The sequence below is a fragment of the Triticum urartu genome, chromosome 2, assembly GCF_003073215.2.
Source record: "Triticum urartu cultivar G1812 chromosome 2, Tu2.1, whole genome shotgun sequence".
Taxonomy (NCBI): domain Eukaryota; kingdom Viridiplantae; phylum Streptophyta; class Magnoliopsida; order Poales; family Poaceae; genus Triticum; species Triticum urartu.
In genome coordinates this window covers 530,548,671-530,620,759 of record NC_053023.1, presented here as the reverse complement: position 1 = coordinate 530,620,759, position 72,089 = coordinate 530,548,671, and the positions used below count along the sequence as shown (strand labels likewise).

Here is a 72,089-nt window from a genome sequence, read left to right as displayed (position 1 = left end):
GGCAGATGTCCTGGCACGCATCGGCGCAAAACGCGATGTAGTCCCCCCCCCAACATCTTCTTGGAAAGGCTTTTCAAGCCATCCGTGGCATGGGAAGGGGAGCCGAACAATAACAGCCCAAACCCAACTGCACTGCCCGACACCGAACATTCTGACACAATCGGAGGCTCTGCCATTGAAATAACACCTTCAGCCCACGTAATAATGGCCGTCATCGCCCCGTGGACAGAACCATTCCTCTCCTACCTTACTAGGCAGGAACTCCCCGAGGACCAAAATGAGGCACGCTGCATAGTGCGGCGATCCAAAGCCTACAGAATCCACGAGGGAGAGCTTTATAAGAAAAGCACTACCGGAGTCCTTCAAAGGTGCATCTCCGAAGAGGAGGGGCGGAATCTCCTGGCTGAAATCCATGCTGGACTCGGCGGTCATCACGCTGCAACCCGGTCCCTGGTAAGCAAGGCCTTCCGTAAAGGCTTTTATTGGCCGACGGCCCGGGCAGACGCTCAGGGCTTAGTCCAATGATGCGTTGGCTGCTAGCTCTTTGCAAACCAAAGCCATATGCCACCCACCGCCCTCCAAACTATCCCCATCACTTGGCCCTTTGCGGTCTCGGGGCTTGATATGGTTGGACCCTTTAAAGGCGGAACCCACAAGCACAAATACTTACTGGTCATGGTGGATAAGTTGGAAGCCAAGCCTGTTAAGACGGCCAAATCCGGACCTGTGATAGACTTCATATCTGGGGTTGTACACCGTTACGGCGTCCCCCACAGCATCATCACTGATAACGGCACGAACTTTACGGCCGACGAGGTAAAACTCTAGTGCAAAAACATGGGCATAAAGCTCGCTTATGCTTCCGTCTATCACCCACAAACTAACGGCCAGGTCAAACGTGTAAATGGCCTTATCATGAGCGTCATCAAACCCAGACTAGTGCGGTCCCTCAAGGAATCTAACACGCACTGGGTAGAGGAGCTCGACTCCGTACTCTGGGGGCTGCGGACCACGCCGAATCGCACCACCGGATACACACCATTCTTCATGGTGTACGGCGCAGAGGCAGTTCTGCCTTGCGACATAATTCATGACTCACCTCGAGTGCGCATGTACGAGGAAAGAGAAGCCAAGCTTGATCGGCAGGATAGTTTGGACGCATTAGAGGAGGAGCGTGACGTGGCGAAAGCCCGTTCCGCATTCTATCAACAGCAAGCTCGAAGATACCAAAGCAGAGAAGTACGGGCCAAAAATTACAACGTTGGCGAATTAGTTCTACGCCTGCCGGACAAGAAAAAGGACAAACTCAAGCCCAAGTGGGAAGGTCCCTTCATAATTGACCAAGTCCTGACTGGTGGAGCGTACCGCCTGCGAAACGCATCGGATAACCGACTCAAGCCGAACCCATGGAACGCAGTCCATCTTCGAAGATTCTATGCCTAGCGCCGGATCCTGTGTTTGTCTCCTTACTCTGTCCATTTTTTATGTATTGTCTGTCTTACATTTCTCTCCTTCTCCCTTTCTCTCTCTCTTATAACCTTTAAAGCCTCACAAATTAACGCGCTATCCGCGTTCAGTAAACCTGGGGGCTTCTTTAAACAGAAGCTTATTTATACGGGCTTCATGCCTAACACATGTGTCAAACTTCCGCATGTACCTTTTATTCACCATTATATGCATCGATATGACTTAAATTTTGGCTAAGCTGGGTTGCCTGGCTCCTGTGCGTACCCCTACGTTCCCGATTATTCGGCTAGGTGGTAAAGGGAGAAACTCTGCGATTGTTACTGCCAGATAAGCCGGACGTGTACCTCAGACTGGGTGAAGCCGAAAGCTAGTTCTTAAGAGAATATTCGGTCGGTTAACTAAAGATGATCTTTTTCTTTATCTATGTGCCCCTAGGCGTCTTTCCTGCGTTTCTTTTCGCAGCATGGACATGCACTTTAGGGCATGCCCCCCAGGGAAAGGAACCCCTAACGGAACTATTCTCCCTGGAAGATGTTTCTTACTAACCATGTAATATAACATAACTAGTCGGGCACTTGTCTGTTCACGCACTAATGACCCCTACGCCTGGTCTCCACGCATTCCCCGGTTCCTATATAACCGCATGGGAATTCAGACACACTCCGTACCGTCAGGCCCCAAGGTTGAAGCGAAAAGGTCGGCCATGACAAATGATCTACAATCCGGCTAGAAGGCATTATAAATGTCAATTCAATTACATAGTCATTTTGACTGATTGTATTCCTCTTCAATACCATCTAACAGGCTGTCTAATTTACAATCCTGCTGGGAGTACTTTGCGGCCAACTCTACTTGGCCGTACACTAAGCTTACAGGGATCTCCTTCCCATCGGGCCCTATAGGACCGACCTCGGCCATGTGGTTGGGGTCAGCCTTTGAGTACCACGTCTTCACCATGGCCCAGGCCTCCCTAGTGCCTTGACGGCAGGCTGGTATCTTCCACAATTGGAAGCGCCGCCGTGCTCCCTTTAGCTTCTCCGCAAGCTCTCACATACCTTTGGGCATGGAGACGGATGGCCATAGGGCCTGGGCGACACCTCGCATCGCCTGCCGAACTCGATCGAGCAGTTGCGAGAGCTCGGGAAGAAGGTCACCCGTGGAACCGGGCATCTCCTCCACCGGGAGACCTGTTAACACACCTACAAACATTGCTCTGTCAGTCGACTTCCCCGCCGAACTTTCTTTCAAAAGGTTCATTCAAGCACTTACTAAATATGCCGCGCCGAAGCCGCTGATTCTCCTTCACGGAGTCTGATAGCTGGGCACGAACGTCTTTCAGCTCGACACCCAGCCGGGTGTTGGCATCCTGGAGAACGTTCTTCTCCCCCATCACCTTTAATAGCACCCTCTCACCAGCCTTTAGCTGGCGTAGGAGATGTTGCTTTTCCAGATTCAATCCGGCGCCATCTGCAATTTTATTTGTCAGATTCACACCAAAGCCGTGCTTCGAAAAATACTTATCTTTCGAAATGTATATTACCAGAGGGGGCCTCCTTAGGCTCCCCTGCCGCGGCTAGTGCGGCCTCTAGTTAGGCTTTGCACTCTTCCAGCTCCTGGGACAGTAGGGAATTCTTTTTTGTAAGAACCTGCATATCAAATGATCCTTAAACCAGTTATTCTAACTGTTTCAAGTCTTGGGGGCTACTGCTACATATATATTTACCAAAATTTTCTTACCCGTATGTCTTTTACATATTGCTCCGTGGCTCTGGCTAGACCATTTTGAGCGGCACGGAGGTGCGCATCTCCCGAATTGAAGGCATCTAACGCCTCTTGGGAGAAGCAAGCGTCGCAAAGAATTGTCCGGCGACGCCTGTGGTTCATGGCGCTTTCCACCTCAGAGTTGGGGGTAGACAACCCGTCCACATCCTCCGTTGGAGGAACGTCCGGCACACGCCTTGCGTTCGCCTCCGCCCCCGGACCAGGCTTTGGAGCCTGGCTGGTGGAGGCGCGATTGGCAGCCTCTCCGGATATAGTCCGGCGAGGTCTCTTTGTCCTGAAGAGGGCACGAGTGTCAAATGTGCCTCGAAGGTATAACAACTAGGGTAAAGGGGCGCGCCATACCTTTGCGATGATGCCTCGGTCCAGACTGCACCTATTTTCTGCCCACGGGGCCCTGCGGCCCCTCGTTGGCTTGTCTCCACAGGTTCGGCCTTCCGCCTCAAAAACCTCCCCTGCAGAGTTCGGTTGCAGTCAGGAAATTGAACACGCGTGGACGGACCCCTATTCGGGGTACTGGGACTTTGATCTCAAGTACCTGGGGCATCAGGATTAGCCCTGGGTAATCGGCCGTAATGGCCACCAAGACGTTGTCCTCGCTCAACTGATGGAACACTCCATCAATCAGCTCCACAGATATGTCCGGATCCTCTTGAGAGACCGGGTCAAGAGACCGTCCTGGGTCCTCGGGTTGTGGAGGCGGGCTGCTTATTTCCTTAACAGCCCGGCGCAGTTCCTGCGTTGAAGTCATCAGACTAAGTATTTAACAATGGGAACACTAAACGGATGAGCAAGTAAATGCGACCACTTACCCAGCTTGGGGGATTGTGCATAGAGAATCCACCCTATGGGTTGACGCGGAGAAATTCCTCCTCTTCTCCCTTGTACAAAGTGGACAAGATCTTTAATAGAGCAGCAACTGAATCCGGCCCTTTATGGCCGTAGCGGCTGGTGTCATCCTCCCCGTTGAAATCCCACATGGGGTGACTTCTATACTGAAGCGGCTGCACCCCCCGCATAATGCATTCGGCCATAACTCCGATCATGGTTAGTCCGAAATGGGCCAACAATCTTATTCGGCCCATCAGGTAAACGATGTCCCTGTCACTTTCCCTTTGAGGGCTCCGTGGACGCCAGCTTAGGCACTTCCTTAAGGGAGCACTATCGAATTCTGGGAGGCCGATCCGGACAGGATCCGGCAGCGGGACATCTTCTATATAGAACCATTCCGAGGGCCAATCTTCGGACGCCTTCTTTGGGGTTCCGGACAGATATCCGGTCCCGGCGATGCGCCATACTTCGGCTCCGCCCACTTGATACATTGACCCCTTCTTGGAACGGGGCACGAGGCAAAATAGCTCCTTCCATAGTCCGAAATGAGCTTCAATACCCAAGAACAGCTCGAAGAGGGCTACAAAGCCCGCGATATGCAATACGGAGGCAGGCGTGAGATGATGTAGCTGGAGGCCGTAGAACTCCAGCAGCCCCCGGAGAAATGGGTGGATGGGAAATCCGAGCCCCTTATTAAGTAAGGGACAAGGCACACCTGCTCTCCTTTGGATGGATTAGGGGCATTCTCTGCTTGCTCTCCGCCGTTGTAGACGGCAAGACCGGCTCAAACTGGGACCATATAGGCCAGGGGGAGAAATCCCTTGGTCTGGAGCGTCACTAGCTCGCTATGCGAAGTGGAACATCTCTCCCAATATCCAGGCTTCGGGCTGGAAGGGCGAGCGGAGGAGTTGCGGCGGCTGGCCATGGTGGAATGGACCTTTGTCGGATGCGCTCTGATGAACACTCGTGGAGGGGAGAAGGTGTGGATTGGATCAAAATCCTCGTCCCCTTAAATAGGGCAGCTCATTTACGTGGCTAGGGGTGTGAACGTAAAAACACTCAGACTTTTCATATTCGTTTAACACGTGGGAGACGGCCATTATTGGGCGTAGAAGCCAAGGAGCGCAACATCTACAAGAAACCGGACTTTATTCAAACAGGTACACGGAATTTGGAGGAGAACCCGCCTTGCAATGCCGAAGACAATCTGCGCGCCGGACTCATCATCATTGAAGCCTGGTTCGGGGGCTACTGAGGGAGTCCTGGATTAGGGGGTGTTCGGATAGCCGAACTATACCTTCAGCCGGACTCCTGGACTATGAAGATACAAGATTGAAGACTCCGTCCCGTGTCCGGTAGGGACTTTCCTTGGCGTGGAAGGCAAGCTTGGCGATACGGATGTTCAGATCTCCTACCATTGTAACCGACTCTATGTAACCCTAACCCTCTCCGGTGTCTATATAAACCGGAGGGTTTTAGTCCGTAGGACAACATACACATCAACAATCATACCATAGGCTAGCTTCTAGGGTTTAGCCTCTCTGATCTCGTGGTAGATCTACTCTTGTACTACCCATATCATCAATATTAATCAAGCAGGATGTAGGGTTTTACCTCCATCGAGAGGGCCCGAACCTGGGTAAAACTTCGTGTCCCTTGCCTCTTGTTACCATCCGGCCTAGACGCACAGTTCGGGACCCCCTACCCGAGATCCGCCGGTTTTGACACCGACAGTGTTCAAAACAGCGGATGATCACTCTTGACCCAACGTCTTGGTCCGTAAAGGAGGTGTCGATGCAGCGAACCAGGCAATCAGACTATGCAGCTTTATCACTTTCACTTAGGCATAGGAGTTTGACTATGGGACTAAGAACTAGCCCCTGGTGCATATGTGACTATCCGAACTGGGATGTCTTAAGCACTTGACTGGACGAAGGCCAATCCTTCATATAATACGGAAGAAATCGCAAGAGATTCATAGCAAGTCGCCGAATCGCCGACCAGCTCTCGATGTATCATGATAGTCAGTTTTCGGCTTTCTCTACTGAGGTGTTTGACCGGACGAACCAGAAACACAATCGCAGTAGTTCTCCCTTTACTACCCTAGCCAAACAAGCAGAACGCAAGGTAGTAATCACAGGAGCCGGGCAACCCAACTATTGACCGAAGACATGATTCAGAGCTGATGCATATAATGCCAAATTCAGGACGACAATGTACACTATACAAGTGTTCAGACTTTTTTTAAATATATGTGGCCGAATACACTCCCTGGCGTTTAAGCCGTACCAAGGTATAAGTATGGCAACTTTAACACAAAGGAGGAAGGCAGATTATGAAATAAACCAATACCAAACAAGGGTTGGTGAAAAAATGTTTCCATTATAATTTGTTTGATACGTCAAAGCGTGGTATTACAGATGATGCTATAAACATCAAGGCTATTTTACATGCCTGAGAATTTGTGAACAAGGGAAAGTTGTATGCAGGGCCTAAAGAGAAAGGTAGTCTTGAAGATCCCCTGGACACGCTGCCGCACGTCTGCGCCGCTTTTCGCCTTGGTGCAAGATCCTTTGAGAGGAGCAATCGATGATTGTTAAGGAAAAGGGGCCTGGAAAAGGGCCCTTGTACGACTGTGAATTTATTAGGTCTTAACGAACCTGTGATATGAGAGTAGAAAGAAGAGAAAAAAGAAAAAAGGGAGGAAAAATTGTTTAAGGTCCGAATAGAGTCGAGCCGCACTCTGAACCTCGTCCGCAATGTGCCTTCGTCGTTGCCCAAGGTATTTTAAGTGTGTAGTTATGCACACACGGTACATATGCTGCAGTTAGATAGGGTGATTGACGGAGGCGGAACCGCTAGTCTAGCACTGGATTGACCAAGCTGTCATTCTGCAGGGCAGGCTGAACTCGTTTAACAGTGTCCGGAGGCTTGATGGCCGATGAAGTGTTCGGCTTGATGAGGCCGCTCTGTACCTCGGCTAAAAGGGCCGTGGTGTGCTCCTCAGTACAGAGGGAGTGCTCCATATTTTCATTGACTGTGATAACGCCGTGGGGTCCAGGCATTTGGAGATTTAAGTAAGCATAATGCAGGACTGCATTGAAGTGAGCGAAGGCGGTACGTCCGAGCAGAGCATGATAACCACTGCGGGAGGGGACGATGTCGAAGGTCAGGTCTTCGCTTCGGAAGTTGTCCGGCAAACCGAAGACTACTTCCAATGTTAATGAACCCGTGCAACGGGCTTCGACGCCGGGTATCACTCCTTTGAAGGTGGTGTTACTAGGCTTAATTCTTGATGGGTCAATACCCATTTTACGATCAGTGTCTTGATAAATCAAGTTAAGACTGTTGCCGCCGTCCATAAGGACTCGAGTGAGATGGAACCCATCGATAATAGGATCAAGGACCGAATCTGCCGAACCTCCATGACGGATACTGGTCAGGTGGTCCCTGCGATCGAAGGTGATCGGACAAGCCGCCCATGGGTTGAATTTAGGGGCGACAGGCTCAACAGCGTAGACGTCCCTTAGTGCGCGCTTGTGTTCCCTCTTGGGGATATGTGTGACATATATCATGTTCACTATTTTCACCACAGGGGGAAATTTCTTTTTCCCCTGTGTTCGGTGGGCGGGGCTCTTCATCGTACTCGCTTGGTGGTCCTTTCCCCATATGTTCGGTGTTTAACTTACCGGCCTGTTTAAAGACCCAACAATTTCTGTTGGAATGATTGGCAGGCTTGTCTGGGGTGCCATGAATCTGGCAAGGCCGATCGATTATTTTGTCCAGATTGGATGGACCATCTTTGTTTCCTTTGAATGCCTTCTTCCGCTGACCGGATTTAGAGCCACTGAACCCGGCATTAATCTCTGTCTCTTCAGTTTCTTCATTGTTGTTTCGACGCTTATGTTTGTTGCGTCGTGGCCTGCCATTGCCATCCCTGGCTTCGGAGGTTCCAGGGTCGGTGGTACTGTTGCATCTACGGGCCAGCCAGTTGTCTTCTCCCGCACAAAAGCGGGTCATGAGTGCTGTAAGAGCTGCCATAGACTTCGGCTTTTCCTGTCTGAGGTGCCGGGCGAGCCACTCGTCGCGGACACTATGTGCAAAGGCCGCAAGGGCTTCGGCGTCCGGATAGTTGACGATTTGGTTCTTTTTAGTTAAGAACCTAGTCCAGAGCTTGCAGGCTGACTCTTCGGGTTGCTGGACTATATGACTAAGGTCATCGGCATCCGGAGGCCGGACATAGGTACCTTGGAAGTTGTCTCTAAAGGCATCCTCCAGATCTCCCCAGCTGTAACACCCCGGATGTAATTTACCTTATATGTATCCCAACTCTTGCCATTTCCGGCCTAAGTTATTTTATTTTCCTCAGGTTTGGGTTTTTGTCTCCGTGTGTTGTTGCCTTTGTCATGCATCTCATATCATGTCATCATGTGCATTGCATTTGCATACGCGTTCATCTCATGCATCCGAGCATTTTCCCCGTTGTCCGTTTTGCATTCCGGTGCTCCTATGTCACCCGGTGGTCCTATCTACCTCTTTTTGTGTGTGGGGGTTAAACATTTCCGGATTGGACCGAGACTTGCCAAGCGGCCTTGGTTTACTACCGGTAGACCGCCTGTCAAGTTTCGTGCCATTTGGACTTCGTTTGATACTCCAACGGTTAACCGAGGGACCGAGAAGGCCTCGTTTCTGTTGCAGCCCAACACCCTTCAACTTTGACCCAAACCCCACCTAAATCCTCTCCATCATCTAGAGCGTTCGATCATGATCGCATGGCCGCAAACCGCACCTCATTTGGAGCTTCCTGCACCTCATTTGGAGCTTCCTAGCTCCCTCTGCCTCTATAAATAGATCCCGTCCCGAAATTCCCGGATCTCCTCTCCTCTAACCCTAGAAATTCAGCTCCGCCGCCATCGGACACGTCCGCGCAACCGGACGCGTCCACCCGTCGCGCCCAGCCAGCCACAGCGTGCCACGTGGCACCCCGGCGCTGGCCGCCGCCGCGGCCCGAAGCCCGCAGCCGGCCCTCCCCGTCGCCCTACCGGGCCCCGCGCCCTGCCGCCTACCGTCGCCCTTTCCTCCCGTGGCCGTCCGAGACGCCCGGCGCCGCTGCCTCGCATCCGGCCGGAGCTCCACCAAGCTCCGGACGAGCTTCGCCAGCGCCGCGCCCGGCGAGCCGCTCGCCGCGCCCTCCTCCGCCTCGCCGCCCCGGCCTCTCCGCCTGCTGCTCCGCCATCGTCCACCTCCTCCGGCCGGCGTGCCCGCCAAGTTCGGCGACGAACTCCGGCGACCCCGAGCTGCTACAGTGTTGAGTCCAGATCCAGATACAAAAAACCCTAGGGTTGACTTTCCCCTCTCCCCTTATTTTTTTTGCAAACTTTGGCAGGCTATAACTCCGCATCCGTAGCTCCGATTTGTGTGTGTAGCATATCAAATTGTTCGCCTCGATGAGTACATCATTTTATCTCATTGCATCATTTTCATTTGAGCTCATCTTGATGCCCGAAATGCTGTTGGAAGAGGGCTATGTGGTTAATTTGGCAGATCTGTTTCAGCAAATAGATATTTGTCATTTTTGCCATGTTTAATGTGTGCACGATATGATCCTGAGCTCTACATGTGTTTTGTTATATGCCATGCCATCTTTACAGAGGTGCTTACCATGTATTTTTGTGATATTTGTGATGACTAGCACAAGCTTGCAAAGTAGTGTAATCGGTAATGCTGATTTCAGGGACTTAGATTTTCACCAAGTCCTTGTCCTGATTTTGTCGTTATGCCATATGTTCATGTTGTTTCCTAGTGATCCGTGCCTCTTTTGAGGATGATCAGTAAGGATGTTTTGTTAACATTATGGTGCTCTATCCATCCATGTCTTTGTTTGCATTTATGGAGCAACCTAGCTTGAGTCAATCGAGCTCTACTTTTGCTATATCGTGAATCCTTGGCAGATTGTTGACATGATTAGCGATTTTGCCGAGGATGTTGCTATTGATCCGTGCATGATGTTGTTGTGCTTGCCATTTCTAGCTCCTATGCCATGTCGTCTTGATGGGTGTATGCTTAGTTTGTCATGCCATGCTCTGTAGTGAGTGCATCGAGCTCGTAAACATGCCTACTCGTTAACTGTTTTGCATGCTCCAGTTTTTCACTAAGTCTGAGATCTGTTTATGTTTTTGCCATGTTCACATGCTTGCAATTGTATTTTCTGATCCCTTTTGGCTCAAGGTCACTAAGGGACTTTTGTTAAGTGCTTTGAGTAGCTTCATGCCATGCCTTGATTTGCCATGTTAAGTTCCTGTAGCATGTACTTTTCATGCTCTAAAGTGTGCTTCCTGATGATAAATTCCAAACTTGTGTTAATTTCACTAAGTCTGAAACCTGTTATCATTTGCATTTTTGCCATGCTTGTTTGAACCTGTTATTGGATGAATTAGCCCTAGCTCAGTGTTCATCTTTTGTCAAGCATCATGAGTGAATCCCTGCCATGTATTTTGTTGTCATGTTTGAGTGCCGTAGCACATTTATCTTGATGCATTTAGTTGGCTACTTGCTGATTATCGCAGACCGGTGCCATATTTGATTTGCTTGCCATTTCCAAACCGTGCATCCGATTCCGGTGATCTTTATATCGATTTCAACCGAAATCACCTAACCTTTCCAGTGGCACTCTTGGATTTCCATGTTGAGGCCAGGTTCAATCATTCCTTGTCAAATCTTGCATATGCATCACATACCGCATCCCGCATAGCATACCATGTTTGCATCATGTTGTTTGAGCATTGCACGTGGTTGATTGTGTTCTGTTTTCTTGTTGTTCTTGTTTTGGTAGAGCCGGGAGACGAGTTCACGAACGAGGAGACCATTGAGTTCGCTTACGAGGATCAAGTCAACTCTGACAACTTTGCAGGCAAGATGATCATACCCTCGAAATCACTTCTATCTTTGCTTGCTAGATGCTCGCTCTTTAGCTATGCCTATGCTACGATACCTACCACTTGCTTATCATGCCTCCCAAATTGCCATGTCAAACCTCTAACCCACCATATCCTAACAAACCGTTGATTGGCTATGTTACCGCTTTGCTCAGCCCCTCTTATAGCGTTGCTAGTTGCAGGTGAAGATTGGAGATCGTTCCTTGTTGGAACATTGTTTATTGTTGGGATATCACCATATTATCTTGTTTATCTTAATGCACCTATATACTTGATAAAGGGTGGAAGACACGGCCTTTTGCCTAGTGTTTTGTTCCACTCTTGTCGCCCTAGTTTCCGTCATACCGGTGTTATGTTCCTGGATTTTGTGTTCCTTACGCGGTTGGGTTATAATGGGAACCCCTTGACAGTTCGCCTTGAATAAAACTCCTCCAACAATGCCCAACCTTGCTTTTACCATTTGCCACCTAGCCTCTTTTTCTCTTGGGTTTCCGGAGCCCGAGGGTCATCTTTATTTAAACCCCCCTGGGCCAGTGCTCCTCTGAGTGTTGGTCCGATTGAGCTGCCTGCGGGGCCACCTCGAGGAAACTTCAGGGTTGGTTTTACTCGTAGCTAGTCTCATTTGAGTGTGCCCTGAGAACGAGATATGTGCAGCTCCTATCGGGATTTGTCGGCACATTCGGGCGGTCTTGCTGGACTTGTTTTACCATTGTCGAGGATGTCTTGTAAAACCGGGATGCCGAGTCTGATCGGAATGTCTCGGGAGAAGGAATATCCTTCGTTGACCGTGAGAGCTTGTGATGGGCTAAGTTGGGACTCCCCTGCAGGGATTTGAACTTTCGATAGCCGTGCCCGCGGTTATGGGCAGATGGGAATTTGTTAATGTCCGGTTGTAGATAACATGAAACTTAACTTAATTAAAATGAATCAACCACGTGTGTAACCGTGATGGTCTCTTCTCGGCGGAGTCCGGGAAGTGAACACGGTGTTGGAGTAATGCTTGACGTAGGTAGTTCTAGGATCACTTCTTGATCATAGTTGTTCGACCATGCTTTTTCCTTCTCTTCTCGCTCTCTTTTGCGAATAGGTTAGCCACCATATATGCTAGTCACTTGCTGCAGCTCCACATCATACCTTTGCCTTACCTATAAGCTTAAATAGTCTCGATCGCGAGGGTGTGAGATTGCTGAGTCCCCGTGACTCACAGTTTACTTCCACAACCATATGCAGGGACCGATGATACCGTTCCAGACGATGCGCTTGAGCTCAAGTGGGAGTTCGATGGAGACTCTCGCCGTTACTATGTGTCTTTCCCAGATGATCAGTAGTGGTGCCCAGTTGGGGCGATCGTGGACCGTGTCGCATGTTGGGGTTGATCTTTATTTTGGTACCGTAGTCGGACCATGATTGTATTGGATGATTGTAATGTTATTCATGTATTTGTGTGACGTGGCGAGTGTAAGCCAACTATGTATCCTTTCCCCTTTTATCTATTTACATGGGTTGTTGTGAAGATTACGTTACTTGCAACATTGCTTTCAATGCGGTTATGCCTCTAAGTCGTGCTTCGACACGTAGGAGATATAGCCGCATCGAGGGCGTTACAAGTTGGTAATCAGAGCCTTCCTCGACCTTAGGAGCCCCCTGCTTGATCGAATCGTTGGCGTTGTTAAGTCTAGAAAAATGTTTTGAGTCATTTAGGATTATATATATCGGAGAGTTAGGAATTCTTTTTACTCCCCAGTCCCTTCATCGCTCTAGTAAGGCATCCTGACGTAGAGTTTTGACTTTTCTCTTCTCAAATTTCACTAAAAAAAATTAGGATCACGCGGGTATCTTGGAATCGTTCCGATCGATTTGTGATGAGAACATTGTTCTTGGTGCCTCCTGTCATTTAGGGGTTGTGGCAGTGTCCCGGGGAGTTGAGCTCCGAGGTGTTGTCGTCACAATTTTATCATTGAGATTCTGGAATACCTGAGTTTCACCGACATCGAAAATCTCTTTTATGTAGTTGTTGGTGAGATAACCTCGACGCCACCCAGTACTGGGGCGGGAGTTCGGGAGCATTGCCATAACTTGTATAATGGATGCTTTTCGAAGGTTGAGGTAGATGATTTCCGAAGTTTTTCTTGGTTATGTGTTGAAGGATGGATACAGCTGGATGTAGGATTTGCTAGACTTGGGTGAGATATTATGCTTCCCCTGTATCCCCAACACCTGATTGCATAACCGGAAAGGTTCGGGAGTTTCATAGGTGGGAATTCTTGTAGCTCTAGTTCTTATTCCGCGGATATTTGGTTTGGGATTAGGTAATCCTCACCAAGTATTCGTTCTTGTTCCGTACCTTGTTGTTTTTTTGTTCTACCTCAATTCTAAGTGGCTTCTCAATTTATGGATATGTGACCATTTCGATTGGAATGCATTCGTTCATTTGGTTCGGATGTGAAGACTATATGTTGCAATTTCAACCTGTTTGATTCAGCTTCAATATTTGTCTTTCAATGTGCTAATGGATGTCAACCTGTTCAAGATGGCTCCTCCAACGCGCACGACTCCAAATCCTGATTCGTCACCACCACCTCCACCTCCGGAGGCATGGCAAGCTGTGATGGCCGCTACCAATGTAAACACGCAGCTGATCATGCAACTTCTTCAAGAGCGCAACCAAGGGAACCAGGGTCATGGCAACAATCAGAATCAGTTTGCTACACTCAACCAGTTCCTCGCTAATCAGCCAAAGACCTTCAGCAATTGTGTTGAGGCAACAGACACTGATGATTGGCTCGTGGACACATGCAAGCATTTCGAGTGCAGTAACGTCAGGCCAGAGGACTTTGTCAAGTTCGCTTCCTTCCAACTCAAAGACCAAGCTGCAGAATGGTTTCAGCAGTACAAAGATTCCAGAGGAGGGCGTGTGATTACCTGGGATGAATTCCATTAAGACTTCAAAGCTCATCATATTCCTCAGAGCGTGGTTGATAGCAAGCGTGAGGAATTCCGCAACCTGAAACAAGGCTCTATGTCTGTTTACGAGTACAACAAGATGTTTTAGAAGCTCGCCCGTTTTGCTAAGCAAGACGTCCCTAACGAGAAGAGCATGATATACCAGTTCAGGGGTGGTCTCAGAGAAGAAATCCAGCTAGCTCTCGTTCTCTTTGTGCCCAAGAGGTACGATGAGTTTTACAACATGGCAATGAAGGAAGAGACTGCTCAACTGAAGTGCGATGCTTCCAAGAAGCGAGTCAGAGATGCTACTCCTTCTTCCTCAACTCAAGTGGCTAAGCAGCAAAAGTATTGGCTTCCTCCTCCTCCGTTCCGTCAGCCTTATCAGCAAAAGAGCAAAGGTGGCAGTGGATCTTCCCACCCACCCAACCCAGGCTTTCAGAACAAGACTTCGTCTCAAGCTCCAAGATCAAGTGCTCCGTATCACCGTCCGCTCTCGGAGGTCACGTGCAACAAGTGCCAACAGAAGGGTCACTATGCCAACAAATACTTCAATCAGAGGCGTCTCCCTCCTCCTCCTGTGAGATCGGCAAGTACAGTTGTGGTCAAGCATAAACCCAAGCACGCCAAGGTCAACTTGATGAATGCAGCTCAGGCAGAGGACTCGTCAGATGTCATCATGGGTAACCTTCCTGTTAACGATATTCCAGCTAAAGTACTTTTTGACTCTGGTGCATCGCATTCCTTCATGTCATTCCCATTTGCATCGGAGAACAATTTTGGTACTAAGGCATTACCTAGAGCATTGCAAGTTGTCTCTTCGGCTAAGCGTCTGAGTTCTAACATGATGGTTTCGGATATTTCTATCATGATGGGTGATTTCAAGTTTCTGGCTTCTCCAATGGTTCTTGGTAACTTGGATATTGATCTTATTCTTGGAATGGACTGGCTTTCTAAGCACAAGGCTCAGCTTGATTGTGCAGCCAGGCAGATTCAATTGACTCGTTCGTCTGAGGATGTAATTATCTTTGCCGCTCGGGATAATACCATCCGTCTGTTTTCTCTCAATGAGAAGGGTGAACTGGATGCCATCTCTCAAATTCCAGTCGTTTGTGAATATCAAGACGTCTTTCCAGAAGAGCTTCCAGGAATGCCTCCGCACCGGCCAGTTGAATTTGTCATCGATCTTGAGCCTGGCACGGAACCTGTTTGCAAACATCCTTACAAGCTTGGACCTGAAGAGTTGAAGGAGCTGAAGAAGCAACTCGATATTCAAGAGCGTATGGGTCTCATACGACCTAGTTCTCCATGGGGTTGTGGAGTTCTTTTTGTGAAGAAGAATGATGGAACGGACCGACTCTGTGTCGACTACCGTCCATTGAACAAGAAGACTATAAATAACAAGTATCCACTTCCCAACATCAACGAGCTTTTTGAACAACTGAAAGGTGCTCAAGTATTCTCCAAGCTTGATCTCCGTATGGGCTATCACCAGATTCGAATTCATGAGCAAGATATTCCCAAGACGGCTTTCAGAACAAGCTATGGTTCATATGAATACACTGTCATGTCTTTTGGCCTCGTCAATGCTCCGCCGACTTTCTCTCGCATGATGAACTTCATCTTCAACGCCTACACAAATGACTTCGCCTTGGTCTACCTCGATGACATTTTGGTCTTTTCCAAGAACAAGGAAGATCATGCCAAGCACTTGCATTTGGTGCTGGATAAGCTCAGAGAACATCAGTTCTACGCCAAGTTCTCAAAGTGCGAGTTTTGGCTCGATGAGGTTCTCTATCTTGGGCATATCATTTCTGCCAAGGGCATTGCGGTGAATCCTGAGAAGGTGTCTACAATTGTGAATTGGGAACCACCTCAGAACGTGAAGCAACTCCGCAGCTTCCTTGGGCTCGCAAGCTATTGTCGAAGGTTCGTTGAGAACTTTTCAAAGATTGCGGAGCCGCTTTCCAACCTTCTCCAGAAGCACGTCAAGTACGTTTGGTCTCCCGAGTGTGACATCGCTTTCAACACCCTGAAAGAGAAATTAGTCATTGCTCCAGTTCTGCCTCCCCCTAATGAATCCAAACCGTTCGAGGTCTTCTACGATGCCTCTCTTCAAGGGCTTGGTGCAGTGTTGATGCAAGAGAAGAAAGTTGTGGCTTATACCTCTCGCCAGTTGAAGCCCAATGAGAAGAACTACCCCACTCACGACCTCGAGTTGGCGGCAGTTGTGCATGCTCTTTTGACTTGGAGACATCTCTTATTGGGAAGAAAAGTGGACATCTTCACTGACCACAAGAGTCTCAAGTACATCTTCACTCAGCCTAATCTCAGCCTCAGGCAGATTCGTTGGGTCGAAATGATTCAAGAGTATAATCCGAGTATCGAATATACTCCAGGCAAGGCCAATGTAATTGCTGACGCATTGAGCAGGAAGGCTTACTGCGACAGTTTGATTCTCAAGCCTTACCAACCCAAGCTTTGTGAAGCTTTCCGCAAACTCAACCTGCAAGTTGTTCCTCAAGGTTTCCTCGCCAATTTTCAAGTCTCTCCTACTTTAGAAGATCAGATTCGTGAGGCTCAACTTCTTTATGCTATGGTGAAGAAGGTGAAGATTGGGATTGCCAAGAGTCAACCCAAGTACAAATGCTATCGTCTTGATGACAAGGATACTCTCTTCTTTGAGGATCACATTGTTGTGCCTAAATGTGACCTTCACAAAGTCATTATGAACGAGGCTCACAATTCACTCCTCTCTATCCACCCTGGGAGTACGAAGATGTACCAGGACCTCAAACAGGCGTATTGGTGGGCTCGAATGAAGCGCGAGATTGCTCAGCTCGTGAATGAATGTGATGTCTGTAGAAGAGTGAAGGCAGAACACCAACGACCAGCTGGTCTCCTCCAACCTCTTGCCATTCCAGAATGGAAGTTTGACCACATTGAGATGGACTTTGTGATGGGATTTCTAAAGTCAAAGCGTGGCAATGATGCTATATTCATTGTCATCGACAAACTCACTAAAGTGGCTCACGTTCTGCCTATTAAAGAGTCTATCACAGCAGCTCAATTGGCAGAGCTTTATACCTCTCGGATTGTCTCTCTGCACGGTATTCTGCAGTTGATATCTTCAGACCGTGGCAGCATCTTCACCTCGAAGTTTTGGGATTCTTTTCAGAAGGCCATGGGCACCAACATCCGTTTCAGCACAACTTTTCATCCTCAAACTAGCGGCCAAGTCGAGCGTGTCAATCAGATTTTGGAAGATATGCTCAGGGCTTGCATTATCTCTTTCGGTATGAAGTGGGAAGATTGTCTTCCATATGCCGAGTTCTCCTACAACAACAGCTTTCAAGTGAGTTCGGGCAAGGCCCCATTTGAAATTCTCTATGGCAGGAAGTGCCGTACTCCTCTTAACTGGTCAGAGACCGGTGAACGTCAACTCCTTGGAAATGACTTGATCACAGAGGCAGAAGAGATGTGCAAAGTCATTCGTGATAACCTTAAAGCAGCGCAATCGCGCCAGAAGAGCTACTATGATAGTAAGCATCATGATTTGGCTTTCAAGATCGGAGACCATGTTTACCTCCGCGTCTCTCCAATGAAAGGTACTCATCGCTTCGGTATCAAAGGGAAGCTTGCCCCTAGATACGTGGGTCCTTTCAAGATCGTCAGCAAGAGAGGCGATCTCGCCTATCAACTTGAGCTTCCCTCCAACTTTGCAAATGTGCACGACATGTTCCATGTCTCTCAGCTCCACATTCAAGACCCCTGACCGCACCATCAACTTCGAAGACATTGATCTCCAAGAAGACCTTTCTTATCGTGAGCACTCAGTTGCTATTCTTGAAGAGACTGGACGCAAGACTCGCAGTAAGTCAATAAAATTCCTCAAAGTCAACTGGTCACACCATTCCGACCGTGAAGCCACCTGGGAACGCGAGGATCACCTCCGTTCTAAGTACCCGGCGTTTTTCGAGTCCTAGATCTCGGGACGAGATCCTTTCGTAGTGGTGGAGTGTTGTAACACCCCGGATGTAATTTACCTTATATGTATCCCAACTCTTGCCGTTTCCGGCCTAAGTTATTTTATTTTCCTCGGGTTCAGGTTTTTGTCTCCGTGTGTTGTTGCCTTTGTCATGGATCTCATATCATGCCATCATGTGCATTGCATTTGCATACGTGTTCGTCTCATGCATCCGAGCATTTTCCCCGTTGTCCGTTTTGCATTCCGGCGCTCCTATGTCACCCGGTGGTCCTTTCTACCTCTTTTCGTGTGTGGGGATTAAAAATTTCCGGATTGGACCGATACTTGTCAAGCGGCCTTGGTTTACTACCGGTAGACCGCCTGTCAAGTTTCGTGCCATTTGGACATCGTTTGATACTCCAACGGTTAACCGAGGGACCGAGAAGGCCTCGTTTCTGTTGCAGCCCAACACCCTTCCATTTTGGCCCAAAACCCACCTAAACCCTCTCCATCATCTAGAGCGTTCGATCACGATCGCGTGGCCGCAAACCGCACCTCATTTGGAGCTCCCTAGCTCCCTCTACCTCTATAAATAGATCCCCTCCCGAAATTCCCGGATCTCCTCTCCTCTAACCCTAAAAATTCAGCTCCGCCGCCATCGGACACGTCCGGTCGCAACCGGACGCGTCCGCCCGTCGCGCCCAGCCAGCCACAGCGTGCCACGTGGCACCCCGGCACCGGCCGCCGCCGCGGCCCACGGAAGCCCGCGGCCGACCCTCCCCGCCGCCCGACCGGGCCCCGCGCCTCGCCGCCTACCAACGCCCATCTTCCTCCCGTCCGGCCGTCCGAGAAGCCCTGCAGCGCTGCCCGCCACTCCCGGCCACCAAGCTCCGCCAAGCTCCGGCGAGCTTCGCCAGCACCGCGCCCGGCGAGAAGCCACACCACCTCGCCGCGCCCTCCTCCGCCTCGCCGCTCCGCCGTCGTCCACCTCCTCCGGCCGGCGTGCCTGCCAAGTTCGGCGACGAACTCCGACGACCCCGAGCTGCTACAGTGTTGAGTCCAGATCCAGATCCAACAAAACCCTAGGGTTGACTTTCCCCTCTCCCCTTATTTTTTTGCAAACTTTGGCAGGCTATAACTCCGCATCCGTAGCTCCGATTTGTGCGTGTAGCATATCAAAATGTTCGCCTCGATGAGTACATCATTTCATCTCATTGCATCATTTTCATTTGAGCTCATCTTGATGCCCGAAATGCTTGTTGGAAGAGGGCTATGTGGAATTTGTCAGATCTGTTTCAGCAAATAGGCATTTTGTCATTTTTGCCATGTTTAATGTGTGCACGATATGATCCTGAGCTCTACATGTGTTTTGTTATATGCCATGCCATCTTTACAGAGGTGCTTACCATGTATTTTTGTGATATTTGTGGTGACTAGCACAAGCTTGCAAAGTAGTGTAATCGGTAATGCTGATTTCAGGGACTTAGAATTTCACCAAGTCCTTGTCCTGATTTTGTCGTTATGCCATATGTTCATGTTGTTTCCTAGTGATCGTGCCTCTTTTGAGGATGATCAGTAAGGATGTTTTGTTAACATTGGTGCTCTATCCATCCATGTCTTTGTTTGCATTTATGGAGCACCCTAGCTTGAGTCAATCGAGCTCTACTTTTGCTATATCGTGAATCCTGGCAGATTGTTGACATGTTAGCGATTTTGCCGAGGATGTTGCTATTGATCCGTGCATGCTATGTTGTTGTTCTTGCCATGTCTAGCTTCTATGTCATGTATTCTTGATGGGTGTATGCTTAGTTTGTCATGCCATGCTCTGTAGTGAGTGCATCGAGCTCGTAAACATGCCTACTAGTTAACTGATTTGCATGCTCCAGTTTTTCACCAAGTCTGAGATCTGTTTATGTTTTTTCCATGTTCACATGCTAGCAATTGTATTTTCTGATCCATTTTGGCTCAAGGTCACTAAGGGACTTTTGTTAAATGCTTTGAGTAGCTTCATGCCATGCCTTGCTTTGCCATGTTAAGTTCCTGTAGCATGTAGTTTTCATGCTCTAAAGTGTGCTTCCTGATGTTAAATTCCAGACTTGTGTTAATTTCACTAAGTCTGAAACCTGTTATCATTTGCACTTTTGCCAGGCTTGTTTGAACCTGTTAGTGGATGAATTAGCCGTAGCTCAGTGTTCATCTTTTGTCAAGCATCATGAGTGGATCCCTGCCATGTATTTTGTTGTCATGTTTGAGTGCTGTAGCATATTTATCTTGATGCATTTAGTTGGTCACTTGCTGTTTATCGCAGACCGGTGCCATATTTGTTTTGCTTGCCATTTCCAAACCGTGCATCCGATTCCGGTGATCTTTATATCGATTTAAACCGAAATCACCTCACCTTTCAAGTGGCACTCTTGGATTTCCATGTTGAGGCCAGGTTCAATCATTCCTTGTCAAATCTTGCATATGCATCACATACCGCATCCCGCATAGCATACCATGTTTGCATCATGTTGTTTGAGCATTGCACGTGGTTGATTGTGTTCTGTTTTCTTGTTGTTCTTGTTTTGGTAGAGCCGGCAGACGAGTTCACGAACGAGGAGACCATTGAGTTCGCTTACGAGGATCAAGTCAACTCTGACAACTTTGCAGGCAAGATGATCATACCCTCGAAATCACTTCTATCTTTGCTTGCTAGATGCTCGCTCTTTAGCTATGCCTATGCTACGATACCTACCACTTGCTTATCATGCCTCCCAAATTGCCATGTCAAACCTCTAACCCACCATATCCTAACAAACCGTTGATTGGCTATGTTACCGCTTTGCTCAGCCCCTCTTTGGAAGATTGGAGATCGTTCCTTGTTGGAACATTGTTTATTATTGGGATATCACCATATTATCTTGTTTATCTTAATGCACCTATATACTTGGTAAAGGGTGGAAGGCTCGGCCTTTTTCCTAGTGTTTTGTTCCACTCTTGCCGCCCTAGTTTTCGTCATATCGGTGTTATGTTCCCGGATTTTGCGTTCCTTACGCGGTTGGGTTATAATGGGAACCCCTTGATAGTTCGCCCTGAATAAAACTCCTCCAGCAATGCCCAACCTTGGTTTTACCATTTTCCACCTAGCCTCTTTTTCCCTTGGGTTTCCGGAGCCCGAGGGTCATCTTTATTTAAACCCCCCTGGGCCAGTGCTCCTCTGAGTGTTGGTCCGACTGAGCTGCCTGCGGGGCCACCTCGGGGAAACTTGAGGGTTGGTTTTACTCGCAGCTAGTCTCATCTGAGTGTGCCCTGAGAACGAGATATGTGTAGCTCCTATCGGGATTTGTCAGCACATTCGGGCGGTGTTGCTGGACTTGTTTTACCATTGTCGAGGATGTCTTGTAAAACTGGGATGCCGAGTCTGATCGGAATATCTCGGGAGAAGGAATATCCTTCGTTGACCATGAGAGCTTGTGATGGGCTAAGTTGGGACTCCCCTGCAGGGATTTGAACTTTCGAAAGCCGTGCCCGTGGTTATGGGCAGATGGGAATTTGTTAATTCCTGGTTGTAGATAACATGAAACGAAACTTAATTAAAATGAATCAACCGCGTGTGTAACCGTGATGGTCTCTTCTCGGCGGAGTCCGGGAAGTGAACACGGTGTTGGAGTAATGCTTGACGTAGGTTGTTCTAGGATCACTTCTTGATCATATTTGTTCGACCGTGCTTTTGCCTTCTCTTCTCGCTCTCTTTTGCGAATAGGTTAGCCACCATATATGCTAGTAGCTTGCTGCAGCTCCACATCATACCTTTGCCTTACCTATAAGCTTAAATAGTCTTAATCGTGAGGGTGCGAGATTGCTGAGTCCTCGTGACTCACAGTTTACTTCCACAACCAGATGCAGGGACCGATGATACCGTTCCAGACAATGCGCTTGAGCTCAAGTGGGAGTTCGATGAAGACTCTCGCCGTTACTATGTGTCTTTCCCAGATGATCAGTAGTGGTGCCTAGTTGGGGCGATCATGGACCGTGTGGCATGTTGGGGTTGATCTTTATTTTGGTACCGTAGTCGGACCATGATTGTATTGGATGATTGTAATGTTATTCATGTACTTGTATGACATGGCGAGTGTAAGCCAACTATGTATCCTTTCCCCTTTTATCTATTTACATGGGTTGTTGTGAAGATTACCTTACTTGCGACATTGCTTTCAATGCGGTTATGCCTCTAAGTCGTGCTTCGACACGTAGAAGATATAGCCGCATCGAGGGTATTACACCAGCTACCAATGGAGTTTTCTAGGAGGCTGTGTAACTAGTGCCATGCTAGTCCTTTCAGCTTTAAAGGGGGTATTTGATTGCGCGGAGATCGTCGCCGCGAGCCATGTGAATATGGAGAAGAAAGTCCTCAATCCATACCGCGGGATCTGTCGTTCCATCGTACGATTCAATGTTTATGACTTTAAACCCTTCTGGAAACTGGTGTTGCATTACCTCGTCAGTAAAGCATAAGGGTGTGCGACACCTCTGTATCGGGCAACGTCATGACAGAGTTCAGATGACATCCGTGTTCCGTTTTCGGCCCGGGTCAGGTTATGCCTATCGCGCCAGGCTTGATGGCCATCTTCTAGCGTCAGGGCACGCCCCCTTGATCCATAGATTGATCTAGCTTGACCGGCTCTATTGTCTAGGTCCTGGTGTAAGTCGTAGGTGTATCCGGGAGCCGCCGCCTCTTCGCCTCTACGGCGAGGTGATGCGGGTTGGTATTCGGCGTAAGCAGCCGCTTTGTCTCACCCACGTGGTGGTCGGTCTGGTTCATCAGCGTGGTCATATCTTGAAGGTATTGGCTCAAGGGCCTCGTCATCGAATTGTGGCAGTAGCCGACGCTTCGGATAACTCTTTGTTGGGCACTCAAGGCCATATTCTTTGGCGGCTAGGACCTGGGTCCATCTGTCATTGAGCGTATCCTGTTCGGCCTGAAGCTGTTGTTGTTTATTTTTTAGGCTCCGCGCAGTTGCGATGAGCTGTCGTTTGAAGCGTTCTTGCTCGAGGGGTTCCTCTGGCATGATGAAATCTTTGTTGCCGAGGCTGACATCCTTCTCGGAGATTGGTAGATAGTTACTATCTTCCGAATCCTCATTTCCCGACTAGCTCGTTGGGATTAACTTGTCCCTCCTCCCATTCATCCTGCTCGTATGCAGGCTCGACCAGGTCTTCTAGATCTTCGGCATCGTCCGTAGTGTTATTATCTCCAGTGACGGTATTGGTTTCCTTTTCGCAACGCGATTTTGAGCGGCGCCGCTGATGTCGACGTTTTGGTGGTGCCTCGGCGGGCTTGTCTTCGCTTGGATCCTTCCTGCCATCGTCGTCATCCTTTTTGGGTGTATCCACCATATACACATCATATGTGGAGGTGGTCGTCCAACGCCCGGTAAAGGGTGGGTCTTGGCCTGGTTTGTCTCCGGCGTCGTCGTCCATGCCGTCGATGTCTTCGGAGGCGTAGTCGAGCATGTCGGTTAAGTCTTCGATAGTGGCTACAAAATGGGTGGTTGGTGGGATGCAAAATTCCCTGTGCTCAGCCCCTAGTTCGGACTGGGTGTGGTTCGGAAGTGATACTTCCGTAATGGCAAGGGATCGCATTAAGTCCAAGGCCTCGCTTAAGAGCGAATGCCGGACGGGGAACCGAGGACCTGCGGGGCTAGGCATGGAAGATTCTACCAGGCTGTGTTTACCAGACGCAGACCTTGAGAATTCGGAGTTGGCATCCAGAGGCGAGTTCGGCTCTCCGGTGACAGGGAGAGTTCTGCTTGATTCCAGGCTCGTCGAAGACATAGTTGCCTTTGGGTCTTCGGAGAAGAGCTCCGTAGTAGGAGAGAGTTCGGTGGGTTTCAGACACCCATCTTCGGATGAGGTGGTCTGCTCTGGATCTGAAGCCAGAGCTGGGATGATAGTTGGTCCTTGAGCGGTGCCCGATGATGGATCCGAGGCCGTGAACCCTTCGAAGATCAAGTCTCGTCGGATATCGGCGATGTAATTCGGGCTCTCGAATCTAATCTGATGACCAGGGGCATAGTTGTTGATCTGTTCGAGGTGACCAACCGAATTGGCATGCAGAGCGAAGCCGCCGAACACAAAAAGTTGACTGGGGAGGAAGATTTCCTCGGAAACAACATCATTGTTGATGATCGAACGAGCCATCGAACCTTCTGTCGATGACACAGTGGAACTCTCAATGAAAGCACCAATGTCGGTATCAAAACCGGCCGATCTCGGGTAGGGGGTCCCAAACTGTGCGTCCGAGGATCGAAGGTAACAGGAGACAAAGGGGACAAGATGTTTACCCAGGTTCGGGCCCTCTTAATGGAGGTAAAACCCTACTTCCTGCTTGATTGACTTTGATGAGTATAGGGGTTACAAGAGTTTATCTACCTCAAGATCGTAATGGCTAAATCCTAGATGTCTAGCCTATATGAAATCTAATAGCTTCTACGGACTAGCCCCTCTGGTTTATATAGACACCAGAGATGCTTAGGGTTGTACATAGTCGGTTTACAGAAGAATGAGACTATACATCCAGACGCCAATCTTGCAATCCACGCAAAGGAGAGTCTATCCGGACACGGGGGAAGGCCTTCTACCTTGTATCTTCACGGCCCATCAGTCCGGCCCATATCACACAGCCCGGACACCTGAGGACCCCTTAATCCAGGACTCCCTCACCTACCCCTCCACATTTTCCTCTGCCCGTCCACCGTCGCCGCCATTTTCCACTCCCCGTCTGCCTCTGCCACCACCAGTAGCCATGCACTCCCACGCCGCCGGATAAGGGGCTACCCATTTCTAATGCTGGAGCACCATATGCAACTCCTTGAGTAGATCCGGGCAAGGCGCGAAGCTCGGATCGCCGCAGGACTACCTCAGGATGTAGTGGATCTGGAGGAAGAGGAGGAGGATCATTTTGGGGACGCTGGGGACGTAGATCTGCAGGCGGAGCAGGAGGCCATCCTCGATTCCCTCCAATCGGGGTTGGATGCAGAGGCGAGACACCGTCGCCGACATGAGATGAAGGCGCAACACGCTGCAGAGGAGGAGGAGATGCTCGCCTACATGGATGAGGTCGAGCCGGAGGAGGATGAGCCGGAGCCCTCCTACGTGCCCGTCCACCTGGCGCCCGGCACGGACGTCATGGACATCTCCGACAATGAAGATTAGCTAGGGTAGTACGTATGATTTTTTTTCTCTCTCTCCATATTTTGTATGGATCTAAGGGTTCAAATATGAGAGACTCGAATGTAGAGTACCTAATTTGAGGCTTGACCGGTCACTGACGCGTCCGGCCACGTCCGCGGACGTTTGAGGGATCGGATTTACCAAATCCGGCTATAGATGCTCTCAAGAGGCAGTATATGTGGGACATCATGATCCATCCATGAAAAACTTATTAAATATCCGGTTAATCTCGTTGAATTTGAACTATTGTTGTACTAGACTTATTTGCATGCCATGTATGAATGATTTATGCTATTTTTTCTATTCAAAATTTAATAAATTTCATTTTTTTGGTGAAATCCATCCGATCAGTCGAAACCCGGTTTAAAATGTATACGGATAACTTTAAATAGATAGCTCCCGCATTATGCCGTGGGGTGTCCTGGTAAGCGTGAAATGCGCAAGTGGAGCTTATGTGGATGAGGTCAGCAACGTTTTGGAAGAGCCTAGACATTATATAAGGACTCTCCCTGAAAGCCTGTACATAAGCATTTGGCAGCACGCGAGCAGCTCCGAAGACATCAGCACTGCGCGCTCTCGCGCAAGCTATAGCCAGCCTCGCGCTATCTCGTGCTCCTACCAGCGACACCACACCTCCGATTCACGTCGTGCCTTTGACCGGCGTGGGAGAGCGAGGACCGGGGATGGCCGGCGGCGTTTTCCTCCTCAACGGCGCCGGCGCGCCGGACTACGGCGGCGCGCTGACCGTCCCCGTCGTGGTGACCTGTCTCATGGCGGCCTCCGGCGGCCTTATCTTCGGCTACGACATTGGCATCTCAGGTGCGTCATTGTCCCCATCGCCGTCCGTACATCTCTCTTGGTGGAACTGTGGACGGAATACCTGCCTACGACGCTCCTCGCACGTTTCTCCCTTTGGTTGGAGTTTGGATGGACGGAGGGAGTGAGTTTTATCGATCAGTTCGTGGTTCGCCTCTCGATGCTGTTCTTGATTTGGGTATTAAAGTATTAGATTTCCAGGAGCTATGCTGTGAGTTGGCCACCATCTGCGGCCAATCGAAATCGTGATCTGAAGCCATGAAGAGCATCCGGCTAAATAAAATTTAATTATACTAGTAGTTTCAGCTTAGTTTGTCTCCATGTCCGATCCCCAAATATCTCCAAATCGCACCGCAACTTCTAATCTAACCAGTCAGGCAGGCATGTGCCTTCGTCTTCGTCGATCACCCACACGCCAAACAGGCAGGCAGTAAAATATTGAGTTGGTACGACGACTAGATCCAATTGAAAGCCCGGCAGGCCCTGTCACCCGTCCTCCTCCCGTCAGATCAGTCCTTGCGCTGCACAAATCACACTCCCGGGAACAGTGGTGCCCAGCAGTGTACACGGCCGGGAGCATCGCAGAAAGATATTTATACTCCTCCCACCAGTAAGGCTTGTGCGCCAAGCCGTACTACGTGAATCAAGCCAAATGGTCCCTTCATCACACCCTTTCTTCTCCCATGATCTTCATTCACATCGACGACAGGGACCGGAGGAGAGGGCACACCCGATTCGTGTCGAGTTGGACGGGGCCAGCGGCGTGCTGTCCGGCGATCCCACGGCTCGTGGAGCGCCCATTAGACACGACAGCTATGGCACGGCTCGTTAGCTTTCACGCTCGCCGATTCGTTCGTGTCGTTGATGGCTCATTCTGACTTCGGACCAAGCTGAGCACAGCTTTTCTGCTCGGTGTTAGTACGGCCTTCTGCCCTTAATCGTCCGTGTCACCACGCGCATCACCAGTTTTGGACGGCATATACGCGATAAGGTGCCGTGCTGGCGACGGCGAGACGTCCCGCCGGGTGACCCGTCGCGATTTTTTTTCCCGGGGGTATCGAAGCCAAAGCCAGCCGGGATTTGTGATACGTTTCTGAGTTCCTAGTAGCGGAAAGGGGTACTGGCAAAGTTGCTTTTCCACTCGAATTTGGTGGATAGGCTTCCTGGTCCTAGGTGGGGTTTATTCGAGCAGTGGAGTACTATAGGCTACTCTCCTACTACTCAGTTGTTAGTCGATTGTGCTCTCGCGAAAGGAAGCTAGGATCGACCGGGATTAGGAGCGTGTCATTTCCGAGCGAGTGATGGACGGATGAGGTTGACAAGATCAGACTTTTATCATGAGATATCATGCTACTAGTTTCATACGATGATTGGTAAAGAATACTTGCGTCTTTCTGAACAAAAACGAATATTTGCTTTCCGCAAAAATAAGAAGGGAATATTTGCGCCAGTGAGTGTCAAATAATGCCAACGAATCCGGTTGCCAGAAAGAATAGTGCTGTACTAAGATCTAAGAATCGTGCTGTACTAAGATCTAAGAATCGGTTATCTGACTATTTTGGTTCGAGGAAGAATAGAGTATATATCAACACTTGGGTTTACAGTCATCCGCAGTTAATAATAATATACTAATAGAGAAGCTAAATCACGCTCGTTCCAATTTGCGTGTCATTTTATCGTAGTACGTACTAACTCTGCAAATGATTTAAGTGAATCGTGTTCATGGCACTAACGTCTTGGGATCAGGGGGCGTCTCGGAGATGGAGTCTTTCCTGAAGAAGTTCTTCCCGGGCTTACTCAAGACGACGAGGCACGCGAGCAAGGACGTCTACTGCATGTACAACGACCAGGCGCTCACGGCCTTCACCTCCTCGCTCTACGCCTTCGGCATGGTGGGCACGCTGGTGGCGAGCCGGGTCACCCGGCGGGTCGGCCGCAAGGCCATCATGGTCATCGGGGGGAGCATGTTCCTCGTCGGCTCGCTCGTCAACGCCGCCGCGGCCAACCTCGCCATGCTCATCGTCGGGCGGATGCTGCTCGGCCTGGGCCTCGGGTTCTCCGGCCAGGCCACGCCGGTCTACCTTGCCGAGATGTCGCCACCGCGGTGGCGCGGCGGGTTCATCTCCGCGTTCCCTCTGTTCATCAGCGTGGGGTACCTCGTCGCCAACCTGATCAACTACGGCACGTCGCGGATTCCCGAATGGGGCTGGCGCCTGTCCCTCGGCCTCGCGGCCGTCCCCGCCGCCGTCATGGTGCTGGGCGCCGTGCTCATCACGGACACACCGAGCAGCCTCGTCCTGCGCGGGAAGCACGACCATGCCCGCGCCGCGCTCCAGCGCGTCCGCGGCAAGGGCGTGGACGTTGACGCGGAGTTCGGCGACATACTGGCCGCCGTGGAGCACGACCGGCGGAACCAGGAGGGCGCGTTCCGGCGGATCCTGCGGCGGGAGTACCGGCCGTACCTGGTGATGGCCGTGGCGTTCCCCGTGTTCCTGAACCTCACCGGCGTGACCGTGTCGGCCTTCTTCTCGCCGATACTCTTCCGGACCATAGGGTTCGGTAGCGACGCGGCGCTGATGGGCGCCATCATTCTCGGCCTGATGAACATCGGCGGCATCATCGCCTCGGGCGTCGCCATGGACCGCTACGGCCGGAAGCTGCTCTTCGCGATCGGCGGCGCGCTCATGTTCACCTGCCAGGCATGCAATGCATACAACAAAGACCTACAGTACTACATTTTCCATCCCAGCGTACGTATGCTCTGGGACACTGATGGCTTTGCGTTTGATTGCAGGTGGCAATGGCGAGCATCGCGGGGACGCACCTGGGGCACGGCAGCAAGATGCCCAAGGGGTACGCGGTGGCGGTGCTGGTGCTGACGTGCGTCTTCTCGGCCAGCTTCAGCTGGTCGTGGGGTGCGCTGTACTGGACCATCCCCGGCGAGATATACCCGGTGGAGGTGCGGTCGGCGGGGCAGGGCACGGCGGTGGCGCTCAACCTGGGCCTCAACTTCGTGCAGGCGCAGTGCTTCCTGGCGATGCTGTGCAGCCTCAAGTACGGCGTCTTCGTCTTCTACGCGTGCTGGCTCGTCGTCATGACCGCCTTCGCCATGGCGTTGGTGCCGGAGACCAAGGGCGTGCCGCTTGACTCCATGGGCCACGTCTTCGCGCGCCACTGGTACTGGGGCAGGTTCGTCAAGGACCACAAGTTCGGAAATGAGTCCACCTGACCTGCGTCTGCGTGCGTCCTTGGCATATGGCTTGGTTTCGCATTGTGTCATGGATATATAATACTCCTATTAGCGCTAGATTGGTACTCGTAGTCCGGTAAAACTCGAAAGTGGGAGAATCAAAAGGGCGCGCCTTGCTGCACCCATAAACCAAGGGACAAAAATATAAACCTTTAGCTAAGATTTTTAGACCGAGCGATGCTCTCTTGTCGAAAAACTTTTAATCCGTCTATTTCCAGGTCATCGCTAATGCGCATCTGCGGAAATGCTCAATCCTTGCTTGTGGGATGGGGATGTCTTGCTTAAACAATCAAGTGAGATTAGCAAAAAAATGGCCGTGCGTTGCAACGGGAGAGAAAAATCACATATGTATATTCTAAAAAGTATGGCTCAAGGCCTTCATAGGTCCACACCTCTTTTTTAACACGATGCCCACCTATGTCACCTTTTAACCTCCTTTTCCCTCTCATCGACAGTGGTCGCCGTGTCCAAGACAATGCACGCGAGCAACACAAATACTGATAAAACTAAGTAGAGTGTGTTTTTCCACATAACTTCATTTCAAAAATAATAAATAGCGCACAGGTAATTCATAGTGCATACTATCAAATTTTACAACCTTTAATATTATCTAACTATTTTGTCTGGCTAACAAAATCACTTTGATATTATTTTAAAAACTACAACCTATTGGTCTACGTATGTATACAATTGAAAACCTTAAGAACTTATGGACATTTTCAAAATAAAGAATTAATGTTTGCACGATTTAAAAATTATATTTATATAATACATAATACATAATTAAATTAATGTTTTATTACTCATACCATTATTATTTACTCTGAAACATAAATTTAAGTCGTTAAATTTTGATCCACTGACAATTTTTAGATTTAGACAACTTTTTTTGAGAAGGAATACCATGTGCATACTCTAGCAATCCAACCACATAATTTGAATACACTTGATGTGTTACCGGGCAGGAAGCCCACCTAACTCCTAAGGCCCAGCCACCACCGTACTAATTAGTATACTAGTTTTTTTGAGGAAAGGCCATCATGACTAGCTTTATTAATCAATCAATATTACATCATTCACGATATGTGAAACTAAGAACCCAGGTGGTTCATTAGTCCAACTAGTCTCACACTTAGTACTAAAACTGAATTTAGCTAGCTCGTGAGCTACTGAGTTTGCTTCACGAAAACAATGAGAAAAAATGACCTTTCCTATCAAAGTTGCTATATCAATGCATTCGGCAAAAACCGTCGCTGCTGCATCCCACCATTGGTTTTGTCCTTGACAGCAATTAACAACGCTTAGGGAATCCGACTCTGCTTCGACCCTGTTAAAGCCCAATGAGTTTGCCAAGCTTAGGCCGTCTCGCATCGCCATAGCCTCAGTTGTAGTGATGTCCGCTGCAAACTGAATATATCTGCATTGAGCTACAATAAATCGCCCTTTGTCATCCCGTAGAACTGCCGCAGTAGCACCAGAGCCTTCATCTGCATGGAAGGAGGCATCTACATTTAGCTTTACGTGTCTTGCCTCCGGCCTCTTCCACTTGTGTACTCTTTGATCATTCTTTCGTGAGAAAGTTTCCTTGTAGTTCCCGACAATGCTCAGGATTGAGACAGGCCACCAAAATGCAGGGGGACACGAATCATGATGGGTGTGGCGATGCCGCAGCCACCATATATACCAGCTTCCTGCTGCCACAACTTCTTTCAAGGTTACATTTGGCATAGTCACCAACGGCAAGTCTGGTTCTGTGAGAATAAATTCCAAAATTGCTGACCCAGATCAGTCCACTTGCATCGCATGATCTATACGGTCACTTAGACCTAAACCAGACCACAAGCTCCGTGCTAAATCGCATTGAAACAACAGGTGTCTCATATCTTCAGGCCCCTTGTGACAAACTGGGCACGCACCACTGATGGGTAAGTGTCGATCAGCGAGTATAGACTTTAGCGGGACAATACCTCGAAGTGCACGCCAGCAGAATATCTGAATTTTTTGGGGTATCTGCAGTTCCCAAATCTGCTTCCAAATAGCAGGCTGTAGGGTGCTACTTGACTTCAAACTCCCCATGGATTGGCTCCTGTACTTGTGAGACCACTGTTCATGGTATGGGCTTCGGACCGTGAATCTACCATGGTTTGTAAGGTGCCACGTTATGAAATCATCAAAGGCCTGAAAGTTAAGTGGAATCTGCAAAATCCTAATAGCGTCCACTGGATAAAAGATATCCCGAATTAGTTCCTCATCCCACTGTGTAGTGACCGGATCAATGAGTTCTACCATTCTAGATATCACTGTATACTAGTTAAATTAGTTGCTACTCTAAGACATGTGTCCCCCGCCTCCTTTAATTAGGATTGTTTAATTTATCTGTTTAGATAAATATAATCTATGCATGTGGGCCACACATCCTGTTGACCAGTCAAATTGACTAGGTCAACCCAACCCAAGGCCCCACCTGTAATACACACCGGCTAGCATAACCCCATGTGACAGAAGTATTTAGATATTTATTTTCGAATTAATATAGTTTTAAAAATTCTAGAAACTCTGGAAAATCATAGAAAAATATTCGTAACTCGAATGGAAAAACTTTATATATGAAAGTTGCTCAGAAAAATCCAACGACTCCAAATACGCAGTCTGTTCATCTGTCACATGCCCCTAGCATGCTGAGCATGGAACTTTTCCCCTTCTTTCCTGTGTTTGGAAAACGCCAAACACCGGAAAACCTCTTCGCATGTTTTCCCTCTTCGTCTGCAACGTGTAGTACCGCGTTAGGTCACCCTAGCATAGCTTACTGTCCTGCCATGCTTTTCGTTGCCTCTGTTTGCTCTGTATTTACTGTTTCTTCCCCCTCTTCTCTCCGGTAGACCCTGAGACTGATGATGCCGCTGTGATCAACTATGTCGACGACGACACTTCTTCCTTTTCAGCAGAGCTTCGAAGCAAGCAAACCCCCCTTGATCATTCTGATATCGCCCATTTCTTTCCCTCTCATGCTTGCATTAGAACTGCTACTGCTTTATGTATGATCCTACTCTAATGCATAGCCTATTTTTGTTACCTGCTTTCATACCTTACCTGCTTATTCTAAACTGCTTAGTATAGATTGGTTAGAGATCCATCAGTGACCCCCACCTTGTCCCAGTTGCCTCGCTTTATGTTCGATGACTCGATCAACGTGATCGACGTCCAGGCCCCGACACCGCACATCACCCCCCTAGTTGTACGACACTATAGAGTTACTATCGAGTGCCGAGGGTGAACCTCATACATCACTCCTGATGAGATCTCTGTAGTGTAGCTATTCGGTCGTGATCATCGAGGGTGATTTCCTCCTTAACCACTTCCGTTACGGCTCTGTCGTGCAACCCCTCAAGTGTGAACCTCGAGGGTGGATCCTCTTACGTTCACCTTGATGACAACATCGAGTGGAATTCACCGGGGGTGATTCCTCGGGTTTTCCCCTTGGTGTTAGACACAGAGTTACTATGGTTACTATGACTTTGCACTGAGCCATGTTACTAAAGACGGGTCGGCCCTGAGGGGTACCCACGCGAGCTTAATAGCGAGTGATGTGGAGTCGGGTTGACCTGGAAGGTGCCCGCGAGATACTTACGAGGCGTGGCCGGGCATTCTTAGCCTTTGCCACAAGTACTCGAGACGGGGCGACGGGGTCACATCGATCGTGAGTCTCTGCTCGTTACCGCGTGCTCCTAATCCACTACGGTTTGGATATTTGATCTGAGGGGCCTCTGTCCTGATAGCACTAACCATCACGTGGGCATAGTATGGGCGTTCTGTGTCGTATACATCAGCCGAAGCTTAATAGACGTCAGCGACTGAGCGGCACGCGCCGGGTTGGACTGCGTAAGCACCTGCTAGGTCTGCTCACCGGCCGCCCACGCAACGTGCAGGAGTTCCCGAGGCGATGGCCCATGACCCCTGGGGGCATAGGTTTAGTCCGGCGTGCTGGCCTCTCTATTAAGCCTAGGTCGGGTTGCGGTGTATTGTTTGGCGGAGGCCGGGCATGACCCAGGAAAGTGTGTCCGGCCGGAGTTAATCGAGCATGGTAGGTAAGTTGGTGCACCCCTGCAGGGAAGAAAACATCTATCGATAGCCTGTCCTACGGTAACGGACACTTGGAGTTGTATCCCGATCGATACAACTAGAACTGGATACTTGTGATGAGAAATGAATTGTGAATGAGAAATGGATAGTATGGCTCTGGGATTGCTTTCTCGCAGGGAGTCGAGAAATGATCTCTGGCCGAGGTTGATAACACTACTACTTTACATTATGTTGATCTGTACTCTTCTATATGCTGCAAGATGCTTGAAGATGCTAGTCTTCGATAGGCTAGGATTTCCCCTTCTTTCTGGCATTCTGCAGTTTAGTCCACAGATACAACCCATTTCCTTTGATACAGATGCATACTTAGTTTAGATCTGATGTAAGTCTTGCGAGTGCTTTGGATGAGTACTCACGGCTGCTTTGCTACCTCTTTTCCCCCATACCCGTTTGTTGCGACCAGATGACGGATCCCAGGAGCCAGACGACACCACTGATGACTACTGCTACCCCAAGGATGCCTACTACTACGTGACGGCCGTTGACGACTTGGAGTAGTTAGGAGGCTCCCAGGCAAGAGGCCTTGCCTTTTCGATTAATGTTGCTTTTGTGCTGGCCTTCTTAAGGCAAACTTGTCTAACTTATGTCTGTACTCAGATATTGTTGCTTCCGCTGACTCGTTTATGATCGAGCTCTTCTATTCGAGCCCTCGAGGCCCCTGGGTTGTAATATGATGCTTGTATGACTTATTTTATTTGTAAAGTTGTGTTGTGATATCTTCCCGCGAGTCCTTGATCTTGATCGTACACGTTTGCATGTATGATTAGTGTACGATTGAATCGGGGGCGTCACAGAGTTCCCCCTCTAGTCCATGGCCTCCATGGCGGCGGAGGGGCGGGAGCCCCTCCGAGATTGGATCTCCCTCTCTGTTCTCTTCTGTTTCGTGCTCCCCGGATCTAGCCCTTCATGGTTTCTTAAATTCCCGGAGATCCGTAACTCCGATTGCGCTGAAAGTTTTACATGATTTTTTCCATAAATTATCTTTCTTGCGCCAGAGAAGGTCCCCAACCGACCTTCGAGGAGGGCATAAGACACTTGGGCGCTCCTGGCACCCCCTGGCACACCCTGGTGTATCTTGGGGCATGTGGGCCCTCGTTTGCGTTGATTCCACCTCCCAAAAATCACATATATTCCAAAATAATTCTCCATAATTTTTTATCGCGTTTGGACTTTGTTTGATATGAATTTTCTGCGAAACAAAAAACATGCAACAAACAGGAACTGACACTGGGCACTGGATCAATAGGTTAGTCTAATAAATCATACAAGTTGTTGCCAAAAATATGTAAAAGCTGTATAATATTGGCATGAAATAATCAAAAAAATATATACGACAGAGACGTATCACGGGGTGAGCCACTACTTGCTTGTTCGCGTATGAGGGATCCCTATTTTGGAAGTCCATCTAGCAGATCAAGCGGGAGATCTATCCTAGGTTGTCCTTCTCCATCGGCAATGGAGAGGATACCCTGTTCTGGCTTGACCCGTGGGTAGATGGAGCCCCATTATCTATGGTATTTCCAAACTTGTTTGCCATATGCTGGGATCCGATGATATTGGTACCCACCGCTGCCCATAATGGCCATTGGAACATCTTGTTGAGATGGTCATTTGGGCAGGTGAAGACTGTAGAGTGGGCAAATTTGCGGGCTGTCGTATCGTCGGTGCTCGTGGACTATATAGACACCATGTCCTGGTGTCTCCCCCCAATGGAAAAGTGGTCATATATGATAATTGAACATCACCAACTATCATGCAAAATTCGTCTGAATTGAAAGGCTGCATTGATGCGCTTTCAAAGCATTTGTGTGGAGTTTAATAGTCAGATGCATAAAATGCAGTCAATACTTTTTTTTAGAAAAAGGCAAAAGTTTCTTCATTTTCATTAATTAAAATAGAAGAGTATATATAAAGGAAAAAATGGCCTTGTCCATGACACGTCCCAAACGTATCTACTTTTCAAACACTTTTGCTCTTGTTTTGGATTTCAATTTGCATGATTTGAATGGAACTAATCCGGACTGACGTTGTTTTTAGCAGAATTGCCATGGTGTTGTTTTTATGCAGAAATAAAAGTTCTCGAATTGAGCTGAAAATCTACGGAGAATATATCCAGAAAATATAAAAAATATTGGCGATGAGAACTACTGGAGGGGGTTGAAGGAAATATGCCCTAGAGGCAATAATAATGTTATTATTTTATTTCCTTATATCATGATAAATGTTTATTATTCATGCTAGAATTGTATTATCCGGAAACATAATACTTGTGTGAATACATAGACAAAACCAAACGTCACTAGTATGCCTCTACTTGACTAGCTCATTAATCGAAGATGGTTATGTTTCCTAACCATAGACATGTGTTGTCGTTTGATTAATGGGATCACATCATTAGGAGAATGATGTGATTGACATGACCCATTCCATTAGCTTAGCACCCGATCGTTTAGTATGTTGCTATTGCTTTCTTCATGACTTATACATGTTCCTATGACTATGAGATTATGCAACTCCCGTTTGCCGGAGGAACACTTTGTGTGCTACCAAACGTCACAACGTAACTGGGTGATTATAAAGGAGCTCTACAGGTGTCTCCAAAGGTGAATGTTGGGTTGGCGTATTTCGAGATTAGGATTTGTCACTCCGATTGTCGGAGAGGTATCTCTGGGCCCTCTCGGTAATGCACATCACATAAGCCTTGCAAGCATTACAACTAACGAGATTGAACTAGGTATTAAGATACCGACGATCGAATCTCGGGCAAGTAACATACCGATGACAAAGGGAACAATGTATGTTGTTATGCGGTCTGACCAATAAAGATCTTCGTAGAATATGTAGGAGCCAATATGAGCATCCAGGTTCCGCTATTGGTTATTGACCGGAGACGTGTCTCGGTCATGTCTACATTGTTCTCGAACCCGTAGGGTCCGCACGCTTAAGGTTTCGATGATAGTTATATTATGAGTTTATGAGTTTTGATGTACCGAAGTTAGTTCGGAGTCCCGGATGTGATCACGGACATGACGAGGAGTCTCGAAATGGTCGAGACATAAAGATTGATATATTGGACGGCTATATTCGGACACCGGAAGTGTTCCGGGTGATTTCGGAGAAAACCGGAGAGCCGGAGGGTTACCGGAACCCCCCCGGGAGAAGTAATGGGCCATATGGGCCTTAGTGGAGAGAGAGAGGGGCAGCCAGGGTGGGCCGCGCGCCTCCTCCCCCTGGTCCGAATTGGACTAGGAGAGGGGGGGCGGCACCCACCTTTCCTTCTCCCTCCCCACTTCCTAGGAGGAGGACTCCTCCTTGGCGCGCCATAGGGGCTGGCCGGCCTCCTCCCCTTGCTCCTTTATATACGGGGGCAGGGGGCACCCCTAGAGACACAAGTTGATCCACGTGATCATATTCTTAGCTGTGTGCGGTGCCCCCTTCCACCATAATCCTCGATAATATTGTAGCGGTGCTTAGGCGAAGCCCTGCGACGAGTCCGGGGATCGTCATCGAGCTGAACGTGTGCTAAAACTCGGAGGTGCCGTAGTTTCGGTGCTTGATCGGTCGGGCCGTGAAGACGTACGACTACATCAACCGCGTTGTGCTAACGCTTCCGCTGTCAGTCTACAAGGGTACGTAGATCACACTCTTCCCTCTCGTTGCTATGCATCACCATGATCTTGCGTGCGCATAGGAATTTTTTTGAAATTACTACGTTCCCCAACAGTGGCATCCGAGCCTAGGTTTTATGTGTTGATGTTATATGCACGAGTAGAACACAAGTGAGTTGTGGGCGATATAAGTCATACTGCTTACCAGCATGTCATACTTTGGTTCGGCGGTATTGTTGGAAGAAGCGGCCCGGACCGACATTACACGTACGCTTACGCGAGACCGGTTCTCCCGACGTGCTTTGCACAAAGGTGGCTAGCGGGTGGCAGTTTCTCCAACTTTAGTTGAATCGAGTGTGGCTACGCCCGGTCCTTGCGAAGGTTAAAACATCACCAACTTGACAAACTATCGTTGTGGTTTTGATGTGTAGGTAAGATTGGTTCTTACTTAAGCCCGTAGCAGCCACGTAAAACTTGCAACAACAAAGTAGAGGACGTCTAACTTGTTTTTGCAGGGCATGTTGTGATGTGTATGGTCAAGACATGATGCTGAATTTTATTGTATGAGATGATCATGTTTTGTAACCAAGTTATCAGCAACTGGCAGGAGCCATATGGTTGTCGCTTTATTGTATGCAATGCAATCGCGCTGTAATGCTTTATTTTATCACTAAGCGGTAGCGATAGTCATGGAAGCATAAGATTGGCGAGACGACAATGATGCTACGATGGTGATCAAGGTGTTGCACCGGTGACGATGGTGATCACGACGGTGCTTCGAAGATGGAGATCACAAGCACAAGATGATGATGGCCATATCATATCACTTATATTGATTGCATGTGATGTTTATCTTTTATGCATCTTATCTTGCTTTGATTGTCGGTAGCATTTTAAGATGATCTCTCACTAATTATCAAGAAGTGTTCTCCCTGAGTATGCACCGTTGCGAAAGTTCTTCGTGCCGAGACACCACGTGATGATCGGGTGTGATAGGCTCTACGTTCAAATACAGCGGGTGCAAAACAGTTGCACACGCAGAATACTCAGGTTATACTTGACGAGCCAAGCATATACAGATATGGCCTCGGAACACAGAGATCGAAAGGTCGAGCGTGAATCATATAGTAAATATGATCAACATAGCGATGTTCACCAAAGAAACTACTCCATCTCACGTGATGATCAGACATGGTTTAGTTGATTTGGATCACGTAATCACTTAGAGGATTAGAGGGATGTCTATCTAAGTGGGAGTTCTTTAGTAATATGATTAATTGAACCTAAATTTATCATGAACTTAGTACCTGATAGTATCTTGCTTGTTTATGTTTGATTGTAGATAGATGGCCCGTGCTGTTGTTCCGTTGAATTTTAATGCGTTCCTTGAGAAAGCAAAGTTCAAAGATGATGGTAGCAATTACACGTACTGGGTCCGTAACTTGAGGATTATCCTCATTGCTGCACGGAAGAATTACGTCCTGGAAGCACCGCTGGGTGCCAGGCCTGCTACTGGAGCAACACCAGATGTTATGAACGTCTGGCAGAGCAAAGCTGATGACTACTCGATAGTTCAGTGTGCCATGCTTTACGGCTTAGAATCGGGACTTCAACGACGTTTTGAACGTCATGGAGCATATGAGATGTTCCAGGAGTTGAAGTTAATATTTCAAGCAAATGCCCGGATTGAGAGATATGAAGTCTCCAATAAGTTCTATAGCTGCAAGATGGAGGAGAAAAGTTCTGTCAGTGAGCATATACTCAAAATGTCTGGGTATAATAATCACTTGATTCAATTGGGAGTTAATCTTCCAGATGATTGCGTCATTGACAGAATTCTCCAATCACTACCACCTAGCTACAAGAGCTTCGTGATGAACTATAATATGCAAGGGATGAATAAGACTATTTCCGAGCTCTTCGCAATGCTGAAAGCTGCGGAGGTAGAAATCAAGAAGGAGCATCAAGTGTTGATGGTCAACAAGACCACTAGTTTCAAGAAAAAGGGCAAAGGGAAGAAGAAGGGGAACTTTAAAAAGAACAGCAAGCAAGTTGCTACTCAAGAGAAGAAACCCAAACCTGGACCTAAGCCTGAAACTGAGTGCTTCTACTGCAAGCAGACTGGTCACTGGAAGCGGAACTGCCCCAAGTATTTGGCGGATAAGAAGGATGGCAAGGTGAACAAAGGTATATGTGATATACATGTTATTGATGTGTACCTTACTAATGCTCGCAGTAGCACCTGGGTATTTGATACTGGTTCTGTTTCTAATATCTGCAACTTGAAACATGGACTACAGATTAAGCGAAGATTGGCTAAGGACGAGGTGACGATGCGCGTGTGAAATGGTTCCAAAGTCGATGTGATCGCAGTCGGCACGCTACCTCTACATCTACCTTCGGGATTAGTATTGGACCTAAATAATTGTTATTTGGTGCCAGTGTTAAGCATGAACATCATATCTGGATCTTGTTTGATGTGAGACAGTTATTCATTTAAATCAGAGAATAATGGTTGTTCTATTTATATGAGTAATATCTTTTATGGTCATGCACCCTTAAAGAGTGGTCTATTCTTATTAAATCTCGATAGTAGTGACACACATATTCATAATGTTGAAACCAAAAGATGTAGAGTTGATAATGATAGTGCAACTTATTTGTGGCACTGCCGTTTGGGTCATATCGGTGTAAAGCGCATGAAGAAACTCCATACTGATGGGCTTTTGGAACCACTTGATTATGAATCACTTGGTACTTGCGAACCGTGCCTTATGGGTAAGATGACAAAAACACCGTTCTCCGGTACTATGGAGAGAGCAACAAATTTGTTGGAAATCATACATACAGATGTATGTGGTCCGATGAATGTTGAGGCTCATGGCGGATATCGTTATTTTCTCACCTTCACAGATGACTTAAGCAGATATGGGTATATCTACTTAATGAAACATAAGTCTGAAACGTTTGAAAAGTTCAAAGAATTTCAGAGTGAAGTTGAAAATCATTGTAACAAGAAAATAAAATTCCTATGATCTGATCGTGGAGGAGAATATTTGAGTTACGAGTTTGGTGTACATTTGAAACAATGTGGAATAGTTTCGCAACTCACGCCACCCGGAACACCACAGCGTAATGGTGTGTTCGAACATCGTAATCGTACTTTACTAGATATGGTGCGATCTATGATGTCTCTTACTGATTTACCGCTATCGTTTTGGGGATATGCTCTAGAGACGGCCGCATTCACGTTAAATAGGGCACCATCAAAATCCGTTGAGACGACGCCTTATGAACTGTGGTTTGGCAAGAAACCAAAGTTATCGTTTCTGAAAGTTTGGGGCTGCGATGCTTATGTGAAAAAGCTTCAACCTGATAAGCTCGAACCCAAATCGGAGAAATATGTCTTCATAGGATATCCAAAGGAAACTATTGGATACACCTTCTATCACAGATCCGAAGGCAAGACTTTTGTTGCTAAATTCGGAAACTTTCTAGAGAAGGAGTTTCTCTCGAAAGAAGAGAGTGGGAGGAAAGTAGAACTTGACGAGGTAATTGTACCTGCTCCCTTATTGGAAAGTAGTACATCACAGAAACCAGTTTCTGTGACACCTACACCAATTAGTGAGGAAGCTAATGATAATGATCATGAAACTTCAGAACAAGATACTACTGAACCTCGTAGATCAACCAGAGTAAGATCCGCGCCAGAGTGGTACGGTAATCCTGTTCTGGAAGTCATGCTACTAGATCATGATGAACCTACGAACTATGAAGAAGCGATGGTGAGCCCAGATTCCGCAAAATGGCTTGAAGCCATGAAATCTGAGATGGGATCCATGTATGAGAACAAAGTATGGACTTTGGTTGACTTGCCCAATGATCGGCAAGCAATTGAGAATAAATGGATTTTCAAGTAGAAGACTGACGCTGACGGTAATGTTACTGTCTACAAAGCTCGACTTGTCGCAAAAGGTTTTCGGCAAGTTCAAGGGATTGACTACGATGAGACCTTCTCACCCGTAGCGATGCTTAAGTCTGTCCGAATCATGTTAGCAATTGCCGCATTTTATGATTATGAAATTTGGCAAATGGATGTCAAAACTGCATTCCTGAATGGATTTCTGCAAGAAGAGTTGTATATGATGCAGCCGGAAGGTTTTGTCGATCCAAAGGGAGCTAACAAAGTGTGCAAGCTCCAGCGATCCATTTATGGACTGGTGCAAGCCTCTCGGAGTTGGAATAAACGCTTTGATAGTGTGATCAAAGCATTTGGTTTTACACAGACTTTTGGAGAAGTCTGTATTTATAAGAAAGTGAGTGGGAGCTCTGTAGCATTTCTGATATTATATGTAGATGACATATTACTAATCGGAAATGATATATAATTTCTGGATAGCATAAAAGGATACTTGAATAAAAGTTTTTCAATGAAAGACCTCGGTGAAGCTGCCTACATATTGGGTATCAAGATCTATAGAGACAGATCAAGACGCTTAATTGGACTTTCACAAAGCACATACCTTGACAAAGTTTTGAAAAAGTTCAAAATGGATCAAGCAAAGAAAGGATTCTTGCCTGTGTTACAAGGTGTGAAATTGAGTAAGACTCAAAGTCCGACCAATGCAGAAGATAGAGAGAAAATGAAAGATGTTCCCTATACTTCAGCCATAGGCTCTATCATGTATGCAATGCTGTGTACCAGACCTGATGTGTGTCTTGCTATAAGTCTAGCAGGGAGGTAGCAAAGTAATCCAGGAGTGGATCACTGGACAGCGGTCAAGAACATCGTGAAATACCTGAAAAGGACTAAGGATATGTTTCTCATATATGGAGGTGACAAAGAGCTCATCGTAAATGGTTACGTTGATGCAAGCTTTGACACTAATCCGGACGATTCTAAATCACAAACCGGATACGTGTTTACATTAAACGGTGGAGCTGTCAGTTGGTGCAGTTCTAAACAAAGCGTTGTGGCGGGATCTACATGCGAAGCGGAGTACATAGCTGCTTCGGAAGCAGCAAACGAAGGAGTCTGGATGAAGGAGTTCATATCCGATCTAGGTGTCATACCTAGTGCATCGGGTCCAATGAAAATCTTTTATGACAATACTGGTGCAATTGCCTTGGCAAAGGAATCCAGATTTCACAAGAGAACCAAGCACATCAAGAGACGCTTCAATTCCATCCGGGATCTAGTCCAGGTGGGAGACATAGAGATTTGCAAGATACATACGGATCTGAATGTAGCAGACCCGTTGACTAAGCCTCTTCCACGAGTAAAACATGATCAGCACCAAAGCTCCATGGGTGTTAGAATCATTACTGTGTAATCTAGATTATTGACTCTAGTGCAAGTGGGAGACTGAAGGAAATATGCCCTAGAGGCAATAATGATGTTATTATTTTATTTCCTTATACCATGATAAATGTTTATTATTCATGCTAGAATTGTATTATCCGGAAACATAATACTTGTCTGAATACATAGACGAAACCAAACGTCACTAGTATGCCTCTACTTGACTAGCTCGTTAATCGAAGATGGTTGTGTTTCCTAACCATAGACATGTGTTGTCGTTTGATTAATGGGATCACATAATTAGGAGAATGATGTGATTGACATGACCCATTCCATTAGCTTAGCACCCGATCGTTTAGTATGTTGCTATTGCTTTCTTCATGACTTATACATGTTCCTATGACTATGAGATTATGCAACTCCCGTTTGCCGGAGGAACACTTTGTGTGCTACCAAACGTCACAACGTAACTGGGTGATTATAAAGGAGCTCTACAGGTGTCTCCAAAGGTGAATGTTGGGTTGGCGTATTTCGAGATTAGGATTTGTCACTCCGATTGTCAGAGAGGTATCTTTGGGCCCTCTCGGTAATGCACATCACATAAGCCTTGCAAGCATTACAACTAATGAGTTAGTTGCAAGATGATGTATTACGAAACGAGTAAAGAGATTTGCCGGTAACGAGATTGAACTAGGTATTAAGATACCGACGATCGAATCTCGGGCAAGTAACATACCGATGACAAAGGGAACAACGTATGTTGTTATGCGGTCTGACCGATAAAGATCTTCGTAGAATATGTAGGAGCCAATATGAGCATCCAGGTTCCGCTATTGGTTATTGACCGGAGACGTGTCTCGGTCATGTCTACATTGTTCTCGAACCCGTAGGGTCCGCACGCTTAAGGTTTCGATGACAGTTATATTATGAGTTTATGAGTTTTGATGTACTGAAGTTAGTTCGGAGTCCTGGATGTGATCACGGACATGATGAGGAGTCTCGAAATGGTCGAGACATAAAGATTGATATATTGGACGGCTATACTCAGACACCGGAAGTGTTCCGGGTGATTTCGGAGAAAACCGGAGAGCCGGAGGGTTACCGGAACCTCCCCGGGAGAAGTAATGGGCCATATGGGCCTTAGTGGAGAGAGAGAGGGGCAGCCAGGGTGGGCCGCGCGCCTCCTCCCCCCTGGTCCAAATTGGACTAGGAGAGGGGGGACGGCGCCCCCCTTTCCTTCTCCCTCCCCACTTCTTTCCCCCTCCTAGTAGGAGTCCTACTACTAGGAGGAGGACTCCTCCTTGGCGCGCCATAGGGGCCGGCCGGCCTCCTCCCCTTGCTCCTTTATATACGGGGGCAGGGGGCACCCCTAGAGACACAAGTTGGTCCACGTGATCATATTCTTAGCCGTGTGCGGTGCCCCCTTCCACCATAATCCTCGATAATATTGTAGCTGTGCTTAGGCGAAGCCCTGCGACGAGTCCGGGGATCGTCATCGAGCTGAACGTGTGCTAAAACTCGGAGGTGCCGTAGTTTCGGTGCTTGATCAGTCGGGCCGTGAAGACGTACGACTACATCAACCGCGTTGTGCTAACGCTTCCGCTGTCGGTCTACAAGGGTACGTAGATCACACTCTCCCCTCTCGTTGCTATGCATCACCATGATCTTGCGTGCGCGTAGGAATTTTTTTGAAATTACTACATTCCTCAACAGGGGTCACCCAGGAGTCACAAGCTCAGGGGGTGCGCCCACCCTCCCAAGGCAAGCCTATGAGCTTGTGGGTCCCACGAGCCTCCGGTTGCCCTAATTCCAACTCCATAAATACCTATTTGCAGAGAGAGAAAAACAGAGAGAAGGAGTTATCGCGTTTTACGATATGGAGCCGCCGCCACTTCTTGTTCTTCATCGAGAGGGCTGATCTAGAGTCTCTTCGAGGCTACGAAGAGGGGGATTCAACTTCGTCGTCATCATCAAACATCCTACATCAACAATTCCATGATGTTCATAGGCTTCGTAGACGATCATGAGTTGGATGAGATTTCGCATTTAATCTAGTCAATTTGTTAGGGCTTGATCCCTAGTATCCACTATGTTCTGATATTGATGTTGCTATGACTTTGCTATGCTTAATGTCTGTCATTAGGGCCCGAGTGCTATGATTTCAGATATGAACCCTTTATGTTTTCATGAATATATTTGAGTTCTTGATCCTATCTTGCAAGTTGTATGCACCTATTACGTGTTATGATCCGCATACCCCAAGGTGACAATAATTGGGATTCTTTCTGGCGATTACCATAGTATGGGGAGTTCATGTATTCACTAAGTGCTAATGCTTTGTTCCGGTTCTCTATTAAAAGGAGGCCTTAATACCCCTTAGACATCCTTATGGACCTCGTTGTCATAGGAGGATAGAACAAAAGATGTCATGCAAGTTCTTATTCAAGCACATATGACTATATAAGGAATACATGCGTACATTATATTGATGAATTGGAGCTATTATGTATCACTATAGATTATGACTGTTATATGATGAATGTCATCCAACCCAAATATCCATCACTGATCCAATGCCTACGCTTTTCTCATATTAGTTTTTGCTAGGTTACTTTCCTTGTTGCTGCTATTACGATCACTATAAAACTGCTACTGTTATTGTTACCGTTAGTGTTGCTACTGTTGCTACTACTATCAAATTATCATATTACTGTGCTACTAATTAAGCACTTTGCTGCAGATATTTAGTTCTCCAGGTGTGGTTGAATTGACAACTCAACTGCTAATACTTACAAATACTCTTAGGCTCCCCCTTGTGTCGAATCAATAAATTTGGGTGAAATACTACTCTCGAAGACTGTCATGATTCCCTATACTTGTGGGTTATCAAGCCACACTACAACAAATAACTCTCCCGACATCATGTACCTTAGGTTTTTAGCCTTTGCAATACGCCATAGTTTGGCCTCAGATTTGATTCCAACAAAGATAGTCATTGGCAAGGTAGAAATCTTCCTGAAGACTCTAGCATTTCTTTCATTCAAACCTCCCATGAGGTGAGTATCAAGAATGAGGTCATGGCCTTCATAGGACCACCAGGGGATTAGCCCTCTCAAACCACCAGTTTTCACGAAGTTGAAAGCTTGCCAATTTCGAGGGTCCCATTCTCATGAACCATGTCGCACACAAGTTCTTAAAAGCAAGTGCTTTAGGAAGGTGAACACCATTCTCATGCTCCTTGTACATATGGCCCAAATGGCCGCAAACCGCACACCAATCCGGAAGATGCTCGAATTTAACACAATCTGGAAGGCTCCGCAAACACAAACTCACCCACCTAGGCAGCAAGCGATTTCACCATATCTACAAAGTCATTTGGTAGATCATGGACTCGGATCCATATAGCAAGCATGTCTAAATAGATAGTGCATGGTTTTGAGAACCCATTATATGGAGCAAGAATTACCGCATCCCCTTTGAAGATCCATGGTCCTCCTTCCATCACTTGCTTGCAGTCACGGAGACAAGAAAAATGCAGAGTATAAAGTTTGTCTTCCAGTGGGTGAGTCTCGACGGGTTGAGTGAGATCCCATGACACACGCATGTTTTTTTATAAAACTAACTATATGTCTTCTCCTTGTGGACACAGGCTATGGCCATCCATCTAACATCAGTCTCCGTCGGCGCCTCTTCCTCCTCAAACATAACATCATCCAAGTCATCCTCCTTCAAACCAAGCTTCTCAATCATCTCCTGGATGCCATCCATGGTCGTGCTCAACCCTGATGCCTCCATACTCATCACCCGCCCAAAATGAACGATCTATCGAGGCATATGAACCCTAGAACCGGCCCAATCTATGGCGACGACGCTGGCCAAGACCGGGAAGGCACATGAGGATTGCCCCTCTCCTTGATCAGTATGAACCAGTGATCACTATGTAAGGTTGGGTGGTAGGGCAAAATTACTCAATGTCGGCCGCCGCCGCCACCAAGAGGATACATAACCCTAGCGAGAGTGGAGGCCTCTACGTCCGCATAGGAGTTTCGGTTGGGTGACGTTTTCTTGTTCGAGCCTTGTCCAGGCTGTTCGCCCTGACTGTAGAAGTGCATGCTCTAGCCAATGCAACCAAAAGACTGATCTGATGGAAAAGACTATACAACATATTTATATGTCAACACCCCTCTCATGTGTGGCCACCTTAGGCCTAAACGTGGATCGAAAGTGGCTGCAATTTAATTGCACCAGCTGGGACCGAAAGTGGGTTGCATATAGAAGTGTATGCTCTAGCCAATGCAACCAAAAGACCGATCTGAAAGAAGAGAGTAGGTAATAAATTTATACGTCAACACTGACATAAGGAGGGAGACAGGGGGTCCGGTTGGAGATGCTTTTACTTACAATGTTTTTCCTGGTCACCAAAGGGGAAATAAGTCATGTTTTAGTCCAACTCTCCCAATACAGAAATTTTGCTGGGAACCGGGAGATGGTCTTAAGCCTAACCCAACACCCTCTTATATTGCATTTGCATCTTCATTTTTAGTAATAATACAATAAGTTTTACTACTAAGACGATTTGATGAAATAGATTACACATCACGTCTAAACCAGTTTTATCTGGACTTACTAATTAGCTGACACACTGGTGATTTGGCTTTCATGGTTGGCATCCTGCTTGACAAACCTCCTCCAGTACCAATGTCCCGTCCACACTGACTGCATTGCTTCCAACGGCACGCCCTTGGTTTCCGGCAGGAATGCTGCCACGAAGATGGTCATTGTCAGAAGCCAGCCGGCGTAGAAGAGGAACACGCCGTACTTCATGCCGCAGAGCAACGCGATGAACACCTGCAACTCCACGAAGGAGAGACACAGTGCGACAGAGATGCTCATGGCCTGCCCGGCCGACCTGATCTCCACCGGGTAGATCTCGCTCGGCACCACCCATCTGAGCGGTGCCCACGACACACCGAAGCTGAACGTGCAGAGGCAGATGAGGACCAGCACAGCGGTCGCGTAGCCATGCGGCATCGTCACCCCTTGGTGCTTCCCGAGATGGCCCGCCATCACCCATGAGATGGCCACCTTCATTAGTTCACCAACCAAAATTCAATTATATCGAGCCATCTAATGATATCGATTTCATATTGTGAATGTTGACTTTTGACTTTTGACAAATTTTATGCAAACTGAAAAAACGGAGGGAATACCTCGCAGAACATCATGCCGATGCCCCCAACGATGAGCAGGAACCTACGGCCGGTGCGGTCCATAACGAAGGTGGACAGAACTGTGGCTACCAAGTTTGTCATGCTGTTTATCACAGAACCAAGTATGGCCTTCTGGCTGTTGAACCCCACCGTGCGGAACAGCACAGGCGAGAATACGGCGATGACGATCATGCCGGTGAACTCGAAGAAGATGGGTATGGCCAGCCCCACGGCCAGGTAGTGCCGGTACTGCTTGCTGAATAGCCTCCGGAAAGAGCCGACGTTGTTCCGGCGTGCCTCGTCCACGGCGCGGACGATGTCCTTGAACTCGGCATCGATGTTGGTGCCATCTCCGCGGATACGCTGCAGCGCCGCGCGGGCTCGGTCGGGCTGGCCTCGCAGGACGAGGCTGCTGGGGGTGTCCGGGATGAAGAAGGCTCCCACGACGATGATGACGCCCGGGACGGCTGCTAGGCCGAGGGAGAGGCGCCATCCCCAGCCAGGGATGCGGTTGGTGAAGTAGTTGGTGATGGTAGCGGACAGTATGCCGATGACGACGAACGTGTTGTACGACGACGTGAATGCGCCTCGCCACCGCGCCGGCGCTGTCTCAGAGAGGTACACAGGAGCTGCCTGCGGTAAAAAGAAGGAGATGGTCAGTATGCATAAAAAAGGAGATGGTCGGTATTGGGCCTCAAAATACCCCAGGGCCGCAATTATATTGTATTTTTGGGCCTCCATATATACCTGTAATGTGAACCCAAGACCAAAACCGAGTAGAATCCGGCCGATGATGAGCATGGCGATGTTGACGGCCGCGGCGTTGATGATCGAGCCGGCAAGGAACATGACACCGCCAATCAGCATGATTGCCTGGCGGCCCACCCTCCTCGTGACTCGGCTCGCCACCAACGATGATAGAGTGCCGGCGATGAACAAGGACGATGTAAAGGCGGTGAGCCACTGGTTGTCGTACTTGCAGTATGCGTCACGCTTCGGGCTCTTCATCCTGCTCTGCACTTCCGGGAAGAACTTGCTCAGGAACGATTCCATTTGTGTCACGCCACCTGAGTCAACCAAAAGTACATTATATGTATAAGGATAAAAGTTCTTGCCATACACTCTGCTTTGCAGTATGATTGTTTTTCGAAATTATGTTAAAACACAATAAAACTATAAACACTTAAATAATATAATAAAGTATGTAAAAATATGAAAAAAAATGTTCCATTTTTAAATATCAAGTATTTGAAATAATCATCAATTAAGAAGAGTTCACATTTTAAAAAATGTTCAAGTAAGCCAGAAAAGTGTTTATGTATTTTTAAAAATGTTCATGTAATTAAGAGAAGTGTTCATGTCATTCAATAAGTATTCACAACTTATAAAATATATTTATATAATATTAAAAGCTTACGCACATTTTTTAAAATGTTCATATACTAGAACATAATTATTCTATCATAACATGATATTTTTTAATTCTGAAAAGAATTTACATATTTTAAAAACTGCATAAGTAGTTTAGAAAAATGTCCATATATAGGCTAAAAATGTTGGTGTATTTATCAAAATATTTGTTAACAATAATAAAACAAGAATATTAAAAAGGAAAAAATAATTATACATAAAAATAAAAAAATTCCAAAAGATAAAAGGAAACTAAAAGAGAAAAGGAAAAAATAAATTAAACCAAAACTGAAAAGTGAAAAACAAAAAACAAAAAACTAGGAAAACCGGCTATCTGCTATGACATTGGGCCTCAGGCCCATGTATTGCTTACGTGGGCAATCACCCACTATATACCAGTACAGGCGGTATATAGCATTTGTAAGGTGCGGTCGGGAACCCCCGTTCAGCGCGTGCGCCGTAGAAACAAACATGTCGTTGCTTTTGGCCGGCCTATCAATGCGACTCGATATCTAACTCACTCCTGCTCACATGACTGCTCACCTTGCTCGCTTGCTCGGGGAACTCTGGTTAATTGGTTGACCGGCTGACCGTTGACTTTTGAATAAAAAAATGTAAAATTGGAAATGTTTATGGCTTTGAAGAAAAAGTTCACGATTGTGAAAAGAATTCGCGGTTTTGAAAAAAAAACCACAAACTATAAAAAAAGTTGTCAGGTTTGAAAAGAAGTTCGCAAGTTTGAGAAAAGTTCATAATTTTTGAAAAAATAGTGCGAATTATAAAAATGTGACTTTGAACATAGTTTGCAGATTAACAAATGAATTTGGTAATTTTCATGCATTTGAAAAAGAAAATAAAAAGAAAATAAAAAGAAAAAACAGAATAAGACCGGTCCAAAAAATGGAAAAAGACAACCCGGTAGGAAGCTTCTAGAAGCTTCATAGAACCTGTTGAAAGTTTCAAGGAGCTTCCCAAAACTGGTTGTTGTAAAAAGCTTTTCGTGAAAAGAAAGATGAACAAACGTTGCATGGGTCGGCCTATTCCCTACAATGCACACAGGGAGGAGTGTGCGTCATTTGCAATTAAGCCTGTAAGTGACGCAGAGGGCGCCAAGTAGGGATTGGGAGTGTGGTCAGAGGGAGATTGGAGAACTCCTTTTCTACGTGTTGTGCAACAAATTAGTCCAATAACCTGCAATGCTAGTCACGCGGGCCAGCCCAATAGTTTCTTATTTTTATTTAATATATCTATCAATTTTTGTTGCTAAAAAATATATCATTTTCCTCATTTTAATAGTTTTCTAAAAGTATCATAAAAAGAGTAAAAATATATGCAGTTTGAAAGAACAATTGCGGCGGCATTGCCTATATGATGGTCATTCAGTCACAAATAACACACACGATGGCGTCTCTGCTCGGGCTTGACTACAATGGAACAAGATCCAATGGTGCATAAAACAAGAAAAGATTAATGCGGACCGTTAGATATTTTATATGGATGTTCCAAAGTCGCACGGGAGCTGATAGAGAGCTCTGTTCATTTTGCGAAAACCTGTGAAGCTTCTTCTATCTTAGTCAAGCCTCATCCGCTCGTTCCTTCTTCTCCATCGGACCGTGTGAGTGCGTATTCTAAATAATCTCCCATTCAATAATGGACAAAAAAAATGCTATATGCTCCCAGGTCATGCGGAAGCATCTGCCCATTCTAACCACACATAAAGTATACTCCATAATTTAATGCATATGGCGTCAACGCAATGCCTGGATCACATGCTTACGGTGGAGATGTCATGCTTTAGATGGAGCACATATTAAAATTTCTTGCCGTCTGTTGGATCTCATCCTGTATTACTATTACTACTAGATAGATTCAACTTTGACTCTAATGACTTCTTATTTTCGCTTCATTAAAACTCTACTAAACCAACTAACAAGGGAGACAGGTTTGTGTAAAGCTAATTTAGGAACATCAAATCAGCTTAGCTAATACTCGCTAGTTATATTAAAGGGTGAACCAGAGTGTGTGCCTTGGAACTAAGCTTACTGGAGTAGAACACACAGAACGCACGGACCTGTGACGCCAGAGTCATAGCCGAAGATGAGGCCGCAAGAGGCGGCCATGAGGGAGGTCACCACGACGGAGAAAGTCATGCGGCCGCCGTACTCCTGCACACGGCTGTCGCCTGCTACGAAGCCACCGGCCGCCATTTCTCAAGCGCTCGCGCTTGATCGCAAGTCCTTCTGGTTTGGATGGAATGATGGGCTGGACTACAGAATATACTGAATGGTAGAAGACCACCGGCGATGTGTGTGTATTTATAGCTTAACCAGGCGGAGGTTTGTATTCTAACTTTCTAAGTCTACACACAAGTGGTCTTTCAAAAACATTTGATTAATGCAAATCTTACCTGGACGTCTGAATAGCCTAGCCATCCACATACCACACCAAGTGGGCATGTTCAGCAACTATTATTTTTATCAGAAAGGGAAGAGCAAAATGACAGAAAGAGAAAGAATTGGACTTAGATACACCTACTGCTCCAGATACTTAATTATCTGACGTTCATAAATTCCTCAAAGCTATGTAATAAACACGATCCACATTTTTGTGCGGAATTATTTACAGTCCACTCTTTGCTTATAAGCATGTGCAAATGTTCACAACAAATACAACATTACGAAAGTCCATGAGAATAAAAGCACATGCCACATTCTGAAGCAAAGATGCAACGTATACGCCCAACTACCATTTTATGTCGAACCATCTGACCTTAGGTTTAAATAATGTGGCGGAGCCTTAGGTTTATAATTCGAGTATGTTGGCTCATTATTTCCCTCCCTTTGTCTCTCCTTCAAGGAAATGCGGCTAGGGTTCCTGCCTCTCGTTGGCGGCGGCGCCGATCTCCCACATCTTTTGTGGCCTTAGGGCTATGGGTGTGCGGTGTATCCCGGTCCTTGCCGGCGGGAGGGCTCCGTTTTCAGGTGCTTCTTCATGTTCTGTTAGGATTTATGTCCTGCTTAAGAAGACGAGACAACGGCGGCTTCTTGAAGATGGAATAAGGCTCTCCCCGCGAAGCCCCTGTCCCAATGGTGCGTCTATCATTGTCGGAGGACGTGTAGTGGTGTGTCTCCGACGGATCTCACGGAATTGGTCGGTGATTGTGGTGGATCCGTTCGGATTCGGTCTTTATTTGTCTTTCTTCACTTGTCTTCAGGTTGGATCCTTCCGATCTAACCTTCTTTGGCCTCCTGGGGCGCGCTACGAGCTCAGCGGGCGCGCCCTGTGAGCTTGTGGCTCACCCATAGCTCTTCTGGCCTCCTCCCAAGCCTTCTAGGGTCCCTTCTGGTCCATAAAAAGTCACTGTAAAGTTTCATCGCATTTGGACTTCGTTTGATACTAATTTTCTGAAAAGTCAAAAACAAGAAAAAAAAACAAAAAATATCACTGGGCACTAGGTTAATAGGGTAGTCCCAAAATGATATAAAATAACATATAAATGTATATAAAGCATCCAAGATTGATAATATAATAGCATGAAACATAAAAAATATAGATACGTTGGAGACGTATCAGAACTCTGCCTCCTGGTTCTCCGAGAGGTCTCCCCCAATGGTCACTGTTTTGTCGTTGTCTTCGGGGTGGACCTGGAACTTCTTGGTTTGCTTTGCTGGCTGGAAGACGGGATAGGCCGCGCTTCTGGGGGAGCTCGACCTCGGATGGCCCTACCTGTTTTCTTATCTTGGCGAGCTCGGCGGAGGCCAACGCGGCCTCAGCGAGTTCCACGTTTGCCACTTCGGCCTGGTAGGCTTTCTTCGTGCTCCTCCGGACATTGATCGTGCCGTTAGGGCCAGACATCTTGAGCTATAGGTAAGTGTAGGAAGGGGTCGCCATGAACCTCACATATGTGGGCCTACCCAAGATCGCATGGTAGCCGCTCTAGAAAGGGGCGACTTCGAAATGGATGGTTTCGCTCCGGTAATTCGACTCATTTCCGAAGATGACCTCGAATTCGACCTGGCCTAAGGGACGCACTGGGTGGCCTGACACTACCCCGTGGAAGCCCACGTTCGACCTCCAAGTCCTGACAGGGAGATCTTCATCTTCTCCAAGGTATCAATGAAGATGATGTTGAGGTCGCTTCCTCCGTCCATCAGGACGCGTGAGAGGCGGCAACCCCCGCCGATGGGATCTAGTACCAGGGCATGTTTGCCTGGCTGCGCGACGTCTTCGGGGTGATCCCCGACGTCGTCGGTAATCATCTCTTGGGACAATGCCAATCGTCTGCTGGATGCGCCCTCTACCGCGTAGAGCGTGTGTCTGGCAAGCTTTATGGTTTCCGCGTGTGTCAGCTGTCGTGAATGTCATATTCACGGAGGTCTCGCAGGAGACCCCGTAGCGCCGGGGAGATCTTGTGATACGTCTCCAGGCGGGGTGATCGGGTCGAACATAGACCTCTTGGACCTTCCTTGCCTATTGTACACGCATTTGACGTAGCGTGAAGGCGAGATGTCGAGGAATTGTCTTGATCCGTTATGTTGTCAAATGAAAAGGAAATTTACTTTATATTATCAAATAATAAATTTCTTAAAAAGTGTTGGTACGGAAGGCACCCGTGGATATGGCTAGCCATGGACTGTGAAAGAATGGTGGAAAAAGAAATACACTTTATTTTTTGTTTGGTAACCACCTATGATATATCTAGCATGGAAAGTGTTGGGAATTAATCGGTCGTTTTCATTGACGACAAAAGTATGCCTCTCAAAAAAATTATCTCTCAATTTAAGCTTTGAGCTCTGGCACCCCTACAAATCTCCACTTCCCTCTGCGAAGGGTCTTTCTATTTACTTTATGCAAATTTTATTTTTATTCGAGTCTCCATCTTCTCTTATAAAGCACCAACTAGGGGCACTATGATCATACTTGAGCATTGGATGTAGCTAATATCCGAGTGTGTCTCATGAATGGATCCATGATTGAGCATGATGGGCTAGGGATAGCTTATTTTAGGGTTGATATTTTGAAAGACATGGTTGCTTGTTGATATGCTTGAGTATTTAAGTTATCATGTCAAAACTAGACTATTGCTTTGTTCAATATAAAACACCAAATGTCCATGCTACAAAAGAAAAAAATACGTGATGAACATGTTAGCTAGGGCTGGACCAAAAGCTCGTAGCTCGCGAGCTTAATGAGCGCTCGATAGTTTGGCTCGTTAAGCTCATAGCTCGCTTCTTAATGAACAGAGCCAATCATTGATTTTAGCTCGTTAATCTTAACGAGTTTAACGAGCGAGCTAACGAGTTTCACGAGTAGCTCGTTAAGCTCGTTTGTAACAACACAATACATATTTTTATCTTACGTGACAAACTTTTTGTAGCACCTCAACCCATCTATTTATCTAATCGACATATGAGGCAACAAACTACTTCATTTCTTTTTATAGTCACCATATTTCATCTTGAAAACCATACCTAGACATTTAACATGTATATGGTAACACATTATAATCTGTTAACAAGCGCTCGCGAGCGCTCACGAGCTTAACGAGCTTCAAACGAGCCGAGCCGAGCAGAGTTTTCTGCTCGTTAATCTTAACGAGCTTAACGAGCCGAGCCTTAACAAACGCGAGCTTAATGAGTACGAGCTTAACGAGCCGAGCTGCTCGTTAGTCCACCCCTAATGTTAGCCAGCATTCCACATAAAAACTTCTGTTTTTATCATTTACCTACTCGAGGATGAGCAGGAATTAAGCTTGGGGATGCTGATACGTCTCCAATGCATCTATAATTTTTGATTGTTCCATGCTGTTATATTATCATTCTTGGATGTTTTACAATCATTTATAGCAACTTTATATCATTTTTTGGGACTAACCTACGAACATAGTGCCTAGTGCCAGTTGTTGTTTTTTTGCTTGTTTTTACTTCGTAGAATATCAGTCACAAACGGAGTCCAAACACAGCAAACTTGTTTTGAAGCTAATTTAGCAACATCAAATCAAATTAGCTAATAGCTAGTTATATTAAACGGTGAACCAGAGTGTGTGCCTTGGAACTAAGCTTACCGGAGTAGAAAACACAGAACACACGGACCTGTGACTATAAAATTCAAAAGGCCGCCGGGCAGGAGAGGCGAGAAAGATAAGCGAAAGAATGGAGGAGATGCTCTTGTGTTCAATATGGCGGCAGAAGAGATGATAGCAAACAAAAAAGAGTTGGAGTTCGAGAAAAAGCAAGAGAAGGAATGAAGGTGGTTTAACGTCAAGGCATTAAGGGCACTCAACTTGGCAAGGCAGGGTCCTGTTTACCCCAGATCTCTCGGGCCGCTCCCGCGGGTGGCTCAGGAGAGCAAAATCGAGCCCGCCGCCGGGAGGCCACCCACCAAAGTTGCTCCCCTCACCGCCACCAGTGTACGCAGCAGGGCAAAGCCCGTGAAATGTAGGCGGCAGCGGGGCTGTCGGTCACTTCCGCACAAGATCGAGCAGCGCACGGGCGTCCTGATCTGGCAGGGACTGGAGCTCGGCAAGGCAAGGTGCACGGAGGAGTGCGAGTGGGGCACGTTCGCGAGGTGCTTGCACCATGGCGCGCTACAGGAGTGGGGCCACGCGGATCTAGCTTGGGCGCATGGGGATGACTCGGGGCTGTGCGGATCTGGCACTGTCACTGGTGCGCGAGGCAGAGTGGAGGTGCGGGGCTGCGCGCGTGGCCTGCTGCTGCAGCGAGCGTCCTTCGCGACGGTGTGGCGAATCCGGCTAGCTGATAGCCTAGAGTGCAGCGGATGGCTGCAAATCCGGCAAGCATGCTGGGGCTCATTTTGGGGAGGTGACGGCGCGCGGTTGCAGACGGGCCGACCAGATCTGGGCCTATCCAAGGCGGAGGCTAATTGCGGCGCGTAGTGGGAGAGGTCCGAGGCTGTGGCTGTGGTAGTTGCGGGCGGGCCGACCATGACCTGTACTTGTCGGCCTTGGCCGGCACCCGGGAGGGGCACTGCCGGCTGGTGGTGGTGCTCGGTTGTTACTTGATGGAGCAGGGAGGTTCTGTCTGCGGTTGGATGCGGGGTGTAGGACCCGATCTGGTCTCTGCAGGCCCGTCGTCAAGGAGGCTAGCTGGTGGCCTTACACAACGATGGCATGCTCGCTGGGTGAGGGATGTGCGCGGTCCAGTGAAGGTATGGGTTGACCTCGGCCTACTGCGTGGGAGTGGCTGCACCGGGTGAAAGCCTGGCCGGTGCTGGCCGGCCGGCGGCGACGGTGCCCATGGGCGTCGCTATCCTCCTTGGAGGCGTCGCCGGGATTCTTCACGACCTATACTCCCGGATCAAGTTCTTGAAGGAAATATGCCCTAGAGGCCATAATAAAGTTATTATTTATATTTACTTATATTATGATAAATGTTTATTATTCATGCTAGAATTGTATTAACTGGAAACTTAGTACATGTGTGAATACATAGACAAACAGTATGTCCCTAGTGTGCCTCTACTAGACTAGCTCGTTAATCAAAGATGGTTAAGTTTCCTCACCATAGACATGTGTTGTCATTTGATGAACGGGATCACACCATTAGAGAATGATGTGATGGAAAAGACCCATCCATTAGCTTAGCATAATGATCGTTTAGTTTTATTGCTATTGCTTTCTTCATGACTTATACATGTTCCTCTGACTATGAGATTATGCAACTCCCGAATACCGTAGGAACACCTTGTTTGATATCAAACGTCACAATGTAACTGGGTGATTATAAAGATACTCTACAGGTGTCTCTGACGGTGTTTGTTGAGTTGGCATAGATCGAGATTAGGATTTGTCACTCCGTGTATCGGAGAGGTATCTCTAGGCCCTCTCGGTAATGCACATCATTATAATCCTTGCAAGCAATGTGACTAATGAGTTAGTTATGGGATGATGCATTACAGAACAAGTAAAGAGACTTGCCGGTAACGAGATTGAACTAGGTATGTGGATACCGACGATCGAATCTCGGGCAAGTAACATACCAATGACAAAGGGAATGATGTATATTGTTATGCGGTTTGACCAATAAAGATCTTCGTAGAATATGTAGGAGCCAATATGAGCATCCAGGTTCCGCTATTGGTTATTGACCAAAGATGTGTCTCGGTCATGTCTACATAGTTATCGAACCCGTAGGGTCTGCACGCTTAACGTTCGATGACGATTTGTATTATGAGTTATGTGATTTGATGACCGAAGTTTGTTCGGAGTCCCGGATGAGATCACGGACATGACGAGGAGTCTCTAAATGGTTGAGAGGTAAAGATTCATATATTAGAAGGTTGCATTCGGACACCGGAATGGTTTCGGGAAGTTTTGGATAAGTTTCGGAGTACCGGGGGTTACCGGAACCCCCCGGGTAGTGAATGGGCCATCATGGGCCTTAACGGAGGAGAGAGGGCCAGCCAAGGAGGTGGTGCCCTCCTTTCCAATCCGAATTGGACAAGGGGTGGGGTGATAACCCACAAGTATAGGGGATCAATTGTAGCTCTTTTCGATAAGTAAGAGTGTTGAACCCAACGAGGAGCAGAAGGAAATGACAAGTGGTTTTCAGTAAGGTATTGTTTGCAACTGTTGAAATTGTAAGTGGCGAGTAGTTTGATAGCAAGATAATTTGTAACGAGCAAGTAACGATAATAGTAACAAGTATGCAGCAAGGTAGCCCAATCCTTTTGAGGCAAAGGACAGGCCAAAATGGTCTCTTATAATAAGCAAAGCGTTCTTGAGGGTACACGGGAATTTCATTTAGTCACTTCCATTATGTTGGTTCGATTTGTGTTCGCTACTTTGATAATTTGATATGTGGGTGGATCGGTGCTTAGCTGCTGTTTTTACTTGAACAGACCTCCTACTTATGATTAACCCTCCCGCAAGCATTCGCAACTACGAGAAAAGTATTAAGAATAAATTCTAACTACAACATTAAACTTTTGGATCCAATCAGTCCCTTACGAAATAGCGCATAAACTAGGGTTTAAGCTTCTGTCACTCTCGTAACACACCATCTAATTGCTACTCCACAATGCATTCCCTTAGGCCCAAATATGGTGAAGTGTCATGTAGTCGACGTTGACACAACACCACTAAGGGAATCACAACATACATACTATCAAAATATCAAACACACATCAAGTTCACATGATTACTTGCAACACGATTTCTCCCGTGACCTCAAGAACAAAAGTAACTACTCACAAATGATAAACATGTTCATGATCAGAGGAGTATTAAATAGCATAATGGATCTGAACATATAATCTCCCACCAAATAAACCATATAGTAATCAACTACAAGATGTAATCAACACTACTAGTCGCCCACAAGTACCAATCTATAGTTCCGGTAACAAGATTGAACACAAGAGATGAACTAGGGTTTGGGAGAGTTGTTAGTGAGGTTGATGACGATGATTTCCCCCTCCGGGAGGGAAGTTCCCCCGGCGGAATCGCTCCGACGGAGGGCAAAAGTGCTCCTGCCCAAGTTCCGCCTTGAGGCGGCGGTGCTCCGTCCGAAAAGTCTTCTCTTTATTTTTTCTAGGTCAAAATGACTCATATACCAAAAGATGGGCACCGGAGATGGGCCGAGGAGGCCACAACCCACTAGGGCACGCCTGGGGGGCCTGGCGCGCCCAGGTGGGTTGTGCCCACCTGGTGGCTCCCCTCTGGTGTTCATTGGCTCCAGTATTTCTTAAAAAATCCATAAAAAATCTATGTGAAGTTTCAGATTATTTGGAGTTGTGCAGAATAGGTGGCCTGGCATAGCTTTTCCAGGTCCAGATTTCCAGCTGCCGGAATTCTCCCTCTTGGCGTGTTCCTTGCAAATTTTGAGAGAAAAGGCATTAGAATTACTCAAAAAAGCATTATTATGGATAAAAACATTATAAATAACAGTAAGAAAACATGATGCAAAATGGACGTATCATGGGGGCGGCGCCCCCTTTCCCTCTCCAACTCCTTCTCTCTTTCCCCCTTTGCCACTCCAGAAAAGGAAAAAAAATGAGAGGGGAATCCTACTAGGATTAGGGAGTCCTAGTAGGACTCCCCATATTTGGCGCGCCCCTAGGGGGCCGGCCTCCTCTTCTCCCCCTTTATATATGGAGGCGGGGGGCACCCCAAAGTCACAACAGACATCTCTTAGCTGTGTGCGGTGCCCCCCTCCACTGTTTACCACCTCGGTCATATCGTCATAGTGCTTAGGCAAAGCCCTGCATCGGTAACTTCATCATCACTATCGCCACACCGTCGTGCTGACGGAACTCTCCCTCGTCCTCAACTGGATCAAGAGCTTGAGGGACGTCATCGTGTTGAACGTGTGCTGAACACGGACGTGCCGTACGTTCAGTGCTAGGATCGGTTGAATCGTGAAGACGTTCGACTACATCAACCGCGTTACTAAAGCTTCTGCTTTCGGTCAACGAGGGTACGTGGATAGATCTTGCGTGATCGTAGGATTTTTTTGAAATACCGCTTTCCCCAATAGTGGCATCCGAGCCAGGTCTATGCGTAGAAGTTATATGCATGAGTAGAATACAAAGAGTTGTGGGTGATAATAGTCATAATGCTTACCACCAAAGTCTTACTTTGATTCAGCGGTATTGTTGGATGAAGCGGCCCAGACCGACATTACATGACCGTGTGCATGAGACTGGTTCTACCGACGAGCTTCGCACTTTAGGTGGCTGGCGGGTGTCTGTTTCTCCAACTTTAGTTGAATCGAGTTTGACTATGGCCGGTCCTTGTTGAAGGTTAAAACAACACACTTGACGAAAAATCGTATTGGTTTTGATGCGTAGGTAAGAATGGTTCTTGCTAGAAGCCTGTAGCAGCCATGTAAAACTTGCAACAACAAAGTAGAGGACGTCTAACTTGTTTTTGCAGGGCATGTTGTGATGTGATATGGTTAAGACGTGATGAGATATAAATTGTTGTATGAGATGATCATGTTTGTAAAAGTTATCGGCAACTAGCAGGAGCCATAGGGTTGCTGCTTTATTGTATGACATGCAATCGCCATGTAATTGCTTTACTTTATCACTGAGCGGTAGCGATAGTCATGGAAGCAATAGTTGGCGAGACGACAACGATGCTACGATGGAGATCAAGGTGTCAAGACGGTGATGATGGAGATCATGACGGTGCATTGGAGATGGAGATCAAAGGCACAAGATGATGATGGCCATATCATGTCACTTATATTGATTGCATGTGATGTTTATCCTTTATGCATCTTATTTTGCTTAGTACATCGGTAGCGTTATAAGATGATCTCTCACAAAATTTCAAGGTATAAGTGTTCTCCCTGAGTATGCACCGTTGCCACAGTTCGTCGTGCCGAGACACCACATGATGATCGGGTGTGATAAGCTCTACGTTCACATACAACGGGTGCAAGCCAGTTTTGCACGTGCAGAATACTTGGGTTAAACTTGACGAGCCTAGCATATGTAGATATGGCCTCGGAACACTGAGACCGAAAGGTCGAGCGTGAATCATATAGTAGATATGATCAACATAGTGATGTTCACCATTGAAAAATACTCCATCTCACGTGATGATCGGACATGGTTTAGTTGATATGGATCACGTGATCATTTAGATGACTAGAGGGATGTCTATCTAAGTGGGAGTTCTTAAGTAATATGATTAATTGAACTTTAATTCATCATGAACTTAGTACCTGATAGTATTTGCATGTCGATGTTATTGTAGATCAATTGCCCGTGCTACCGTTCCCTTGAATTTTAATGGATTCCTAGAGAAAGCTAAGTTGAAAGATGATGGTAGCAACTACACGGGCTGGGTCCGTATCTTGAGGATTATCCTCATTGTTGCATAGAAGAATTACATCCTGGAAGCACCGCTAGGTGCAAGACCCGCTGCAGGAGCAACGTCGGACGTTGTGAACGTCTGGCAGAGCAAAGCTGATGACTACTCGATAGTTCAGTGTGCCATGCTTTACGGCTTAGAATTGGGACTTCAAAGACGTTTTGAACGTCATGGATCATATGAGATGTTCCAGGAGTTGAAGTTAATATTTCAAGCAAATGTTCAAATTGAGAGATATGAAGTCTCCAATAAGTTCTATAGCTGCAAGATGGAGGAGAATAGTTCTGTCAGTGAACATATACTCAAAATGTCTGGGTACCACAACCACTTGACTCAACTGGGAGTTAATCTTCTTAATGATAGTGTCATTGACAGAGTTCTTCATGTTGGGGAACGCAGTATTTCAAAAATTTCATCTACGATCACACAAGATCTATCTAGGAGACGCATAACAATGAGAGGGGAGAGTGTGTCTATGTACCCTCGTAAACTGAAAGCGGAAGCGTTTAGTAACATGGTTGATCTAGTCGAGCGTCTTCGCGATCCAACCGATCAAGTACCGAATGCACGACACCTTCATGATCTGCACACGTTCAGCTCGGTGACATCCATCGAACTCTTGATCCAGTTGATGCTGAGGAGAGTTTCGTCAGCACAACGGCGTGGTGATGGTGATGATGATGTTACCGACGCAGGGCTTCGCCTAAGCACTACGACGATATGACCAAGGTGTGTAACTGTGGAGGGGGGCACCACACATGGCTAAAAGATCAATTTGTGTGTCTATGGGGTGCCCCCTCCCACGTATATAAAGGGGGAGGGAGGAGGAGGCTGGCCAAGGGTGGCGCGCCCAAGGGGAGGAGTCCTACTCCAAGTAGGATTCACCCCCCTTTCCTACTTCCACAAGGAGAAGGGGGAAGGAGTAGATGAAGAGAAGGAAAGGAGGGCCGCCCCTAGCCCTAGTCCAATTCCGTTTGGGCTAGAGGGGAGGGGCGCACCACTCCTTGGCCTGCCTCCTCTCTTCCACCATTAGGCCCATGAGGCCCAATAACTTCCCGGGGGGGGGGGGTTCGGTAACCCCCGGTACTCCGAAACTCATCCGAAACGTCCCAAACCATTCCGGTGTCCGAATGTAACCTTCCAATATATGAATCTTCATGTCTCAACCATTTTGAGACTTCTTGTCACGTCCGTGATCTCATCCGAGACTGCAAACAACCTTCGGTCATCAAATCACATACACTCATAATACAAATCATCATCGAACGTTAAGCGTGCGGACCCTACGGGTTCAAGAACTATGTAGACTTGACGGAGACACATCTCCGGTCAATAACCAATAGCGTAACCTAGATGCTCATATTGGTTCCTACATATTCTACGAAGATCTTTATCGGTCAAACCGCATAACAACATACGTTGTTCCCTTTGTCATCGGTATGTTACTTGCCCAAGATTCGATCGTAGGTATCATCTTACCTTGTTCAATCTCGTCACCGGCAATTCTCTTTACTCGTTCCGTAATGCAACATCCTAGGACTAACTCATTAGTCACATTGCTTGCAAGGCTCATAGTGATGTGCATTATCGAGAGAGCCCAGAGATACCTCTCCGATACATGGAGTGACAAATCCTAATCTGGATCTATGGAAACTCAACAAACACCATCGGAGACACCTGTAGAGCATCTTTATAATCACCCAGTTACGTTGTGACGTTTGATAGCACACAAGGTGTTTCTCCAGTATTTGGGAGTTGCATAATCTCATAGTCATAGGAACATGTATAAGTCATCAAGAAAGCAATAGCAGAAAAACTAAACGATCATTATGCTAAGCTAATGGATGGGTCTTGTCCATCACATCATTCTCTAATGATGTGATCCCGTTCATCACATGACAACACATGTCTATGTCTAGGAAACTTAACCATCTTTGATTAACGAGCTAGTCAAGTAGAGGCATACTAGGGATACTCTGTTTGTCTATGTATTCACACATGTACTAAGTTCCCGGTTAATACAATTCTAGCATGAATAATAAACATTTATGATCATATAAGGAAATATAAATAACAACTTTATTATTGCATCTAGGGAACATTTCCGTCAGTCCCCCACTTGCACTAGAGTCAATAATCTAGATTACATAGTAATGATTCTAACACCCATGGAGTCTTGGTGTTGGTCATGTTTTGCTCGTGAGAGAGGCTTAGTCAACAGGTCTGCAACATTCAGATCCGTATGTATCTTGCAAATCTCTATGTCTCCCTCCTTGACTTGATCGCAGATGGAATTGAAGCGTCTCTAGATGTGCTTGGTTCTCTTGTGAAATCTGGATTCCTTTGCCAAGGGAATTGCACCAGTATTTTCACAAAAGATTTTCATTGGACCCGATGCACTACGTATTACATCTAGATCGGATATGAACTCCTTCATCCAGACTCCTTCATTTTCTGATTCTGAAGCAGCTATGTATTCCGCTTCACACGTAGATCCCGCCATGACACTCTACTTAGAACTGCACCAACTGACAGCTCCACCATTCAATAAAAATACATATCCGGTTTGTGACATAGAGTCATCCGGATCAGTGTCAAAGCTTGCATCGACATAACTGTCTATGACGAGCTCTTTGTCACCTCCATAAATGAGAAATATACCCTTAGTCCTTTTCAAGTATTTCAGGATGTTCTTGACCGCTGTCCAGTGATCCACTCCAGGATTACTTTGGTACCTTCCTTCTAAACTAATAGCAAGGCACACATCAGGTCTGGTACACAGCATTGCATACATGATAGAACCTATGGCTGAGGCATAGGGAATGACTTTCATTTTCTCTCTATCTTCTGCAGTGGTCGGGCATTGAGTCTGACTCAACTTCACACCTTGTAACATAGGCAAGAACCCTTTCTTTGACTGATCCATTTTGAACTTCTTCAAAACTTTATCAAGGTATGTGCTTTGTGAAAGTCCAATTAAGCGTCTTGATCTATCTCTATAGATCTTGATGCCCAATATATAAGCAGCTTCACCGAGGTCTTTCATTGAAAAATTCTTATTCAAGTATCCTTTTATGCTATTCAGAAATTCAGTATCATTTCTGATCAATAATATGTCATCCACATATAATACCAGAAATGCTACGGATCTCCCACTCACTTTCTTGTAAATACAGGCTTCTCCAAAAGTCTGTATAAAACCATATGCTTTGATCACACTATCAAAGCGTATATTCCAACTCCGAGAGGCTTGCACCAGTCCATAAATGGATCGCTGGAGCTTGCACAGTTTGTTAGCACCTTTTGAATCGACAAAACCTTCTGGTTGCATCATATACAACTCTTCTTTAAGATATCCATTAAGGAATGCAGTTTTGACATCCATTTGCCAAATTTCATAATCATAAAATGCAGCAATTGCTAACATGATTCAGATAGACTTAAGCATCGCTACGGGTGAGAAATCTCATTGTAGTCAACTCCTTGAACTTGTCGAAAACCTTTCACAACAAGTCGAGCTTTGTAGACAATAATATTACCGTCAACATCAGTCTTCTTCTTGAAGATCCATTTATTCTCTATGGCTTGCCGATCATCGGGCAAGTCAACCAAAGTCCATACTTTGTTCTTATACATGGATCCCATCTCAGATTGCATGGCCTCTAGCCATTTTGCGGAATCTGGCCTCATCTTCGCTTCCTCATAGTTCGTAGGTTCATCATGGTCAAGTAACATGACCTCTAGAACAGGATTACCGTACCACCCTAGTGCGGATCTTGCTCTGGTTGACCTATGAGGTTCGGTAGTAACTTGATCAGAAGTTTCATGATTATCATCATTAGCTTCCTCACTAATTGGTGTATGAATCACTGGAACTAGTTTCTATGATGGACTACTTTCCACTAAGGTAGAAGGTACAGTTACCTCATCAAGTTCCACTTTCCTCCTACTCACTTCTTTCGAGAGAAACTCCTTCTCTAGAAAGGATCCATTCTTAGCAATGAATATCTTGCCTTCGGATCTGTGATAGAAGGTGTACCCAACAGTCTCTTTGGGTATCCTATGAAGACACATTTCTTCGATTTAAGTTCAAGCTTATTAGGTTGAAGCTTTTTCACATAAGCATCGCAGCCCCAAACTTTAAGAAAAGACAACTTGGATTTCTTGCCAAACCACAGTTCATATGGTGTCGTCTCAAAGGATTTAGATGGTGCCCTATTTAACGTGAATGCAGTTGTCTCTAAAGCATAACCCCAAAACGATAGCAGTAAATTAGTAAGAGACATCATAGATCGCACCATATCTAATAAAGTGCGGTTATGACGTTCGGACACACCATTATGCTGTGGTGTTCCAGGTGGCGTGAGTTGCGATACTATTCCACATTGTTTCAAATGAAGACCAAACTCATAACTCAAATATTCACCTCCACCATCAGATTGTAGAAACTTAATCTTCTTGTTACGATGATTTTCCACTTCACTCTGGAATTCTTTGAACTTTTCAAATGTTTCAGACTTATGTTTCATCAAGTGGATATACCCATATCTAATAACGATACCCGCCACGAGCATCAGCACTCATCGGACCGCATACATCAGTATGTATTATTTCCAATAAGTCAGTTGCTCGCTCCATTATTCTGGAGAACGGAGTCTTAGTCATCTTGGCGATGAGGCATGGTTCGCAAGCATCAAGTGATTCATAATCAAGTGATCCCAAAAGCCCATCAGCATGGAGTTTTTTCACGCGCTTTACACCAATATGACCTAAATGGCAGTGCCACAAATAAGTTGCACTATCATTATTAAACTTGTATCTTTTGGCTTCAATACTATGAATATGTGTATCACTACTATCGAGATTCAATAAAAATAGACCATTCATCAAGGGTGCATGACCATAAAAGATTTACTCATATAAATAGAATAACCATTATTCTCTGATTTAAATGAATAACCGTCCCGCATCAAACAAGATCCAGATATAATGTTCATGCTTAGCGCTGGCACCAAATAACAATTATTCAGGTCTACAACTAATCCCGAAGGTAGATGTAGAGGTAGCATGCCTACCGCGATCACATCGACTTTGGAACCATTTCCCACGCGCATCGTCACCTCATCCTTAGCCAATCTTTGCTTAATGTGTAGCCCCTGTTTCGAGTTGCAAATATGAGAAACAGAACCAGTATCAAATACCCAGGCGCTACTGCGAGCATTAGTAATGTACACATCAATAACATGTATATCAAATATACCTTTCACTTTGCCATCCTTCTTATCCGCCAAATACTTGGGGCAGTTCCGCTTCGAGTGACCAGTCCCTTTGCAGTAGAAGCACTCAGTCTCAGGCTTAGGTCCAGACTTGGGCTTCTTCACTTGAGTAACAACTTGCTTGCCGTTCTTCTTGAAGTTCCCCTTCTTCCCTTTGCCCTTCTTCTTGAAACTAGTGGTCTTGTTGACCATCAACACTTGCTGATCCTTCTCGATTTCTACCTCTGCAACCTTTAGCATTGCGAAAAGCTCAGGAATTGTCTTATCCATCCCTTGCATATTATAGTTCATCATGAAGCTTTTGTATCTTGGTGGCAGTGATTGAAGAACTCTGTCAATGACACTATCATTAGGAAGATTAACTCCCAATTGAGTCAAGTGGTTGTGGTACCCAGACATTCTGAGTATATGTTCACTGACAGAACTATTCTCCTTCATCTTGCAGCTATAGAACTTATTGGAGACTTCATATCTCTCAATCCGGGCATTTGCTTGAAATATTAACTTCAACTCCTGGGACATCTCATATGCTCCATGATGTTCAAAACATCGTTGAAGTCCCGATTCTAAGCCATAAAGCATGGCACACTAAACTATCGAGTAGTCATCAGCTTTGCTCTGCCAGACGTTCATAACATCTGGAGTTGCTCCTGCAGCGGGCTTTGCACCTAGCGGTGCTTCCAGGACGTAATTCTTCTGTGCAGCAATGAGGATAATCCTCAAGTTACGGACCCATTCCGTGTAGTTGCTACCATCATCTTTCAACTAAGCTTTCTCTAGGAATGCATTAAAATTCAAAGGAACTGTAGCGCGGGCCATTTATAGACATGCAAAATACTATCAGGTACTAAGTTCATGATAAATTAAAGTTCAATTAATCATATTACTTAAGAACTCCCACTTAGATAGACATCCCTCTAGTCATCTAAATGATCACGTGATCCATATCAACTAAACCATGTCCGATCATCACGTGAGATGGAGTAGTTTTCAATGGTGAACATCACTATGTTGATCGTATCTACTATATGATTCACGCTCGACCTTTTGGTCTTAGTGGTCCGAGGCCATATTTGCATATGCTAGGCTCGTCAAGTTTAAACTGAGTATTCTGCTTGTGCAAAACTGGCTTGCACCCGTTGTATGTGAACGTAGAGATTATCACACCCGATCATCATGTGGTGTCTCGGCACGACGAACTGTGGCAACAGTGCATACTCATGGAGAACACTTATACCTTGAAATTTTGTGAGAGATCATCTTATAACGCTACCGACGTACTAAGCAAAATAAGATGCATAAAAGATAAACATCACATGCAATCAATATAAGTAATATGATATTGCCATCATCATCTTGTGCCTTTGATCTCCATCTCCAAAGCATCGTCATGATCACCATTGTGATCGGCTTCACACCTTGATCTCCATCGTAGCATCATTGTCGTCTCGCCAACTATTGCTTCTACGACTATCGCTGCCGCTTAGTGATAAAGTAAAGCAATTACATGGCGATTGCATTTCATACAATAAAGCGACAACCATATGGCTCCTGTCAGTTGCCGATAACTTTTACAAACATGATCATCTCATACAACAATTTATATATCATCACGTCTTGACCATATCACATCACAACATGCCCTGCAAAAACAAGTTAGACGTCCTCTACTTTGTTATTGCAAGTTTTACGTGGCTGCTACGGGCTACTAGTAAGAACCGTTCTTACCTACGCATCAAAAACCACAATGATTTTTCGTCAAGTTTGATGTTTCAACCTTCAACAAGGATCGGGCGTAGTCAATCTCGATTCAACTAAAGCTGGAGAAACAGACACCCACTAGCCACCTATGTGCGAAGCACGGCAGTAGAACTAGTCTCATGAACAAGGTCATGTAATGTCGGTCTGGGCCGCTTCATCCAACAATACCGCCGAATCAAAGTATGACATGCTGGTAAGTAGTATGACTATTATCGCCCACAACTCTTTCTGTTCTACTCGTGCATATAACATCTACGCATAGACCTGGCTCTGATACCACTGTTGGGGACGCGGTATTTCAAAATTTTCACCTACGATCACGCAAGATCTATCTAGGAGATGCATAGCAACGAGAGGGGATACTGTGTCTACGTACCCTCGTAGACCGAAAGCAGAAGTGTTTAGTAATGCGGTTGATGTACACTGGTGCGCGTCGGTCCTAAACGAACGGTTTAAAAGCCCTTTCCGCGACGGCATTTGGAACCATTGCCAAGTGAGTGTGGGCGATAGGGGGGTCCTTCCCACACGACCCAGAAACCGCTGGGGATAGGGCCCCTATAGTACACCTACTCGTTTATGCTCGCATTGCCATCACGGTTGGTATTCTATGGTGCTACATTTACAATGCGTGGCCCATCACAAATGGCTCACTATTATAGAATGTGTATGATGTGCGGCCCATCACAAATGGTTCATCGTTAAGAATATTAGCTAATTGTCGTACGAGTGTCGGACAGGATTACAAAATGTCGGACCATCGTAACATCGTCGTACACGACAACTATCGCACACACTATTCTATGGTGCAATGTTTACGATGCATACTTCATAAGAAACAGTTCATGGTTGCGAATCGTGTACGATAAGGCAACTAACACAAATGTTTAGTTTGCCCGCACCGTTTGTGATATTGTCTGACATCGCACACGCTTTGCAAACGGCAACTGTGTGCATGCTTGCACATGTTTCCTCTCTGTGAACTGTCTCGGATTATGGTGCATATTGCAAACATTTGTGCTTTACCAACCGTGTGTGCCATAACAACCTGGAGAGTGTAATTTCACCGTAATTTAATTGCTGCTTTTCCAAATTGTACCGGATTTAGATTTGAATTTGAATGTATGCTACAACTTTATTCATATCCATCAGGTTCAAACAACCAATGCATTATTCGATTCATAGGTACATATGTTCAAGAATTACATAAGAACCAAATAAAGAATGATGAATCACAGTTGTATACTTGTACTATTAAATACGGTAAAGAAAGAGGCAAAATATATTTTGTTTGCTGAACAAGGTGAAGCGGAATGCCCATATTGTGCCCTCCTCCATGCAGAAGGCACACACGACTCTAGTCCCACCCCTTGTGATGGTCGACTGCCCATCCTTCACGATCTTCATGAAAACATCTAGATAATCATCGTGTACTCGTAGAAAAACTTCAACCTTTGCATGCTCACCAATCATGTAGTTTGAGAGGTAATCTTGTGTAAACTGCATATTAGATGAATTATCTGCATATTAGATAATCATCGGTATGTGGTAATCCATTTGAAATCTCTAAAAAGAACAAATATTTAGGAACGGAGGGAGTATCTTATAACATCCAATATACTCACATATTAGATGAATTAACATCCTATATTATGGGCCGCAAGGAGTTTAGTTCGTTCTTAAAAATTATCTGCTGTTGTATCCACGGGTTACAGTTAGTCTGAGCTAGTTCGGGCTCAAATAGCCCTAAAGTATATCTAAACATGAGGGCTAGTTTGAGCTAGTTGCACCTATAACCCACCAAAAAAAACTAGTATCCAACCCAAGAGGTGCTAATTGGAGCTAGTTCTCCTAGTGCATTTATTGTCAATCTAACCCTGCCATCCAAACAAATCTTTGGATGGAGTTAGTTCAGGGTTAGTAATGAGCTAGAAACTAACTCTAACCTCTAGCTAAGTTGAGTATCCAAACAGGGCTGTGTTGTTGCTATTGCTGCTGCTGCTCTTCTACGTATATCTAGACATCATTAGAACATTAATGTAACACTCTTCCTTGTTGCTATGTAGCCTAGGATTGCATATTTAGACATTAAGTACAGTGCATGTTGCTATGTAGCCTCAAATATATTACATATGGCCCTAGTTAACCTAAGGAAAAATGGGTTGCAGATATATTCAGTTAAAAGTCCGATTCACCGATTAGTCCCTTATCAGCCGCCGGCTTATATGGTACCAGCTACGGATATCCTGAACAGTGAGCAGATATAAGCAATGGGATGAAACTAACCTTGATGGAAAACAACAACTGTTCCCAAAATTGCCCTATGTAGGTACATCAAGAAGCATGTTAAGCACAACAAGCTAAACATCATCCAAAATTACACATGACAAACAAAATAATCTCCAAAAGATAGCTTCAGTGTGCAGGTTTAAGAACGCTAGTAAAGCAAAACAAGTGGAAAGGTGTGCTAACTACAACAGGCCTAACATTTAACAACAAGCAAATATGGTCATTCAAACTGGTATTGTGCCGGTCTAAGTACACTGGTTATGGTTAAATAAAAATGGAAAGGCGTGTTAACTACAAGATGCAACAACCAAATGTAGTCATTCATAGTGGTATTGTTGAAACTGGTACTGATGAAATTGAACTGCACAGTTCATACTTGCACATATAGAACATCACGTTGTGAATAACTGGAATAAACAAGGCATACCACGAACAACCAAAGATAGCATTTGAAACTGAACATATGCTAACTACAAACAACCGAACAATCAAAAAACTTTAATAGAGGCATATGCTAGCTATAACAGGCTTAACAGCAAGCAAATATATGCATTCCTATCGGTATGTTTAAAACTGGATTGATGAAATGTACTGCACAGTAAATAATTGCACATATAAAGCATCACATTGTGAAAAACTGAAATAAACAAACCATGGGTTTCCTCACTTGTCACAGATGGGCTCGTTCCCGTGGGAACAGAACGGACCCTAGATGCGTTCCATGTTGTCGCAAATTGGCTCCTTCCCCTTGGAAGAGCACGGCTATAGGGTGCCCTCCCTGATGTCACAGACGGACGCTTTCCCCTTGGAAGAGCACATGGGATCTTTCCCCTTGGAAGAGCCGGAGAGGGTGCCCTCCTCGTGGTCGCCGTCGATGAGGTCTGACTTGGAAGCTGTGGATCCCAAGCCAACGTTGTAGAACGTGTCCTTCAGAAATGAAAAAAGGGGCTTGATGGTGATGTAGAATGGCAAATCGTTGACAGCGAGCCAGAGGAGATCAGTGGCGGGGCCATGGATGAGATCGACGGTGGTTGAACCTGAGGGGTTGGGTGTGGGCCACTTAACCTGTGACACAGCCCGCCTCAGGGCGTCGCTATCAATGACCTCGATGTCGTGGCCGGTGGACAAGACATGCCCGCATACTCTAGCCCGCTGCTTGACTGCCTGCCGCTAGTAATGGTCGTCAGCTTCCTCGGCGACGTCGGGCGAAGAGACCGCTATACACCTCTTTTGGGCCAGTCGCTCCTCGAGCTCCACGAGAAGCGTAGCCGGGCTTAGCCTGCGACGCTCTAGAGTGGGGGATGGGGATCTATGGCAAATGGGGCGTTTGGCAGGCGTCATCTAAGAAACTCAGGGCGGCCTGGGTATGGAGATCGGTGGGTAAGTTGCATGGGCAAACCGGCAGATGTTGACAATGGAGGCCTTGTGGCGGCGATGGCGGGGACTTTGCTAGGGTTTCGAGCGAGGGAGTGTGTGTGTGTTTGTGTTTGTGTGTGCGCACGCCCGAGGAGGTTTTGGTGTGTGTGTGTGTGTGGAGGAGGGCGCGGGGTGTTTGAGGAAATGATGCAAGTACTGAAAATTTTACTACACGGGAGTGAAATGTCGTGCTATTAGAAATTTTGATGACAGTGCATCACACACGGTGTGGAGATAATAACCATGTGTTATGAAAAAGAAAAACCCTCGAGGCGGGCAGATATTTTCGATGCAGGCGGGATTGGGAACAAGAAACATCGCACACGGTCCGGAGATAACAACCATGTGTCATGAAACAGAAAAAACCCTTGAAGCGGGCAGATATTTTTGAGAGGGGGAGCCTCATGGAGCCCAATGTACTATGTGTCTATGCGGATGTGTGCGTGACAGGTGCACCGGCATGGCACACGGTTAGTTTGAGTGAACCGTGTCTATTGCGTCATTCGACTTATCTAATGTTCATAAATTTGGCGAAAAATGACGCAGGAGAGTGTCCGAACATGAACACACTTGCATGTGGACCAAATTTATGTATCAATAGGGTGGTTTGATTTTCAAATACCAAATACAATTTC

General features: G+C 46.6%; 2 protein-coding genes and 1 pseudogene across 2 annotated transcripts; 2 read left to right on the top strand and 1 right to left on the bottom strand.

The window, feature by feature from the left end:
* Positions 1-25,652: 25,652 nt before the first annotated feature.
* LOC125538521 (sugar transport protein MST1-like) lies at positions 25,653-29,414 on the top strand. Its single transcript, XM_048701808.1, has 3 exons — positions 25,653-25,956; positions 27,700-28,652; positions 28,748-29,414. The coding sequence occupies exons 1-3, from the start codon at positions 25,821-25,823 to the stop codon at positions 29,180-29,182; spliced, it is 1,524 nt and encodes a 507-aa protein (XP_048557765.1). The 5' UTR covers positions 25,653-25,820; the 3' UTR covers positions 29,183-29,414.
* A 17,227-nt stretch (positions 29,415-46,641) lies between these two features.
* LOC125541779 (sugar transport protein MST1-like) lies at positions 46,642-51,163 on the bottom strand. The gene is made up of 4 exons (XM_048705109.1): positions 50,945-51,163; positions 48,211-48,530; positions 47,464-48,096; positions 46,642-47,338 (listed from the first exon to the last, which is right to left on the bottom strand). The coding sequence occupies exons 1-4, from the start codon at positions 51,078-51,080 to the stop codon at positions 46,880-46,882; spliced, it is 1,548 nt and encodes a 515-aa protein (XP_048561066.1). The 5' UTR covers positions 51,081-51,163; the 3' UTR covers positions 46,642-46,879.
* A 4,288-nt stretch (positions 51,164-55,451) lies between these two features.
* LOC125537219 lies at positions 55,452-56,201 on the top strand (annotated as a pseudogene).
* The last annotated feature ends 15,888 nt before the right edge of the window (positions 56,202-72,089 follow it).

What these genes read in the sequence shown, in the direction of transcription:
- LOC125538521 (XM_048701808.1), top strand. Translation starts at nt 25,821, where the DNA reads ATGGCCGGCGGCGTTTTCCTCCTCAACGGCGCCGGCGCGCCGGACTAC. An exon ending in CTACGACATTGGCATCTCAG is followed by an intron (nt 25,957 to 27,699) that starts GTGCGTCATTGT and finishes TCTTGGGATCAG; the next exon opens with GGGGCGTCTCGGAGATGGAG. An exon ending in CGCTCATGTTCACCTGCCAG is followed by an intron (nt 28,653 to 28,747) that starts GCATGCAATGCA and finishes GTTTGATTGCAG; the next exon opens with GTGGCAATGGCGAGCATCGC.
- LOC125541779 (XM_048705109.1), bottom strand. Translation starts at nt 51,080, where the DNA reads ATGGCGGCCGGTGGCTTCGTAGCAGGCGACAGCCGTGTGCAGGAGTAC. An exon ending in CTATGACTCTGGCGTCACAG is followed by an intron (nt 48,531 to 50,944) that starts GTCCGTGCGTTC and finishes TGGTTGACTCAG; the next exon opens with GTGGCGTGACACAAATGGAA. An exon ending in TCGGCATGATGTTCTGCGAG is followed by an intron (nt 47,339 to 47,463) that starts GTATTCCCTCCG and finishes GAACTAATGAAG; the next exon opens with GTGGCCATCTCATGGGTGAT.